Source organism: Wolffia australiana, chromosome 11 (genome assembly GCF_029677425.1).
Source record: "Wolffia australiana isolate 7733 chromosome 11, ASM2967742v1".
In the NCBI taxonomy this organism is placed as follows: Eukaryota; Viridiplantae; Streptophyta; class Magnoliopsida; order Alismatales; family Araceae; genus Wolffia; species Wolffia australiana.
This window is the reverse complement of record NC_135845.1, coordinates 13,829,256-13,888,934: the sequence shown is the minus strand read 5'-3', so window position 1 is coordinate 13,888,934 and position 59,679 is coordinate 13,829,256. Positions and strand designations below refer to the sequence as shown.

General features: G+C 37.1%; 2 protein-coding genes across 2 annotated transcripts; both read left to right on the top strand.

The window, feature by feature from the left end:
* Positions 1–26,129: 26,129 nt before the first annotated feature.
* LOC144709766 (WRKY transcription factor 22-like) lies at positions 26,130–28,403 on the top strand. Its single transcript, XM_078583404.1, has 3 exons — positions 26,130–26,735; positions 26,806–26,919; positions 27,919–28,403. The coding sequence occupies exons 1-3, from the start codon at positions 26,416–26,418 to the stop codon at positions 28,238–28,240; spliced, it is 756 nt and encodes a 251-aa protein (XP_078439530.1). The 5' UTR covers positions 26,130–26,415; the 3' UTR covers positions 28,241–28,403.
* Positions 28,404–51,203: 22,800 nt separating this feature from the next.
* On the top strand, positions 51,204–54,812 carry LOC144709510 (alpha/beta-Hydrolases superfamily protein). The gene is made up of 10 exons (XM_078583086.1): positions 51,204–51,568; positions 51,668–51,804; positions 52,003–52,176; positions 52,375–52,611; positions 52,695–52,795; positions 53,202–53,274; positions 53,515–53,583; positions 53,673–53,780; positions 53,985–54,110; positions 54,549–54,812. Exons 1-10 carry the CDS (start codon positions 51,262–51,264, stop codon positions 54,741–54,743), a joined length of 1,527 nt encoding a protein of 508 aa, XP_078439212.1. The 5' UTR covers positions 51,204–51,261; the 3' UTR covers positions 54,744–54,812.
* Positions 54,813–59,679: the final 4,867 nt, after the last annotated feature.

Sequence of the window (59,679 nt, the reverse complement as noted above, 5' to 3'; positions counted from 1 at the left end):
CTTGAAAAAAATTAACCCTGGCCCTACCATTCTTCTCCGTTCTTCCCTTTGTCCTCTCCATTATAGATGAGATCAAGATGATTTAACAACAATGCTGAATTGATCATGAGGCTTGTCAAGATGTTAAAGTATGTTAAAAGACATTGGATGAAATGAGAGACTGCACTTGAAAAAATTAATCATAAATCTATAAAATCTACATGACAAAGAGATAGATAAATTTGTATAAAATATATAGAAAATCATAAAATCTTGAAAAATTAATCGTAGTCTATTATTGGTTAGAATATTAATTCAATATCAGAAAGGCCTATAAAAAACCAACAAAAATACAAAGCCATAAAATTAGTACAAGGAAATACATAATCATTTAAATCAAGGATAACATGCATATATTTTCATTTTAATCCTAATATACATATAAAAATCAGAATATTGATGCATAAATTACCATGTGATCACCTATAATTTATACAGCGTAAGACATTATTTAATAGCTTCTAACTTAGTTTCATCTCAACCAACAAAGTTCCATAAATAATGCATCAAATTAATACATTTTTAGTGGGTTGAATTATGTATCAGATTTAGTGATATATTCTGTCAGTTTAATATTTGCTGTCAACAAATTTCAAATCGGTTCCTTTTCCAAATCTATGATGCTCATTTTAGCACCTTTACATAGGATTCTCAAGGAGCTGATATAATATTCTTCTGTTCATTTATTCAAGATCCAGATCAACTTACATCTTTACAATTCCCATTCAATTTTATATTGAGAATACTGTTTCAAAATTTCAACACCTGTTATAATGGTAAAACCAGAGAGAGGCCATCTCAATAATTGTATACTTAATATCTGAGGGTAATTTTGCATCCTCCTAAAAATATTCTACTTATTTATCCAACAAATTGATTGTTAATTTTTCATAGATGTTTATTTACATCGGTCTACACTGATAACAGTCATATATTTATCTCAAATATATATGTCCTTATTATTTATGCATCTGAAAAGTGAACTATCCATTTTCTCCTTCAACGGATTCACGTTCTCATTCTTCATGCAGAAACATAATTGTTATTACTTTCACTTAAAGAAAATTATATAACATTATCCTGCATTGAAATGAAGCTCAATTTTTTTTAGAAATTTCGCTGAGGTGTTTAGATTTTCAATATTTTTGTCACAAACTATGATATGGATAGATACAATACAGAGTTGGGCAGTGGCATGAGGTGGAGGGTTCAACTAATTTTTTTTTGGATGTATATGATTTATTTCAATTTGTCTTATAATTGGAATAGTTTTAGCAAAAAAAGTTGACTTATTTTCTGAAAAAAATTGATTGGGTTATTTTAATTGAATGATTGGAGGGTAAACAAAAAAATGCCTTATAATTTGGATCTCTAGAAAATGGTATTTTAAATTGGAATAATTTTAGCTCGTGTATCTTGTTTATCTCACTTCCATGCATCCACAAGCTGGATTGGATTCCACACATTGGATTGCTTGCCCTTGTCATTTTCTCAACTGATAAATGAATTTCTGAGATGAGTCATGGGTGCTAGAAGAGATGGAGATATTTATTAGAAGAAAATTTTAGAGCCTTTAATGTGGTGATTTTACTACCATGAATGTGTTATTTGGACGAACAAACTTGCATCACATGATAGGATCCTAAAAAAGAAGTGTTATTTGAAAAAAGAAATGGTGCCTTTATGTCACCATTTTCAGTGCCATAAATGTCATGATATCATAAACCAATAAAATGGTGCCACATTGGCAGCCAAATACATTTTTTCATAGTTTTGTACTGCAATTATTGCACAAAAGAGTTGTAGTTTTTATTTTTAAGTTGAATGCTAAAAACAATTATGGTTGTCATGGTGCCACTTGGTTTACCAAAATAAGAAGTTAATAATTGATTGGATGATTATGGTCTTTTTTATCACAATGTCATAAGGATGTATTTTCCAATAATTTGTGTAGTCCGTCATAGGCCAAAAGATCATTAAAAGCATAGGTGACACCATTAAATTCCACGAAATTTTCTTAAACGGATGACAATTGTTAACATTTTCATTTTTATGATGGGTGCGATTCTCTATTGATTAAAATACATTTTGACACATATTTTTCTCTATATTTTTTATTTAAAATTATTCGCTGCTTTTTCGAGATCCTCCATTCATTCTAGACCTTAATCTAAACGAAGTGGAGAAATCAGGGGTCATCAGTTCTTGTGATGTTATCTTTTTTAATCTTTCATAATTGCTATATTAGGCTTTTATGAACTCTTGTCACCAGCTGACACATTAATTTATCGTACTTCTCGAATACTTTGTTCTCCTCAATAGACTAGTGTTCTCCTGAATAAAGTCACTCAATCTGTTATCATACTATAAGAGTCTTTAACACATACTAGAGAAGCTTCCATGGTACTTAAAGTAAAATTTGAAGAGAAATAATCTAGATATTGATTGGGAGTTCTGTTTGTTTTCAAGGGCTCTACAGTACCATTATACCTCCAATAAAATATTATTAATGTATTATTAAGTAGTCCAAATAATATGTTTTAGAGCACTCACCTTTACCTGAATAATCTACCAGGCACATGTTGCCTTGTTTGTCTTTCCTCTTTGCTTCAAGACCTGGACTTATGAAATCTTAACATAATTTAGTTTTAGTCTTCATTTTTGCTTCCAATCATCCTATTAGAGCACCTTTATATCGTGCCTATTTTATCTTGATGGATGAAAGCAAGCTGGCCTCAAGCACAAATGATTTATGGTTATTCTTGAAACTTTTTTTGTTCTTTTCCTATTCTTTGATTTCATCAGTAATGGTAGAAACCTATATATATATATATTTATGATGATCAAGTTCACCTCTTGAATGGTGATAATCATAACCTGTACTCTCATCAAAGTCAGTTCGCGAGTTTCTTAATTCACTCAAATTTATAATTTTATTCACATACATAAACAGTAATTTAAGTTTTACCTGGACAAAAAATACTTTTTACTTCTTCCCAGCTTGAAAAATTCAACTTTTACTCTAATATACCAACTTGAGTATAATGAACCTGAAAATTTTCCCCATATGTTTTACACAACCTGTCAGATTACCCTTTTTATTTAAAAAATAATCAAAACTAATGAGGCAGACTTTATTTAGTGAAATTTTGAATGGTCTTGCTATAATACTCAAGATCATCCTCACAAACTTGCCATTAGCATCATCGGCCATGAAGTACAGTATGTTCAATATTTTATCCATGAAGGATGCATCTAGAATGACATTGAATACATCATAATTATGTAGTAAATTCACGGAATAAAATGATGATGAGAAAAAATCAAATAATATCAAGTTATTGAGTGGTAACAGTTAATCTGGAAATCCTACTATAATATCCTTTTTTTGTAGTGATGTGTACCAAGATGGTGGAGGGATCAAAATTTTGGTCAATATTAATTTGTTTGAAATTTTAATTTGTCTATGTAATGACCCTTAATATCTAGAATGACCTTCGATATCCATATTTAAAATTTTTAATATCCTTTAAGTAACTTTATCTCTCTAAACACCATATATTTTTCTAATAGACAAGGATTTGAAAGTTTGCCATCATATCCCAGAAGAAAACTAATAACCAATACAAATAGGATTGCAATATCATAAGAAAGAACTCTTATCTAAGAGATACATGATTCCAATTCATACATCATCTTCTTGCTTAACAACTAACTCCACTTGTATCCTGCTCACGGAGTCCTAGAGCTAAAAGTTATGTTCCCCTCTATCTTTGAATTTAACCCAATCTTTCAAGATGCTTTCTCAGAACTCCGTGCTTTGAGTAAGAGTATTTACCTTGACACTCATGATGCCTTTAATTTTTTATTGACAATAACATAATGGATGGTATGGCCAATCCCTAGTTCAGGATTGGCAATAACACAGTCGTGGCCTAAATGCCACACAGGGGGTTTTATACATGTTAAGGTTTTTATTTTGCAAGAGTTTGTAGATGTGGAGTGAACTTAAATATTCCAATTTATAGACAATCCTTAAAAAATCATGCCCACAGAAAAAGTAAAAGGCAAACAACCGTCATACCTTGCCAGGTCATGGAATAGGCCTTGAATACTAGAAACAGGTCATGAGTGCCAAAGTTGCTGGTACATGTTGGAGATGAGTAGCCATCCATTGCCTTCATCAAATGTCATCACAGGAACTCTATGATGTAGGCAACTCCTATGTGGGTCATCTCACATGGCCAATGCCAGTGCCCACCCTATGCATTGTGCGTCGGAGATGAGGATGCATTTGATGACATCAAATATGTAGTGATGAATCTGTGTTTTTATGATTTATATTCCTATTCATATCAATAATATACACAAAAAATATCACTTATTCATCTTGAAAATAAAATCAACAGCCAATTTTGAAATTCACGCTAACTAATACTAATGGGGTTTAATGATTTATGAATTAGTCCCACTTGATTCCCTTCAATCAAGTGGTTATTTTTCTCATGATTTACTTGGATCTTGATTGTATTGCATGACTTAGGTACTTGAAATGTTAAGGATATAACAATGGTGGAGAATAGAGGGACCTAAAACACGATGAAACCCACTATGGAGCAGGCCCAATCCGGATTCCCAAAAGGATTTAAGCCCAATCAAAGGAGAGGCCTATTTTTAAGGAGATATTAAAGTGGGTGGTTTCTGTTTCTTTCCTAGAAGGGGGGAAAAATTTTGACTGGCCAGATTTCCAAATCCGCCACACATTCTACGTTTCTCACATTCAGAATCTCGGTTCCCTATTTGTACTCCTTCTCTCATTCATTGTAACTATCCCTGAATTATTTTACAAAATCTGTTTGGCAGCCTTGTTGCAGAAATGTTTCTACGATCCACTCTTTTTGAGTGTCAGGTTGAGGTATGAAGGGAATCAGATCATCAGAGTTGGAGGAAATTGAAGAAGAATGCATCCTTGGCCTGAAAAGGACTGACACCAGAGGTTCGTGCATTCTCAGAGGTTTCTGAATTCTTCACTTGACGTTTCTAGCTTAAATAAGAAGTTATAGCCAAGACCTAGAGATTTCCAACACTACAACCGGTGATAAAAAAATCATTCTACATCTCAAGTTATTGCATTTTTACTTAACTAGAAAATTGGATATTAGCCACACGTTTTTCAACGGCGTCACTAAAGTCTGGGATGCTCTTGGGGTGCCCTCTGCCAAAAAATACTGTAAGCTATTTTAAGTAATTATTATTAAACATTAAAATACTTAAATTAAGTTTCTCAAAAATATCTTTAAAGCTATTCTCAACATAATTTAGGTTTTCCTTGATTGCATTTGCTTAAAAAAAAACTATTGCTTCTCTTGGGGTTTGTTTTTGTTTTTATTGAAAAAAATATAATAATTATAGAAAATATTGTTTTTAATTTCTGGATCTCTGTGGTTTGACCCTTACTCAGATTATGGTTAGTAAGGAAAGATTATAAACTTGTTTTTTAATCAAGTAATATATAACGACATATGCCTTTTTTCTAGGTTATAGGCATTGGGTGAAAATTTCCAACAATCTGAATTTCTTAGCTTGGCAGATGCCTTGTGCATCCCCAGGTTGAGTCCAACCAAATGGAGAAGAGAGAACAAGTGCAAGAACATACCATATAATTGGCAAGCGCATTTGTCATCTCATTCCATTTGCATCGTTGGTGGTGGATACTAGATTCAAATTCGATGATGATATAATGATGATTTTACTCTGCACTACGGATCAAAGCAAGCCATCGATTATTTCCATAGCCTGTGCTGCTTTGTTAGTTTAAACAAAATAGAAGTATGAAAAAATGAGTATGATGCTTTGAGTGTGATCCTAGAGAATGTCGCCTTAACCAGCTTTCCTGGATTATCTTTGGAAGTACCTTCTACATTGAGCTTAAGATTAACCATCAGTGGATGGGTATCAAGTGCCAAAGTGTAGCCAAGTGATGTGGGCTGAAGAGCCGAGGATGATCCACATTCATAACAGCTTGCAAATAGGCATTGTTTGATACATCATTGGGTTGGAATTGCAAAATGGGTTCCTCATATTGAATGCTTAATGCATCACATGATATCTTTATGTGGTCATAAACATACCTATAAAATGAGAAGAACATTGCCATTTCTAAATCTCACATAGTAGGTAGACTATAATGATGTCAATATAAGGACGAAGCTTAGAACATGTTGACAAGATGAAGTACAAGAGTAATGTCCATCAATATGAAAAATAACAAAAGAGTCAACATAGGATTAGCGGGTAGGGATCCTAAGTCAGTTGCTATAAACTCCTGAAAGGATTCTAATGAGAGTTTGTGTTCTTACCATAGGATTCACATGTTTCACATTAGCAAAGCTATCATCAACCGAAGGCTATGGTAAAGAAAGCAAGGGTAGGTAGCTAAGGGGGTAGCCACTAGCCAAGATCATACCAACTTGCCATGGGGTCACCATGGATATCTCTCACCAATAGCATGCATGAGATTTATAAAGAATCCCGATGGATAGCTCATGGTTGGCATATGCCTCACTAGCTTCTTCTAAACTATGTCAAGGGCATTTTGGGAATGCTTAATCCTTAAAATCCTCAGCCATTAGTGTACATTATTTATGCTAATAAACCTATTGGCGGTGGTGTGGATCCACTAATTGGATAGACCACATGAAGTTTGCACAAAGGTGTTTGGGTTCTATAGGCCTTGAGATGGATGAATAGAACAAAACGATGCGCAGCAGAAGACTCTTTGCGAATCGAACGACATCGACAAAAACATTAAACAGCGTACCTTTACACGAATCCGATTTGTGATTTCTTCGATCCCGGAGCGAGATGAGTCGAGCTGCTCAAGTGTGCAGCCTCTAGACGTATCCACGCGATCCTCGGCACGTCGGATCTCCTCCTTCTCATAGAAGAGCCCCGTTCTATCTCCGTCGGCGTTGTTACGTCGTCCCGATCACATCAGGACTGGAGAGGGGGTGTGGGGAGAATGGAGAAGAAGGGGAAGGCCCCTGAAAAATTCTGGCCTGGATGAATTTCGTTCAGGGCCTTCCCCTATTTATACTAAGTGGGTATTTTTCATAAAAACCCCCAAAACTTAAGTATATCTTCCAACGTCCAAAAGATCATTTGCGTGTGACCCTCTAGGCCCATGTATCAGTCTAGTTAACGACTCCAACGGCCCAATAACCTTTATTGGCCTTCCAACTTAATTAACTATATCATCATATAGATTAATTAATGTCGGATCGATTTAACCCAATCGATAGGTTGAGACTCCGACACGTGGGGTGCCAAGCTACACCTCGTGTCCTAGAAGATACAAAGGAGTGTGTATCGACTCACTCATGGAACCTGTTCATCATCGGTTACCGTGTATGTATAATCCCTCATCCACTTGACGCTCCTTGGACGACTTAGGGTATGGTCAACTGTCAAACCCTAATCGATCATCCGAGTTAGTACTAATGCATTCGAAAATCATCGGAGAACTCTTCTCTGATATTACACTGCCTTGGCCAAGGACTTCATTGCATCATCTTCCTTGAGCTGTCACCTCTTATACCGAGGGTGGACGATCCCATCTTGACCACTCAATCGCCTTCGTGTACTTCTTGATGCACCCGAACCAAGACCGTTTAGAATCCCATGATTAGAGACTCGTTAGCCATAGCCAAAGTACTACCGTCTGTCCACAAGACGTCTTTGGTGTCTCAGGTCTAAGGACCACTTACACAACCGTGACGTGAATCAACCTGATTGAAAGTTAGGTATAATACCATTCAGGGATTCGTACGGATCAATTCAGGATACTTCAATGTCCTTCTCGTGTATCCTTCGAACATGAATATTTAGAACACATGCTTAAAGACTAGTGATCTCTGTATTACGATCTCATCGCAATTCACTAAGTACGATCATGTATTCATGAACTTCATTATACGCATCACACGTGCACTATAATGAATATGTTCTATTAATGAATATGGAACGAGATGTGGAATGTGTGATTGGCTTGCCGGCCACATATATTTCAAACAAAGGTGCTTCATGGACTAAAGAACTGTGAGGGATATTGCGTGCACCAAGATGTTCATGAGGATGTGACATGAAGAATGTGCCCTATCAGGGCTAGAGAAGACCACATCCTTGATAACAACTCATTTAGGGATGGTTTTGAGGTGATTTTTTCCTAATTATCACTAAGTGTGGGATTTTGAATAATATATCATCGGTCATCTCTATCAATTACAAGGTAAGTAGGCTAAGCAATGAATGCCAGTCTCCACTAATTGATTGGGATCCTGATCATATGTCTCTAAAAGGAAGATATAATTATTGTTAGATCTATATAAAATTGAGGCATGAAAGAAACAAGTATTCCTAGCACCCTCTTTAATCCACTTCATGCATGATATTTTGAGATAGTATATCTCACATCACCACATGTGATAATTTTATTCTTTTTCTCCCGAGATGCATCCGTCTAAGTGTCTTTAAGTTTGTGCTCAATCGTAGGGAGTTCTTTTATGGGCATCTACTTGCACATGCACATCCCAAAACACATGCATATTCCATGATTTTAGGTCAATTTTGAGATTCCTCAATTGATATTTAAAGCCCTCCATAGGCAAAGGAGAATGTCCCCATGCTAGTTTTGGCCCACAATGTTGACCGAAGCGTCATGCTGAATTCAGATGGTTTAAAACCAGAAAGCAGGTCTAGGGATTTTAGAGATGTTCAAATGATGGAATTGGTGAATCATCTAAATAATAATGAGGTAGGAGCATAACTATAATAGAGCATTGCATAAGGGCAATGTTTTTATTAGAACAATGATCTAGATGTTGACATATGATCATCAGCCAAGTGTAGATTTCTGGTGCACAGTGTTTGACCATCTCCCTTGCAGTATGCGGCTCAACTAGTGATGAAATCACTAATTGAATATTGGTATTTGAATTCCCCTCCAATAATCAAAGGAAGGTGGATGAGCCTAGGCTGAGTTTTCCCCATAAGGCCTCACACTAGGTGCCATTTGGAGGCATAGACAACTATGAATGTATAAGGCTATTGGGGATACATAAAAACTGTAATTGACAAAGGTGAATTAGATGTAAATTTTGATTTGCTTAAATCAAATAAAAATTTTAATTGTCTAACTCGCAGAGAGATGTCAAGTGGTGATTGAGGTCATATCCAAACAGACGTACTTAAAAGAGGTTTTTAAATGCATCACGGTTTCCTATAGATTTTTCTTTTTGCCTATACTCCGTATGGGTTTCTGGTGGTCTTCATGAAAAAGTTTATAGTTTTTAAACGCTTGGTCACCTGCCATGAATTGCTCCCGCCACATCACACTTAACTTAATATTTCTCATCTCGTGGTGTTTTATGAATAGGGTATAATGGGGAAGTGGCAAGTGTTGATATGAGAGAATAATATAATAATCGTGAACCTGTTATGTATATGGGAATCATTATATTCAAAGTTGGATTAAGGTAAGGTTTAAGATGATGTAAGGATAGAGGATATCAAGTTAAGTGAAGAAGGAAGAGAGAATAACTGGAATACTATTTACATGAGATATATATATATATATTATGTTATTTTTATAGATAAGAGGTAGGTGATACTTAATCAAAGAAAATATATTTTGGATATTATGGTACAAATAAGAATAAAGATATTTAGTAAACAAAAGTGATATAGTTTTAATTATTTATAAGTGAAAATAAACATGTAAGAAAGAACACATGGGGTAATACTTTTGCTCCATAAATTATTATTATTTATTATTAATTTGAAGGTAGGGCATTTGTGTAAGATAGTGAAAAAATGTATTTTATTTTCAAATATGAAAGAAATTAGATAGAGAGAGGGAATAATAAGGGGGATTACAGTTTTATCGTATTAATAAAAGATAAGGGAAGTGGATTAGTTGGAGAAATGGGGTACATATAGATTCATATTTTTAAGAAGTAATGCTTGCTATTTTAAAGATATAAAATTGAATAAAAAATGGGTATAAATTCAAATCAATAAAATTTGTTTGACAAAATGCCTCAGTCAGGCCTCTATAATATATTATTATCCAAACTTGATTCCAACCATAATTTAATCTAAATTTAGTTACTAAATTGCGATTAAGAAGAAATATCAATCAAATAAAGTCCAAAAGGGACCTAGGATTTCCCTAATTCAGCCGAGAAAGACATGTGTTCTTTCTCATCAACCTTTGTACTGGAACAAATCCAAAGGTTGTGTAGCCACCAAAGAGTGGTCATTGCTCCTGATTGGCTGGGAAAACTATAAGGCTGGTCTCTTATCATTCCTTTCAATCGCCATCAGAAAATAACCTAAGAGTGATGAAAATTTCTTTTAAAGGTTGAAGAGGACAACCTAAACGCCACTCATGGTGTGGCCCAAAACCATAAGGAAACATTATTCATAAAGAATCATTATTTATCAAACCCTATATGGAAATATAGGGCAAGGAGGGAGAAATACAGGTGTGATAGCCTTAGGAGTATGGCTCGCCATTTGGCAACAAGTGTAAAAAGTATGCCTAGGCTATTTCATTGGATGAAGAACTAAGAGTAAGTTACCATACACAATGGGTGGATGGCTCATCTGGTTCCCATTCCTAACCAATAACATACATTGGAGAGGTGCCAATAGGTCAACCTTTACACATACTTATGCATACCAGGGCTGGTTGAATTTTTTTTTTGTGTATTTTTCAGTATGTATAAATATTCCAACAGAATTTGCCCATGATTCAAGGGCATTGGGTGAGAAACAATGAAGATGGAGTCTAGGGAACCCAAATTCTAATGAAATAGAATATGGCTACTGATCTTGAAAAATACCTAATGTCTCTACTATCCAACAATACATACACATAATTGAGACATTAATTGTCCATGTGGTGCACCTTCATGCCTTCCTAAAGTCAGCCTCTAGCTAAAATCAGATAATGTGATGATTACAGGCACCTATGATGACAGGTCTCATAAAGTTCCCTAGAGTTAAGTTTATCTTTGTTATTTCATGAATGAGAAGAGATTTGGTGGCAACTTTCCCCCCAATAAATGTAAACAGTGCTCTCATTTGTGAAGCATCCTCCTTTGATAATGAGATGAGTTCTATCCTATCACATATCCTCTTCTATGGATCATGTTACTCCTTTGGTAGTCAATAACTAGGAACTGCCTATGGCACACCTTTTACCTTAGTGGTCTAGGACATATCTGATCTACTATCAAAGGACAAATTAAAATACCCATTTAACGGGGGGAGGTTGTTAGACTCTACTGGTCTAAAAAAAATGAGACTAGGAGAACGTGGTGACAGAGTTCATGATGGCGGACGTTGTCGAGGACGTTGTCCAGTCGGCACCGAGTATGATGGCTTGGTACCGAGATAGATAGTGGTATCGAACGTCATCATTCAATGAATAAATCCTAAATGGGTAGATGTAACTACAATGTGATGAAAGATGCGTCCTATGTGTCGTACGTGCAGGCTCCAATTCGAGTGAGGCACCGGGCTTTGATTCGAGTTAGGCACCGAGCTTCGAGCTTGGACGGGCCACCAGGTGATGGCAGCGGTGGCCTCTCGAACCTCATCAGAGTGATGAAGGCATCTACGGCCAAATGGAATCAATCCATAGGGCTCGCACATAACGGACGGACTTGTCCGTACCGGTAAGGGACTTGATAACGACAAGAGTTTCCCCTTCCCGTGGCGATGGGGGACCGACAAGAGTTTTCCCGGCGTCAGGGGGGGGTGCTAGAATTTTGTCAAATACCCAGATTTCACCTCCACCAAGTGGTTAAAAATGGGGTGGTCGAGCAGCTTCGCTTACGGTGGTGGTCGAAATGGGGTCCTCAAATGCCAAATTGAAATGTTAAGGCAGCCGAGCAGGAGTTGACAAGGGTCATCTTGGCCATTAACGAGAAGACATCGATGGTGGTCGGCAGAGGGGTATCACATGCCCGTTTAGGGCCCTCAGTGTGGAAGATCTGCAGGGAAAATGCTTCCACACCACAGGGGAAGAGCAGAACCCACGGAATGGATTCTAGGCACCAGATCCGTTGTTCCACCAGTGGAAATTGGACGCATGGTGGCGTGTCTATTTCTGTGTGGCGGTGGCAGTGGCTCGCTTGGCGGAGTGCGAATTGACTCTCCAAGTGAACCAAGGGGGGGAGGGACTGCGACAGGATTCACCCATTGGATGCTGGGGAATGCTCCTTCACTCCCTCCTCCTTCCTCTCCTTCTCAATCCTCTCCCCTCTTTCCCTCCGTTCTCCTTTCTTCTTGTTGATCGAGAGGGAGACCTGTCTTCCTTAGAAAAATCAACTCAAATTAAGAAAAACAAGTCTGAGTCAAATTAGGGCACCCACTATTCCTTTAAGTAGGTTAATTAATGGGCCCCTAATGGCCTCTTAAATAAGGGGAAGGGAGTAGGACCACTAAGGGGAGCCCTTATATCTTTTACAACCATGATGGGAATTAAACAAATAAAGAAAGGGAAAGGCAAGGGAGGGGGTTCAAGTGACTGACCCCTCCCGGTGACGACAAAAACATGACACAAAGTACGTCACAGTGCGACAAAAAACAAACCAACGAATATGAAGAAAACAAAAAATACGACTAACGAAAATGGTGAAAATCAAAATGCGATTGTGAGCATACTTTCACCCGGTTGTTGACGACGATGGTGGGCGGCACGGATGACGTCGTTGATGATTCGAGATGGCGTGCGCCATCAGCTCACACCTGTAATTCCTGGTTCAATAGGAGTCAAGAGGTTAGAGCCAACAATGGCCATGCTTGTGGCAATGCAGTCATGCAAGACCATGGCCTTGGTGATCTTGTGAATGGATCAATGATAACTCCTTAAATTTGGTATTTATTTCAAGAAATTAGCAAAATTTTATGCATTTAAAGAATTTAAATGGGGTTGTTATCATATATTTACATGTAATTAATGTTTCCGAGTGATTCTTATTTTCCCCTAATTTTCTGTTAATTTTATGATTTTTTGGAGTTTATTTAAGATTGAAATAAAAAATGTTTAAATTAAAATGGCAGGGTTAGAATTTAATTTTGATAATTAATTAATGTGGGGATGAATTACTGATTTTTCTAGATTTTTCTGAAATTTTATTGGATTTGTTGGGAATTTATTCAATGAAGAAATGATTTTTTAACTAGGAAAAGTATATATTTATAAGGAAATATGAGTTTTAGGGCAAATTCTAAAGCTGGGGGGCTTTTCTTAAATTGTTGTTGCAATTATGCCCTTAAAAACAACTCTCGGTCGTGTATGCAGCTGTAAAGATATTATTTAAATAGTTACAGGCTTTTATGGCAATTAATCAGCAAATTTTTAATGGTTTTTATGAGAAGAGGAGAGAGAAAGCAAAAAGGATATATACACAAATATTTTTTGTGCGGTGTTCCTTTGTATGCGCCCACTTTATCATGGACTTTTCTGCAAAAATCAATCAAATTCTCTCTCTGGGTGGTAATTTCACCTCCCGTGCAGTGCATTCAAAGCCCATGCACGAAAGGTGACGTGGCACTTTCTGATTGGGTGACGTTACGAAAAAAACTAATAAGTAGGTTTTAAATGTACGACTTTCGGTTTTTTGATCTTTTTTATTTTTTGGCTCAACCTAAAAATGACCTGATAGTGATCAATCATTTGTGATGAGACATCTGATTAGGACTGATTTGACCATGGTCGATCAGGCTAGGTAGGTTGACTCAACCATAATTGACCTTATCATAAGTCAAGAGGTCTAGATAGTTGGTACAATACATGTCAACTAGGACAACCAGATTAATCCAATCTTGTCAGATAAATCTAGTAAATCAGGGTCGAATGATTCAATCTGATCAGGGCCAAGTAGATGAATCTAATTGGGGTCAAAAGAATCTATTAGAGTTAGTTATATCAGATCAATCAATATGGGTTGATCAAATCATATGAAATAGATTGATCCTATCTAGGTTAGCTTTATCATTCTGAGTTTATTTAGTCGATCCTTTTCGCAACTATATAAGATTACTCTGCCTATAAATGCCAACGTGGTAGGTGGGCTACTAGAGGCTGGTGATTTATCATATTATGAGTCGTCAAAAAGCACACCAACACAACATTCATGTGGCCAGGTGTTGTTTCATCGTATCTTTCAAGCATTGATGGACTCAATGGTGAAACTGCATTAGAAACATAAAAAGAAGTGGTTGCACGAACGTTAGGGAGGGGAGCACTTGATTTGATATCTCACCCAAGCTGTCCCTGCAATTTGATGTGTAGAGATGTGCAGCATGGATGGTATCCACCTGACTCTTATTTTTAATAGTATTCAATGTTGTCAGTATAACTTTCTTGGAGTCCTTTAATGGGCATTTTCAGTCTATATATAGATGGCACATCTAGTTCCAAAAGGAACCATAGGCAACAAAGATATCAGTACTATGCATCTTATCTTGATCGGAATTAAATGTTGTTTTTTGTCCCATTCTAGGCGACAAACCCCATTGGCTTCTCTGCTGATGTGTTTGACATATCAGGTGGTTATCCTTGGGTTCTGTCCAGCGTGATGGTCTGCAATGGATTATGGACCATGGAATACTAAGTTTAAGAACAAAAAATAGAAGTGCATATCAACAGCTTAAAAATTAAAATTTCAAATGTTAATGCATGTGAAAATAATATGTTCACATCAACAGAAGTGTCTTGTTGGGACAAACAACTTAAGCCCAAATATGACAATACTATGTTCATTTTAATAAGGGAATTTGTGGAATTTAAATTTCCAAAAAAAAACCTGACTTGGAGAAATATCTTGAAACAGGACCTCGAATCATCTATGTGTGCTTATTTTGAGTTGTTTGCAATATATTTTGGCTTCTCGAATCAAATGAACCAGCTTCAACTTAATGATAGGTCAAATGAATAATTTAGAATAAATATACCAAGAATCATAGGAGATAGAAGTATGCTCATTTTTTAGATATTCGACACTGATTGGGACTTGACAAGCTTAAATCTTTGGCAGAAAAATGAGTTAATTTCTGAAAAAAGAGTGAATTATAAAATAAAGAGTATGCCTTTAACTCAAAAGATATTAAATATTATGAAAACACAAATTCAATGATTAACTTAAAAATAGCCCACCACGTTCTACTAGGTGTGTCTCAGAATATGTTATTCAATGTTATGATCCATTATATCTTCATTCCAACTAAAGTTTTATCTGATCATCTAATATCTCTACAATCTGAACCATCATTTTTTTAGAACCTAAATTTATTATTAATTAAATGGAAGTAATAAAGTCTCGAATGCAACTATATTGAAAGTGAACCATACTATTAGAATAAATAACTTTATCTATTGTATATCAATGTAACTTAACACAATACACATATTTTATTGTAAAGAATCATAATATATTGTAAATGGTTAATCAATAAATAAATCAGCCTCAAAATTAAATTAATTTTGTTTTAGAGCCATTAAATACCTTAATTATGGCATTAAGAATAAACTAATGTTCTTAGAATGGTAACACAAAATCTTTTGGTTCTAACAAAAATGGTGTTTTAGATGTTTTGAATTACAAATAGCAAGAAGAATTAACAATAACTTATATTCAAAAAGTTAGACATTAAAATAATATATGGAACTGATTAAAGTATAAATATTTGTATTGTATTTTGTATAAAATTAATTAAAATATGTCAACTTTATTTATATATAATATAATATATGTATTTTATTAATAGTTATTTTAAAATATTTTTGCGTTTAGAATTGTTATTTGAATCATAACTAGTAGTTGATTTATAAGTTACAACATAATTTAACTCTCTCTAATTTTTTCAGCTATTTTTTATATTAGTTAAAAATTCTTCGGCCACAGTAGAGCGTATTCTTCTGTTATCAATGATACTAAAATAAAAAATGAAGCGTGTTTTGAAGAGATAGAGACTGTGTAATTTTTCTTTACAAATTCCACACATACTAAGTTTCAGGCGTGAGTTTCCGAGTAGGCATGAACGAGCGGGCGCAACATTAGGAGTGTTTACGAGCGGAAGGGAGCGAAGTCAATTCTAAAGACGTTCTTTCTTCAATTTTGTCTTTGATATCCTTCGTAAACTCGTCCCTTGGATAAGCTTATTTTATGTTGTTAGCCTGTGAAACTCTTGAATTTAATGGAAGTTCATTCTTATTCTTTGCAAATGACATTTCTCATTGATTTGTCCCCAGATGGACCTATGTTGATTCTGAACTATCCCTCGCTACGCTGCTCCCAAGGACTAGCATAATTGAAATAACAAAATTCTTGGGTCATCTCAATTGGTTCAGAAACAACACGTTTCTCAGGATCATCATAGTGTACTTCCACATATCCACTAAGAGGAAAGTCCTTTTGTAATGGATAACACTCAAAACCATAATCCGTTGATATACGACAAAGATCCAGATGATTGATGGGAGAAACACCAGACGAATCTGATAATATCAATTTTAGGGTTAAAATTCGTCGTTGGTGATTGAGATTATTCAATAAAATATATTTGACCGTACTTGAAAATACTTAGTTAGTAATGAGTACGGATCGTCTCCACAGGGAACGATGATTAAGGAATTACTTACTTAAACTAGTGATGATCAATGAGCGATCGACAAAAACACAATTCAAGGATATGAGCGAGTGATATCGATTAAGAAGTACTTAATTTATATGTTGATTCAACTTAAATAAAAGTAAGTGATTGTGATGGGCACGATAATGAACTATGGTATGAACGAGGATAGTGGTTGGATATGGACTGGTACGATGGCAAGGATGGAGAGATGAGAGAGTGGGGACATAAGTAAGTGAAGTGATAAATGAAACGTTGATAAAAAAAAAACTATAACTATGATAACGATGATGTTGGGAGAGAAACAATGTAAGGCGAAGACACTTACCATAGATCCTTACGTTCCGCCAGGATCACGACGATTTGCGAGTGCCGGTAAGCTCCCCCTCTTCTTTTTTGTCTCTTCCCACACACCCAAGACACCAAGAACACTCTTGATGGATCTCAAAACTCACTCTCTTTCAATCAGCCCACAAAAGTGGGAAGCAAGTTCAAGATGATTTTTACAATGATCCAGGCCTCTATTTATAGATGAGAGGGTATGGATAGAAAGAGGAGGGGAAGATCAAAAGTTATGACTGTTGGAAGTTAAGAAGTCAAAGCACTTGGTATTATGTGGCTTTTCATATTCCTTGGCTTTTTGTATTCTGTGGCTTTTCGTATTCCATGGCTTTTTGTATTCCGTGGCTTTTCGCATTTCGTGGCTTTTCGTTTTCCATCGCTTTTCGCATTCCATGCCACATGTACATGACAAAAGGACAAAAAATAAAGAAAAAAATATATTTCTCGAAGCTGACGTGGCGACGCATCGGCACGCCACGTCACCCTATGCCATAAAAAACCAGAAATATTTAAAATTTCATATTAAATAGACTAAAAGCCTAAAAAAATACATATAAATATATATTTTGACTCAGAAAAATCATATATTTCCAAAATTAATATCAAACAATTCCATAAAAATCGTATTCTATTTCAAAAGTTATATTCTTTTAGAATATATTGTTAGCAAAATCCTAAAAAATGCAGAAATTTCAGAAATTTGTTCTAAAAATAGATTTAATCATTTAAAGCTTGATAACATGCAAATATGAGTAATTTAATGCATAAAGACACATAAATGTAATAATATAAGGCACTAAAAATGCATGTTATCAATATCCCATACTTCTCTTGGTCCTATTCCTTGTCGTGTGCCAGGAAGCATTACTCCTTTAATTCCAAACTCGAGAATACGACCGATACGATTGATTGGTCTTTGCACCTCTCCCATAACTTTTTTTCTATCCCCCTATTCCTCGGATACAATTCGATCCTTCTACAGCCAAATCTCAATTTGGAAAGCCTTCGATGGCTTCCCTATGAAAACATCCCTTTGTTTTTGGGTATAGATGGTATTTCATTATTCTTCGTGATATTGACTACATTTCTGATCCCTTCATATTTGATGGTACAAGATGGGGTGTTTTGGGGCCATATAGTTAGGAACCGTGAACTAAAATCATACAAAGTAGAGATTCAACATATCCAAAACCTTATTCTTCCTAGAAAGTTAAATGCCATTATTTTAACTTCTACAAATAAATACTTAAATTCATCAAATAAAAACAGCAGAAAGTTTTTTTAAACAGCTATGTATAATTTTTGGATAAGCCAAAGGATATCTTAAACTCTATTGAGTATAATTGTTGGCCACCAGATTCCTTCCACAGTTTAAGCAAGCACATATCCTAATGAAAAATCAGAGACATAAAAAACATCATAAGGTAGGATAATTGTTAACTTTAAATATTTTTTTTTGGATTTCTGAAAAGCCTTGTTTAATTTTAATTTTGGTGATTTTAATACATTAATAAAAAAAAGATTTATTAAAAAAAACTGATGAATAAAATGAAGACATGAAAATATGAGCTAATAAAATGCTGATTTTGTTATATTTTTGGGCTTTAGTGTTTAAAAAAACATCCAACTCTAGTGCATGTTATCATGATTTTCTGTTAAAACAGTATTTTTCTTAATTTTCAAGAGAAACACTACTTTTGATAAATAATTAGGTTAATTAACACATTTTAAACGTTTGTAGAATTGAAAATTTTAAGGAATTAAATGTGTTTAATTGACCTAGTTCCATAACAAAAAAGAAATTAACACTAAAACTGATGATAGGAATTAATAAAGCATTTTTGAGCATTCATAAATAGTTTTTTACAATTGATTTCAGTTGATTATAAATAAAAATCATTTTTTATTGAAACTGGCCCTTATTGGGCCCGTTTAGGCGCTAACAAACTTGCTGAATTGCGCAGAGCTTACACGAAGTGCGCAAGCCAATCAGGCTTGCGATAGGGGTCTTCAGTGTGCGACACACGCGTACACAGCACCGTGCGTGTCGCGCACCACGCATGAGCAATCGTGGATCAATGAGATTGCAAATTGCCATAAACCACGCATGCCTCGTTTGTGCAAAGTGTATGTACACAGCACCATGCATATGAAGGACAACGCTTACACGGCACCCCGTGGCCCAAGCGCAATGCATCATTCGGCCTGCATACAAAGCAAATAAGATCAAAGAAATAACAGACTTGGAAGAATGATTTCTTGTGATTCTGCTGCGATAAAATTGGTAAAGGGAGAAATAGAACGGTGTTCTTGATTTGGAAGCTTGAGGAGAGTAAGCCTAGCTCCTTGAAGACTCAAGAACAGCTGTGAGTGCAATCCGAGCTCGATTTGGACTGCAATTTTGACGATCTGGCACCGCATTCTTCCCCAAACTGAAGCATCAATTCGTGGGAAATCTGGGTGTTTGTTGCACAGAATTCTTCCAGATTGATTCACAGATCATTCCTAGTACTTCTAGGCTTGTTTTGAATTCAATTTGCACTTGATTTTGTGTTAAAATTTAGCAATTTTGTAGTTTAGTTTACATGCAAATTTTCTGCTGAATTTTTTATTATAATTGTGTTCATTCTCGAATTTCCTTGGTTTTCGAATCGTTTAACATTCATTAGTCCAAGTTAAATCATTTTGAATCGAAAGGGATCTTTAATTAATGCACATTAGTTTCGAATTCCTTTAATTAGCAGATCGTGATTACGATTTGCCAGTATAGGTGATTCTTAATTTTTTTAAAAAGTAAAACTCTAAGTCTGCTTTTTTGATTCTCGAATTTACCTCGTTTTAGAATCGGTTAGCATTCTGCAGTGGAGGTCAAACCTATTTGGATCAAAATTAAATCTCCAACAACTCGATTAGCTCTCAATTGCCTGAATTAGCAAAGCGTACCACGATTTGCTAGTTCAGGATATCTATGCAGTTTCAAAATAAATTAAAAAAAATGCAAAACACCATAAAATGTCACCTTATGGCTTCAAATCCATGACAAGTTTGGATTAAATTTTACAAAAAGACTTTTACTAAATCAATTAGGATTTACTATCTTTTTCAAACCATTTCTAATTCACTCAATAACCCAAAAACATAATTCAACCTGAATTAAGTTTTTGGGTAAAATAAACAAGGAATGCTAGTGGTAGATTTTGATTTGGGCTTAGTGATTAAAACAAATTAGCCAAGAGTAATGCTAACTTACCAAAAATCAAAGATCAAATAGATACATAGTTAATCTAGTCAGGGGATTATTTAGAAATTCTTATCAAGAATTGCTAATTAATCATATATCTGATTCTCATTGATAAGAATGTTAGAAACTAAATCTCTATTAATTGAGATAAATTGAATTAAAAAAGGTATAAGGTTAAGTATAACTACAATCCTGGTTTTAATTTGAGTAAAAAGAGTGTCATAGCAGTTCCAATTTAGTCGTTTCTAACTTCATCGATCAAGAATTGAAGTTCACCAATGCCTCCCTAGGGTTCGACCCCTTACTCGAGTACTAAGGGTTATAACAAAGTTTATTGCTTAAGTTCAAAAACCCATAAATAACGACACATATAAAAACATACTTTTTGAACTTATCAAATAAAAAGAAACATAGTGCTATATTAGTTACATATATATTAGTATTTTAATAGTTTCAAATAGATATTCAGGGTATACTTGAAAATGACTAACGAATTTTTATCTTTTATATTGACCTGTAAAATATTAAATATTTTAAAAATTGAATCCCAGATGTTTAGATTGAATTTAACACAAAAATAAACATAAAATATTAACATATTTGTTATTAAATGTAAAGTAGTTGTTATTTAATTTGATAAGATAGAAACCGAAGGAACAGTTGAGTAGTAAATAGTTCTCTCATTATCTGAATACAAAATAGTCCAAGTAAACTTTAATGCATCTTATGTCATGTTATTTTCCTTGGTGGTTTTAATTCAGTTACTAATATTTCAGGTCTCCCAAAGAACCATAAAATGAAAATCAAATATCATCCTAAAGATAGTTGCTGAACTGGAGTGAGAAAACTATGAAATCAGTTAAGATTTTTTAAAAGTTACACAAATATCAGAAGAATCCTACATCATATTAAGAAATAAAATATTTTCATCCTCAATTAAAAGAACTAAGAAATGTAAAATGATGTCTATCAAAGCTCAATGATGTTAACAAATAATATAAAATGCATTCATGTGAAAAGCTTCAAAGTAGTTCGGAAACTAAAATTTCTTCATTACTCCATTATTAGAATATTTATATGGAAGCAGAGAAGTCAATAGAATGGTCCTCTTTTATGGTCAGGTTGTTTGACGATGGACATTATTCTTCTTCAATTATAATACCTATGAAAAATTATGCAAATCAGAAAACCATTGATAATTGGAATTAGGTTCTATAAAATTCAATTCATATATTATAATTTCAGGATCCCATATGATTGGTTATTTCGTTAATTTAAAATTTACTTGTCACTAGTTTTACTTAAATATTTATGTTTTCTTTTAGGCAAAGGGTATTTTATAACAATCATGTCATATTTTTGTTTATCTTTACTGGTGAGCATTCAAAATGTGGAAAAGGAAAATAAAAATATCAAGACAAGTGATAGGTGCCATCACATTGTGTCTTCGACAACCGACTACCATTTACTTTTATGATGTTTGATAATAGGGAAATAGTATAACATGCATTATCTCGATGATATAATTAGTAAATAGGGTTTGGAATGGCTGTAATTTTTTTAAGATGTAATACAATGAAACCATTCGCCAATAATTATTTTTTTCCCAATATAATACATAATGCCAGGTGTAGCTCCAATTATTTTGCATCATCAGAAACAAAGCACAAAAATCATAATGAAACATAATTTACTTAATCTTAGCGCATAATTATGTGTGTAATAGTACAAAATTACAAAAACCAATCATTCATGATATTTTTTCGCCCAAGGTTGGACCATGTATCTCATATTTATGTTCATCTATATCTTTTAGTGTATGAATTAATACCATTAGAGTAAAATATATCGTGTAATTTCTACCCAAATTATTTGTCTACTAAAATAAGAAAAATGATATGGATTATCGTGCATGAAGTTTCTAAGGAAATGGAATTGAGTCAAACTATCAGGAATTACATGTAGCACTCCAATGATTGAGTGCCATACTCATGAATTACAGGAGGTATATAATTACCATATCTCTACATTTGGATCTTCAACTCATTGGGGTGCATATTTGTGTGCCTTCGAGTTTGCAAACTACCAACAATTATTGGGCAATGATGCAGATTCAAAGAGGAAAAAGGATTTCTCACTATTTTAACTAAACTTCTAGGCTTGATGGCTTCAATATAGGATATTCTTGGCCTAGATTTTGAGGGTTAGACCATCTATCTTATATTTAGAACCATCTATGTCCTATGATGTATAAATTTGTCCTATAAGCATAAATAGAACTTAGAAATTCTCTTAGAACTGTACGCCAACTGAAAAAGGTAAATTTAATATCGATCAAATTTCTCAGGGAGTGGAGTTCATGCTATAATCAACTTAGACGTAGAAGTGATAATCTTTAAGGTCAAGTTTTCAGATATTCTTAATAGAAAGGGGTCATGGAGAGTCATTTGATATAGATGTCTTTTTGGACACCTATATAGTTAGAATTCTCTCTCGACTATTTCAAAAATTTTCTGTCATCTAGGATTTTATTTTAATTAACATTGATTGTTACTTTTGGTGACTCTCTTACATACATTATTCACATATTGCTTGTATTCCCTCTAATTCATTACTCACTAGGTACGTCAACATCTCTGGCCCAAATTAACAACATAATTTTTTGGTTAAAAATATAATATTAAATCTTATTTGTGATTGTTTTCTGTGGTTGATTTTTGTGGCTTTCCATCTTGAGGCATGTATGTGCATGTGTGGTGGTCGCTATGGACTAAAAATTGGGTACCATCAAAAGCAAACTAGCTGTCAAACTCTATTTTTGATGGCAAAGTGATACGATGGTGGAATACATGTGAAAAGAGGTATCCACTTCGGACTGCACGAGGGAATAAGTCACACCAGAATCCAAAGTTTGTCCAATTTTATTGTTTTTCCAATTTACAAGCGTTCGAACCACATAAATGGTTAACCAATGAAAAATAGATCTATAAAATAAAAATTAGAATGCATCCTAATCTCACTTTATGCTATTTAGACGACCCTACAAAACTAAGTTCCAATCCTCTTGAAAACTATTTTCTTGAATGGATCAACAAATTAATCAACCACCACTTGGGAACATTCGCTACTCATTTTTAAACACACGCCCTGCAATTTATTTTAGTTACTCCAGCCACATAGTACAACCAAGCGTAGACAGTTAAATATATATATATATATATATATATATATATATATATATATTTAACTGTCAAGGCTTTAGAGTAATAAGCTGACCTTAATAGTTTTTTGTATAGATATTTAAGGTCTATGAACAAATCTTTCTCCTTCTTTTTGTTCCTTCAGAAGTTAAGATGATGTTCCGTTTGCTTAGGTACGAAAAAGAATACTAGCAACAATCAACTAATAAACCCCAAGGTACAAAACAAATGAAAGCCACATTAAGAACCACAGTGGCGATGATGGCTCCATGATAAAGAAATAAATAAAATGAACGTGCCATTAATACAATGCAAAAACCACGCTGAAGATTATGCATGTTTTGATTACAGTCATCAAAGTCTAATGTAGAGAGGTAAAGATAAAGATATGGACTTAATTGATAGATGGACCCAGATAGTAGAAGCTGTAGAGAGATAGCCCCAGATAGAGACGGACCCAAATAGCAAAAGATCAAGAGAGGTGGACCCAGATATCGAGAGATATATATCATATCTAGATAGATCGAGAGACAGAGAGATAGATAAATAGAAAATAGATATATGTATCGATTGAAAAATAGAGAGATAGATAGATAGAAAGATAGATATATATATGTATCTATAGAAAAATAGAGAGATAGATAGATAGAAAGATAGATATATATGTATCTATAGAAAAATAGAGTGATAGATAGATGGAGCACGTCGAGTCATGTTACGAAATACTTTTGGGTAATAACTATAAATTTTGTTTGTATGTATCGATGTATATAGAAAAATAAAGAGATATATATGTATGTATCGATAGAAAAATAGAGAGATAAATAGATATATATATGTATCGATAGAAAAATAGAGAGATAGATAGATGGAGCCCCTCGAGTCATGTTACGAAATACGTTTGGGTATAACTATAAATGTTTCAAGCAATGCGCAACCATTCAAGGTTTCTTAATAAATTTTGTTTGGTTCTTCGGAGTAGCTGCCGCGTGCACAAACGGACACGTCGATGGCGGGAGCACCTTGTGGATCAGATTGGTGTCGGTTTGGAGTTTGGACAGTGGAGATAATTTAATAGACCGAATTTTCCTCATCTCCTGTCAAGCTGGATTCTAAAGGCCCTCAAGCACGGAGGCAGCATGACAGGCCTTGACTTTTATCCCAAGTCAAAGCTGTTCACAACGGGGACCGCACTCAGAAGTAATGCAGTGCAACCAATGCGAAGCAGCTTTTCCTGCAGATCCTATTCCCAAGTCTGGCATCACCTTCTGTCCAATCCCCTCAGGTTCGCATCATCTCCCTCTATCTCTCTCTCCATCGATCTGTCTATTTATCTCTCTGTGTTATCTATCCTTCTATCCAGGATCACTTCTCTCTCTTTTTATCTGAGCCCATCTCTCTCTCTATCTATCGATCTTTCTATTTATCTCTCTGTTTTTAATGGCTGTCTGTATTATCTATCATTCTATCCAGGACCATTTCTCTCTCTATGTGTCTGAGTCCATCTCTTTCTATCTCTCTCTATCTGTCTATCTATCTCTCTGTTTTTAATGGCTGTCTGTGTTATCTATCATTCTATCCAGGAACATTTCTCTCTCTATGTATCTGAGTCCATCTCTCTCTATCTCTCTCCATCTGTCTATCTATCTCTCTGTTTTTAATGGCCGTCTGTATTATCCATCATTCTATCCAGGACCATTTCTCTCTCTATGTATCTGAACCAATCTCTCTCTATATCTATCGCTATCTGGGTTCATCTCTCTCTGTATCTTTCGGTATCAGAGTCCATCTCTCCCTGTATCTCTCGCTATCAGAGTCCATCTCTCGCTATCTGGGTCCATCTCTCTCGTTCTATCTCTCAAGAAATATATCTGGGTCCATCTCTCTCGCTCTATCTCTCAAAAAATATATCTGGGTCCATCTCTCTCGCTCTATCTCTCAAAAAATATATCTGGGTCCATCTCTCTCGCTCTATCTCTAAAAAGTTATATCTGGGTCCTATCTCTCTCTTTCTGTATATATATCTGGGTTCATCTCTCTCTGTGTAAATATCAATCTAGGTACATCTCTCTCTCTCTCTCTCTCTGTATATATATCTGGATCCATTATCTATATCTCTCTCTGTACATATAATCTATATCCATCTGGGTCATCTGTCTCTATAATCTTCATCGATCTGGGTCCATCAATATATATATATATATATATCTATATGGGTCCATCTCTCTCACATGCACATAGACTTCTTCAATTCTGTCTCTGTCATTCTTCTTAATTTCTCTTATTTATAAATAAACATACATACGTTTTTCATGTTTCTCTTTCTGTCTCTCTCTATCTCCATCCCCAGATCCTAATCCTGGTGTCGGCATTATCCTCTGTCCAATCACCCATAGGTCAGCTCTCTCTCTCTCTCTCTCTCCATCTATCTTTCTATCTGTATACCAATCTACCGCTCATCTCCTTCTCTTCCTCCAAACCGTATTTTATTCTCTCTCTCTCTCTATCTCTATCTACCTATCTACCTATTTACCAGACTATCGTTCATCTCCTTCTCTTCCTCCAGACCCGTATTTTATTCTCCCATACCGACTAATCCCCTCAAGTCAGCGCCTCCCCTTCTTCCTCTCTCACTCATATATCTACCCTCCTCTCTCTACTCATCTTCATCTTCCTCTCTCTATCTCTATTCATCTAGTCTATCAATCTACCTATTTACCAGTAAATCGTTCATCGCCTTCTCTTCCTCCAGACCCATATTTTATTCTCCAATTCTGACGAATACCCTCAAGTCAGCGCCTCCCCTTCTTCCTCTCTCACTCATATATCTACCTTTCTCTCTCTCTATTCTTCTCCATCTTCCTCTCTCTCTCTGAATCCTCGCTCGCCATGGGCGAAGGCGGCTGGGACCTTCAAGCGGTGGTCAGCGGCTGCTCAGGCTCGGCCACAGAAGAAGACATCTCCTCCTCTTTCCCTCCCATAATCTCGGAGCCGCCTTTCTCTCTCCCTGATATCTCCGAGCCACCGCTATATCTCCACGAGCTCGAAGAACTCTGCAAGCCCTTCCTCTCCAAAGCTCCTGTTCAGGAACAACTGGACCGTCCCTTAGGCTCGATTTCTCCTTCTGCTTCTTCTTCGGCCGCTGTTGCGGGGCGGAAGCCGGCGACGAGGAGGGCTGTTGTAATCCACGCGCCACCGTCGAAAAGAAGGTTCGATTTTGATTGATTGATTTGGTGTTCGGAGAGCGTTTCTTAAGTGTTGGGGTGGTTTTTTCTGCAGGAAGGGACAGCTCAAGAAGGTGGTCTGCCATGTCCCTGCGGATAAGATCTCTTCTGATCTCTGGGCGTGGAGGAAATACGGGCAGAAACCCATCAAGGGCTCCCCCTTTCCTAGGTCAGCTCCCTCCTCTCTTTTCTGCCCCTTGAAGGGTCCAAAAGTCGCTATTATATTTAACCATCATCAGCATCGTCATCATCATCATCGAGTGGGTCCTCCTCGCCATTATAATATTGATCGGCATCATCCTTCTTCATCATGATCATCGAGTGGAACATTTTCATCGTTATAATGATAATAATCTGCATCATCTTCTCCATCGTCATGATGATAATAAGAATAATAATCAGGATGATCTTCATCATCGTCTTCTTCCTCATCATCTTCATCACTATCACCTTTATTATTTTCTTATCCTAACCTTCTGTCATTTTCATCTTCACCCTCTTCGCCATCATTATCTTCATCATCATCATCACCTTCACCATTTTCAATATCAGTTTCATTATCATCACCTTCACCATTTTCATCTTCAGTTTCATTTTCATCACCTTGACCATTTTCATCATTAGTTTCATTTCGATCACCTTCACCATTTTCATCATTAGTTTAATTTCCATCACGTTCACCATTTTCATCTTTAGTTTCATCATCATAACCTTCACCATTTTCATCCTCAGTTTCATCATCATCACCTTCACCATTTACTCTTCAGTTTCATCATCATCACCTTCACCATTTACTCTTCAGTTTCGTCATCATCATCTTCACCATTTACTCTTCAGTTTCGTCATCATCACCTTCACCATTTTCATCTTCAGTTTCGTCATCATCACCTTCACCATTTACTCTTCTGTTTCGTCATCATCATCTTCACCATTTTCATCTTCAGTTTCGTCATCATCATCATAATTTGCATCATCATCACCTTCATCGTTTTCGTCATTTCCATCATCATCATTATTTTCTTCATCATTTTCATCATAATCATACCCTCATTATAATCAATATCAACAGGATACTCTTGTTGTCTTCATCATCATAGTCAATACTATCATCATCATCATAATCATCATCATAACCATCATAATAATCTTCCTGTTTTTGTGGTTGAAGGGGGTATTACAAGTGCAGCAGCTCAAAAGGTTGCCCTGCGAGGAAGCAAGTAGAGCGCAGCCCCGTTGACCCGACCATCTTCATCATCACCTACACGGCGGAGCACAGCCATCCGATCCCCGTCCATCGGCCCAAGCCGTTGACTTCCTCGCCCTCATCCAACGGTTCCGATAGAGCCACGTCGCCCCACAAAGACGTGGACGAGGAGATTTCGAGCGAGGACGAGGATCCGGGAGATGGCGGCGCCGCCTTTGATCGAGTTAGATTTCCTGCCACGTGGCTCTCCTCCACACCGACTAGCTCCTCTGATAGAGGTAGATAGCTCGATATTTTAGAGAGAGAGCGATTATTACGTTTATGTCTTCTCTCTCTCTCTCTCTATTCACCAGCTGTGAGATGTGAATAGGAGATGTGTAGAAAATGAAAGATCCTTTTACAGGTAGATAGCTCGATATTTTAGAGAGAGAAAGCGATTATTACGTTTATATGTCTTTTCCTCTCTCTCTCTCTATCTCTCTATCTATCTATTTATCAGCTGTGGGATGTGAATTGGAGGTTGTAGAATATGATAGATCCTTTTACAGGTGACTTCTGCCAGCCTTCCTTTCTCTCTCTAAAATCTACTTGGGTTCTACGTGGCCCATTTGGATTGGATGGAAGTAAATGTCAGCTCCCACTCTCTTGCATGTTACTGTTTCCTCCAAGTCATAACCAAATGGGTCTGACCTAAAAGTTGACGCGGATTCCTAGGCAATCTCATAGTGGAACCCTCATTAAGAATATTACAATGGGTGTGTATTATTTTTTTTAAAAAATCATTTTCATAATATTTTATCCAAGAAGTGGCCTCACTAGGGCAGGAGAAAGTGGGTTATTGGATGGTTGACGGGTACCACTAAGGACAGAGAGCTGAACAGCTGAACCAAACTGGTTTTGTCTCAAGCTGCACACGCACAGGAATTGTTACCATTTTGAGGAGTTATCTGTCCTGACTCACGATGGGTAGTCTGGTTTGGCAACTGTCTTCGATCACATCTTCCCTCACATCATGAGGAGCGTGTCAAAAGATGTGACTTAGAGAACCTCGTGATGATGAGAGGCGTGACAAGTATCCAGGTCGATGATGTTGTGATGGATCACAGAGGTCCAGCCAGGTGACGTGATGGGATGTGATGTCTTGATGATGGTAGTAACTCTTACAATTATAACAAAATGGAAAGAAATAAAATGATGATATTGAGAATGAAGGATTCAATTCATTGCTAGAAAAACTATTTAGGTGGTCTTAAATAATTGAAATGTAGTGTATAATTTTGAAAATGGTAAACATGAAACCCCATTAAATGGGGCCGTTAATATATACATTGACATTTAATGATCCAAGAAACATAGCTATACATTAGTTATTCAAAATTAAATAATAAAAGGGTAAAAAATAAACTCTATATTTATATTTTAAAATAACATAAATGGTATCTCTAATAGACACATTATATTTTTTACATATTATTTTTTATGAACATCAAATTTTTTGTAGGATCAATCGGTATTTTCACTAATTTTAATAAAATTAAAGGAATTATAACAATAAATTGTGGAATTATAAACTTTAAGGTACATTATCTACTTTTGTATGCTAATAAAAGTGGTAAAAAATAACAATAGATTGTTCCTCAGACCTATGTTATTTAACTATTTAAAATATTTTAAAATACCCTATGAACCTAAGAGCCCATCTCTAAGACTCATGTATTTACTTTTATACTAGAAATATTTGTTCAGTCATGACTTCTACGTCTTTTGTTATTAATTTATTAATATTACATTGTTTTCTCTTTCTTAAAAATTTATTTTCTGTCTTTCTTTTCAAAAAAATGTAATAAAAACTCCTCTCGAGTTCTACACTATAAGCATCTCAAAAAGTATAAATTGTCATTTCTTACCTCTTTTATTATCCTACAAAAAAGTAGAGAAGGTTATAGTGTTGATCCTAAGATAATTATAATATAATTACTAAAAAAGTAGAAAAAATAGCTTATGAGAAAGTTCAATTTATGGGTTTATCAGTAAAAATAAATTAATAAAGATGATATAAATAAGATGAGTAAATTTTAAAAACACATGCTAGAAGTCATAACTTATGAAATCTCTCTAGTATAAAAGTAACCCTATGCGTCTTGGATGGGCTCAAAGAATCATTGGGTACATTTTAAAATATTTTTAGTGAAAATAATGTTGGTAGGAGGAATAGTTTAGTGTCTTTTTTCTACCCCTTCTGTTAACGTATAGAAATCTAACTAATGTTTTGACCTAAAACTCAAGAGAAGTAATCACACAAGTTTTGAAATAAAGAAAAGTAAATCATAATCCAAGTTTTCATAATCATTTTAATTGATTGGTTATTGAGTAGGATTAAATGACTTGAAATAAAAAAATGTAGCTAAGTTTATAGTGTAGATCTTGAGAGGAATCATAATACAAGTTTTAGGAAGAAAACAAATATATAGTTAAGAAGAAAGGTCAATAGAGTGATTCATGAGTAAGAATAAAAAATTTTGGAGGACAAAATCAAATTTACAAATTTAAACCACTACCATCGAAGCCATGAAATTACAATTATCTCCAATATAAATTTAATATTATAATTCTATCGGTTTACCTTTTAGATTCCTTTGGTGTTTTCATTAAAATTCTGAATACTAAAAATAATATGAGGTGTCAGGAACCATATGCTTTCATGAAATAAAAATTATCTATAAATAGAAAGAGATGTACACCAATTTTAGGTACGGAAACCATTAATAGCACTACTTGTCAGTGGAAACCTAGACGTTATCATTCATATCACAACATCATACATTCTCACACTCAAGGGTTATATCCTTGTCCGTCCTCTATGCTACCTAGAGATAAATTTCATTTATTTAGTCGGTGAGGGAACTAAAAATTCCCTATCTCTATCGAGTGACCCCATCAATGAGTCAGGTGAGACAACTTTATTCTTCATATATATAGAGACCAACTTCTCCCCCAGTTGAAGATAGTAAACATGGAAAATCATTTTAGAACAATATCAAGATGCCTCATCAAAGTCTACGTAATGCATAGGACTTCCACAGCTCTCACTTTCTTTGAGATAATAACAAAGTTTATAATTTTTTTAGAATAGACCCAAGATGTCAAGGAACTCAAAGTCTCCCATTCATCATAAAAGACTCTCATGTCCTCATTAAACCACCATCAAATCAATGAATTCACACCCTTCAAGTGATGCATTAAACATATCACGAGTGTTCTTCCACCATGTTACGTAATACAACAAGATCCAGTAATGATTTTTTTGTTTCATATCTTTGCATGCCTTCCTTCACACATGGTTCATGCTTCTGTGTCAATGCTCAAACAGTTCCGATCAAGGATCTTAGTCAGTCGAAAACATTGGTCAAGACTAGGTTTGGGTCTTGATCACTATGTCCACCTACAGAACCTATGTCTCACTAATCTCATCCAGATAATTGATGTCATATTCCCATGCTATACCATCTCTATCATGGGATATAGTTATCTTTGTACTCCCATTTGTATTGCTATCCATATTTATACCATCATTCTTGTGTTCAGTCCAAACCTAAGAAAGAATTAGTATCAGTTCAAAGAGCAATGACATAAAAGTGGCTTGGATGATAATTTTTAGCACATCAGTACCACTTGGAAAAAATCGATCCATAATCAAATGTTCATTCAAAACCCTTAGTTCTTTAACAAGTGCCATCATCATCTGCTCATTGCCAGTGACATCGTCTATGGTGCAAATTAATTAGCTTCCCATAAATGCAATAAAAAAGGGAATTACAAATGAATTACTACACATCTTGTTTTTCATCAAAAAATAGTTCAAATCCTTGAGCATAATTGTACTCATATTCTCATATTCATGCTTCACAACGAGCTCCAATTCCATGCACACAGTCACATAATTCCAGCTGAAAATACATTGAATAAAATGTGATGCCAAGAAGGCTGTAGGAGTATTTTGTGGTTTAGGCATCCACCATTAGGAAAGCCTTGGGGAAATTTTGATGGCAAACCCATTAGACTCACCTTCATGGCCCCATGCACATTTTTTTTGGTAGCCTATATCACTTTAGAGCAAGGTGCTTTGATACTCATCCCATTGGCATACTTATGCATGATCTTGAACCACTTAATATAACTGATGGTCCATGCTCATTGTGTGATATGAAAAGAATGGGAATAAATTACCTTCATTCTATCTTGGGCCTTCATTAGAGATCCAAGTTATTCATACACCTCAAGGATGGAGCTATAGGAAATATATGCGGCATGCAATCTAATCACATATTTCTTGTCTCCATATTCATTGATACAATATATATTCATTAGAATGCACATTTGATGCTTATAATGGAAGTCCAGGAATACATGCAATGGATATGTGAATTATGATTAGATGATAATACACTGATGAATATGCTTTAAACGGGTGTTCTAAACACTCCTATTTAGAGGATACTTGAGAAAAAACCAAAATATATAGATGAGAATAACATTGTCTAGTCCCACTTATATAATGAGTATGACGATCCTCTAACCATTAGAGTTCATTAAATTTTTTTTTTTGAATCCCTGAATGTTATACCTACCATCGATCAAGTTGATTCTTGCCACCATTGCGCGAGCGTTAGTGTTCGACCATCTGATATCCATCCAATATCCGCTATCCAGCCACCGATATCCGATATCCAGAAAAAAATAGGAAGGTTTCTGATACCGGATATCAGATATCGAATGAATATCATCAATCCCATGTCAAACAAATATCGGCTAGTTAAGGACGAGCCGGATATCAGATACCAGATATCGGTTTTCAATATCCGGATATCAGGACTGGTATACGAAGATCAATATCCGATATCTGGATATGTAGTGGTTGGAATCTTATAATACCCTATGGAAAAAAATAAAAATTACAAGAGGTATATTTAATATGAGGTAACATATATTATTGACATCTTTAATGTAAATGAGGGGAGTTACAAAAATCATTGTTCCCGATGGAATCACAGTAATTCCATTATAATACGAGTATAAAATGGTGTATAACTACATAAATTATATAAGGTTTTTAATATATTCTCCACACTATCTATATTTTGAAATACTAAATCTTTTAACATTTCTATATTTCTAAGCCCAATTATCATGCAGGATAATTCGAGATTCTAATATATGTGGATGAGTACAAAGTGGCATGTATCAATTTATGTATAATTATATTTTCATCTTTCATTATTAACCTGTAATGTTTGATTATATTACAAATTAAAATGGTATAAATTATATAGATTTTATAATATATTCTCCACACTATTTATAAATCTAAATTCTGAATTTTGTAAAATTTCTATATTTCTAAGCCCATTGATCATGAAGGGAACTTCGGGATACTAATATATGTTGTTCAATTTTACATTCTCTATATGGATAAGTATGAAGTATATATGTGATTTGAATATATATGCAAGCCTAATTATTTTTGAAAGATGAGAAATGTTATGCATTAAGTGACGTTAGAATTTCAGAACTAGAAAATTTTATCATAGTCATGAAGTTTGATAAAACATTTTTGCAACAAAAGAAGCTTCTTCTGTAATATTTCAGCAACAAAATATGTCCTCCATTGTAGTATTTGTTTTCTCCATGAGTCCATCAAAGGCTTGTGTTTACACGGTCATCACCTACATAGTTAAGGACAACAAATAAAATATGACGGTTATTTAAAATATGCATTATACGACCAGTAATGTTAAGGATGTGTACCTCAGCACGATGCAACGACCTCCTCTTCACCATCCAAATCTAGCTCAACATCATTGTACCATCACTTATTGTCCGCCTGCAGCCACCACTTCACAATGATGAGTGTTTCAATGCTTATTGGTGATAAACATGCTCTCTTGTATGTAACGATAGCATACCCCCCAGAGAACATTTGTTCCGCAGGAGGACTCATTGCACAAACATATAATAATTCTCTTGTAGTTAAGGCAAGTAACCGAAAGCATTTTGTTCTTGTGCTGGTCCACCAAGATAGTGGTGTAAAACCTCCCTCATCAAACACGACTTCTATGAGATATTGATTGAACTCATCTAAGGCTGAACTCTGAAGCGCTATACGTTGAACTTTTTGCTTAGAACTCACTTCCTTCTGGGTGATCCATTTCAATGGGATGAGCCATTACATGCATTAGCAAGTCACGTGGTAAGAGATATCGTATATAGGTGATTATTGACTCTTTGACGCTCTCACCAAGCATGGACCCTTTGTAAAATGGGTCCATTCATGTCACTGTAATAATTGCTTCATTCACCCACAAAAGTTCTACGTATTGTGCTAACTTGCATTGCATCACCTTGCATGCTTAGACCATGTTGGAGCACTCTCCTTCATGCAAGCATCGTACGCAAGAGAAGAAGGTTCCCTTTTCAATTTTTTGGACTACATCATCCATATGTTGTTGGAGACCTTTGATGATGAACATCACATCACAGATGGTTAGCATCTCTATCCAGATAACATGGTCAGTAGAGACACAAACCGCCCAAGAATGCGACAAAATTCTTTCACTAACTCCCACTCATCATTTGACATCTTCGTCGACTTCCCTTTTGTGCTAAAACTCTTCGCCACTTCATCAAACACATTGTGTTTCTTCACAGCAGCGGATAACATAGTATATGTGCTGTTCTAATGGGTCGATCAGTCCAATGTTACCATGTTACTATCCTCAACATCAGGGTCTTTGTCACACACTTTGGCATACTCCTCTTGTCATTGAGCAGAGATTTGAATGCTACGCACTAGTGTCTGCACCTTCGCTATTGCATCTCCCAAATATAACAAACAATGTGCTCCATCATTGTCAATAGCCGCTAAAAATATATCTCCATGCAAGTTCTCCTCATTGATATCAAAATGATCAGCTGTTTTCCACCCATCGCCTTTTTCAGGCACTACTACGTGGGCCGAAAGAATGGCAAAGCTTTTAATTGCCGCTTCGACAACAAGGTCAAAGATGTGTGCGACACATGGGACATGTCCTGTGGTGCTAAACATCGGGTTGGCACTCTTTATCTTCTTCATAATCATTTCTAACATCCTCTTATTAGCAGAGGCATTATCAATGGCCACATCGTAAACCTGCATAAATATATGTTATGTATGAAATCACATGTCTAACTTAGAAGAGGGAACTATTTTTCAAATGTTGACATTTGGACATAGGCCAAATTCTTCTAGGATATGGACAATGATAGATGTCATATTCTCCCCATCGTGCTTGCCGAGGATCTCTCGGATGGCAAGTACTCGCTCCTAGTGAATGGTGATGCCTAGAAGACCGATACCATTCTCTACAATCCATGCATTAACAGTGAGAGACACTCGTTCGACATTATCCCATAGTTTCTTCAACCCTTCCTTCATGCGTCCATGCATTGAGGTTGTCCACTGCTTCATCACCTTTGTACTTGGGGGGTTTAAGTTCATCTGTGTTGCGTAGCACCATAACTCTTTGATTGTAACATTCTAAACAATGTTCAAAGGGGAATCTGTTAAGAAAATGAAACATGCAATGAAATTATTTGTCTCTTTAGGGGTACATGCCCATTTAAAGGTCCTCGTCGAATTGGGCCTCCATGTGATTGGTCACCTATAGCGTGGGTTATTGGTGGCTGCTTCTTGTCCAAAATGCCCTTTAGCTTCTGATAACTTGAAGGATGTCTCTAAAATACATTAGTGATCATGTCATGTTTCAGCTTGATTGCTTTCTTCTTACTGTTAGGGTTCTTCTCTCGACATAGTAAACATGCATAATACCCATCACCAATAGGTATGAAGTAGTCTACGATCACCAATCTGTTTGATCATGGATGACTCTATGCACCATGGGATGTTTCGACGTGGGTATCTAGATGATATTGGGTCCCTGCCCTAAGGGTGACTTGACGCAGGACATTACTTCTAGATGTGGTCATACTTCTGAGAACCATGAATGAGTTATGATATGTTATCAGCATTTGTTTCTACTAGAATACACGAACAAGTTATGATTTGTTATGCCAAGAACTCTAAACAAACAAGACAATAAATACAGCTTAACACATAACAAATTCCAAGAATAAACTAAGAATGATAAGACTAACACAATGGAGGAGAAAAAAACCACAAAATAAGAACACAAGAAAGAAAAGAGGGAAGGAGGAAGGAGAAGGTTGAAATTAGAGAATTAGAGAAAGGAAGATGGAGGGGAGGAGGAAGGAGAAGGAGGATGAAGAGAAATGAGAGGAAATAAGAAGAAGAAGAGGAAGAGGAAGGGAAGGAAAGAAGGAGAAGAAGAAGATGAAAGAAGAAGTAGAAGAGAGGAGGAAGGAGACATAAAAGGAAGGAGAAGAAGAGAAAGGAATAAGGAAAATAACCAGAAGTTGGATGAGGAGAATGAGAAGAGGAAGAGAAAGGAGATGAAAGAAGAACAAGAAGAGGAAGAGGAAGGAGAAGACAGAAGCAGAAGAAGAGGAGAGGAAGAAGAGGAAAGAAGAAGGAGATGAGAGGAAGAGGAGTAAGGAGATGGCAAAGGAAGGAGAAGAAGAGAAAGGAAGAAGGAAAAGAACCAGTAGAAGGAGGAGGAGAATGAGAGGAGAAAGAGAAAGGAGAGGAAAGAAGAAGAAGAAGAAGAGGAAGAGGTGGGAGAAGAAGAGGAAAGAAGAAGGAGAAGAGAGGAGGAGGAAGGAGATGGCAAAGGAAGGAGAAGAAGAGGAGGAGAAGAGGAGGAGAAAGGAGAGGAGAGAAGAAAGAGAAGAGGAGGAGAGGAAAAGAAAGAAGATAAAGGAGGAGGAGAGGAAGAGGAAGAAGAGGGAATGAGGAGGAAGGATACAGTAGAAACAAAATAAGCAGAAGGAAGGAGAAGAAGTAGAAGCAGAAGAAGAAGAAGAAGAAGAAGAAGAAGAAGAAGAAGAAGAAGAAGAACGAGAAGAGGAGGACAGAGGAGGGGAAAATATGACTTAGAGCCTTCACATTGTCATCGGGAATCACCACTGCTGCTGCCGTAGCCACCGATGCCGCTGTCTGCCGATGCCACTGATGCCGTCGTCCGCCGATTCCGCCGATGTTGCCATTCACCGATGCCAAAACCAGAATCTTCAAATCAGACCTAACAATTGGTATTCAATATTCATTCCATGTTAGATAACAAAAAAACTGGTATCCAACTCCAAGATCTGGTATCGTCATACATCCCAAGATACAGAGACAGATGCCGATATCAAACCTGACGACAGTATCCGATCTTGGTGCTATAGCAACCGATATTCGATATCGTCATTCGACCACTGAATATTTGTAAAAACGGATATCTGAACACTACTGTCCAATATCCACTACAACATCCGTCCCTATATCGGGTACACGATGGGCGAATAATAGCAAGCAGTCCTCAGACTTGAGACACCAAATACACCATATGGATGGATGGTTGTTCTGAATATAAAGCATGAATATCTAATCAGGGGATTCCAAATCGTCCAAGCCCGAATGCAACAAAAGTTTACAAAGGTGATTGTGTGGTCAAGATGGCATTGTTTGCCCTCAGTATTATACATGATTGACTCATTGAAGATGATGTAGTTAAATCATTTTTAGGGCAGTAGAAATATCAAAGAAATTTTTCTTTGATAATTTCACCACACACCATTACTACCTAAAATGTCTCATTCGGGAATGACAGTCATCCGTGCCCTAAGTCATTCTAATGTCTCACACAGATGACGATAATACATACAAGGTAACGTATGACAATGACCGTGCCATGCAAGAGTTGATATACTCATTTGTATCATTTAAGACATGAGGTGTCACATGGGACCCCATAGGCGGCAACTCAAACAATCAATTGGGTTAAATCAAACCTTAATAAATCTACATCTGATATGGTTAATTAATATGTTTAGGCCAATGAAGGCTCTAAAGATATTCAAATTATCAACTAAAATAATACATGGGCCTAGAAGATCACACACAAGGTTAACCATCATTGTGAAAAGATACAATTATGGCAGCACAAATTGTTGTCAAAGAAGTTTGAATTGTTTATTTCTCATCAGCGACATGCACCAATAGAAAAATGGCGAGATTTAAGTCACAATAAACTCAATGCAATAATTGAAAGAGAAAATAATAATATAAGGGAAAGAGAAAAGTCAAAAAGTACGCCAATACACGTGGCTAACATGTGTACTACTGCAGTTGGTTGAAAATCATGATGATGTTGATGTTACACAAAAAATGCATCTTTATGTTAGGCACTCATTGAATGATTGATTTTTTCTAGCAAAAAGGGCATGCCTTAGCATGTCATTAAATAAAAAAAGAATTAAAAAAAAAGTAAGAGAGAAAAGGTGACGTGGACACGATGATGTATCACTACGTCACAATTAAATAAATAATAAAAAATGGATTTTTTTCCTTTTTCTCTCGTATGATAAGTCCAAATTTAGGGGTTTTATGCCATTGTTTCAATCCAGACTTAACCAAAAAAATTTATGAAAATTTATTCTCAAATACTCTATAATTAATATAGGGCAAGGGGTTGATCCATAGAGAGGCACAAATTTAATTTCAGAACTTTTCTTAAGCTTGGAATGAAAAAAAATCAGTTTTAAAGTGAGAAATAGAATTTTTGAGACTTTTTTATTTTTAGTTAATTTATATAATTTTTGATGATTTAAATTGATGTATAAATGCAAAGAAAACACTAAAAATATTGTATACTAATTTTCCTAATTATAATTAACACCATAAATAGAAATAACTATTTTTAGATTTGTTAAGAATTAAATTCACAAATAAAACCACAACAAATAATAAAAATGAAAGTGCAGATTTTTTGTATAATTTTTTTATTTGCTATAATGACTAGATATCGATGAGATTAATTTAGAGAACTTTTTCTGATTTTGTTTTACGTTTTTTAAATCAAAAAATAATTTTTATGGATTTTACCTAATTTTTAAATGCCAAAATTAATTATTTTACATTTTCAGGGTATTTCCGGTGGCGGCAGCGGTGGCAGGTAGCAGCAGTGTGTGGGAGACGCCAGCGTTAGGCCTTTGGGTCAACCGCCCCTGTTAAGCTCCCTTTAGGCCAGCCTAGTTGTTCGGTCCACTTGGGATCAACTCAGTTCGGTCAGGACTTAGCCTATTTTTTCTAAGTTCTGAACAGGGCACTCTTTATCCCAGCAGGCATGTGCGTTGTCTGCGCACGAACTGGTGGTCGGAAGGGTGTCCTTGCTGCACACGCGCTGTAGTGTAGCGCACATCACCGTACGACAACGGCCGTGAATGGGAAACCCAAGTTTAAAAGTGTAAAATAATTATGTTTTAATAGTTCTATTCAAGAGGGAAAAAGGGGAGATATGTTTAAGGATCTAGAGAGAGAAAATGGTCAAAATGAAGAGATAGAGAGAGAAAATAAAGAAATGGTGTAGGATGAGTTTGAAATGGAATTTTAAGGTGAAAATTGTGGATATTTTCTATGAAAATTTGGGGGAAAAATTAGAGATATGGATGAAGGTCTAGAGAGGGAAACAGTCCATTCTGTAGATAGAAAGTAGGGAAAATAGGTATTTAGACGGAGGAAGTGATAGATTCAAAGGGGAAATGGATAGAGATTGATGGGAAACTCGAGATCTGAGTTCCTAAAACATCAATGCAAGTTTATTGATCCCTCAATGCTTCATCTCAAGTATGGATCCTTATACTTTACCAGGATCAGTCATTTTTCAATGCAAACAAGACATGAGATTGAATGAAAACTTCAACAAACTTACATCAAGAAGATTGAGCAACCTGGATTCTGAAAATGCCTTGTCCTGTTGGCCAGGCACTTGCTAGAGCATGTCCAGAATGAAGGAAAATGAGGGAGGAAAAGAGTATTTATACATATGGATAGTAAATAAAATACCCCTGTGTGCATTTTCTATTCTGTTTCCTTGCCAATTTGCAACTTTTTCTCCATTGGTTGAGAGCTTTGCCTTGTAATTTTTAGCTTCTTTCTTTGTGAGGTGTTTAAGAGCCCAATAGAGCAGGTCAGGTTGTGGCTCATCTCCTTCTGATTGCTCTTTTGGAGGCCCACAACACCATTTGGTGATTTCAAGCCCATTTGTAGAATCAACGAGCTCCAAAAAATTCTCCAACTCCTTAAGAGTTGTATCTACTTATTCCTATAAGTTTCTGCACAAGTGGAACTATAAAATACTCATCAGTAATAAAACTGTTTGCCTTGAAAGAAGTCAAGGGGTTAGTTAAAAATAGTCATAATGTGCAGAAATTGGAATTCATAGCTGATGCATGAATATTCAGTTAATCCAAATAATAACATGATAAATTCAAGATTAATTAGACCAAAATCATCTAAAATGTATGAAAATAACTATGCATTTATCATGTCATCAAGGTACACACAACACTCTCGGAGTGTGCGTTCGTGGAAGATGGGATGATCACACCAATAATTAATAGTTGTTGATTTCGACATCTTAACCACAAACAAAAGATGAGGAAGCGTCAGGGCTGATGATAAGGAGAGAGAAAAAATGGACGACTAGGATTGCTCCAACTTCAAACCTTGATATATAACGATCCAAAGGTTCAATAGAGCCAAAATTTTCAAGGATATTTCATCTTCACCTCCTCTTTCTATCCATATCCTCCGATCTATAAATGTAGGTGGCATCCTTATCAAAGTCATTCTTAAACTTGCTTCCTACTCATGTAGGCTGATTGAAAGATAATGAGCTTCTGAGATCCATCAAGTGTGTTCTTGGTGTCCCTATAGTGTGGGAGGAAGCTAAAGAGAAGAGATCCTTGCAGAACGTAAGGATATATGGTAAATGCCCTTGTTTTACATTGTTCTTTCTCAACATTGTCATTTTTTTAGATTAATGTCATTAAGACATCTTGCCATCACATCACCTCCATACACTCTTTAAATCATGTCTTATCACCTTCTCATCATTGTCTAGTCATTAATTTACTTCTGATTTACCATGTACGGCTCACTTTCTACCTCGCTCAAGTCATTCTTAGTGTTATCATGTCTTATCACCATCATTCACTTGATCTTGTCAAATCTTAATTACCACTATCTACAAACTACTATCCTCATCTTTATATGAATATCTCACCGTGCATTTTTTCGTCACTCGATTTCCTATTTAGTACATATCTCATCTCATCATAATAATTGTTATATTAATAATATTAAATCATTAATACTGATCCACATGGAGATGATCCGTACTCATCTCTAGCTAAAATTACTAAGCGAGTAAAGGTTTACAATTTTATTGAATAGTCTCAAAAACACCAACAACCAACTAAACCTAATTTTTTTAGCTTACCACCCACCCATCACCAACATCTCCCATATTGTCGTACATCCCCCCACCAACCCATCAATAACCATCCCATCCTATCACCAATCTCCCTACTCATGATCAACCCTTGCATCTCATCACTAACATCCCCATCACGCCACCCCAACCATCACTATCCACCTCTCATTAGTTAGATAGTAACTGCAGAACCAATTACTAAAGTCACTTGACCATTGAAATGGCTATAGCAGGACATCATGTTGAAACTATTTTCATGTGTAGACACAAGAAAATAGGGCTCTAGAAAGGAAGGTTTGGGAAACACTAGTAAGAAGTAGCTCCAGTAACTTTGGTGGTAAGGGCTTCTCCAACGGTGGTAAGAACTACTGTGGCAGCCCACAAGAGGGAGAGAGAGATAGAGAGGGGGGGAAGAGAAGAGAAAGATAGAAAGAGAAAGGGGAGAAGAGAAAGAGAGAGAGTGAGAGAGAGAGAGAGATAGAGAGGGGGAGAAGAGAAAGAAAGAGAGAGAGATAGAGGGGAGAAGAGAAAGAAAGAGAGAGAGAGTAGAGAAGAGAAAGAAAGAGAGAAAGAGAGAGATAGAGAGGGGGAGAAGAGAAAGAGAGAGAGAGATGGAGAGATATAAAGAGGGGGGATAAGAGAAAGAGAGACAGAGCATGTGTGTGGGAAAAAGAAAATTAGTTGTCACTACAAAGCATTAACCATGCCAATAGCTTAGGATCGCAAAAAAACCTAAATTAAAATAAAACATAAATTTTAAATTTTCTTTAAATGCCTTCAAGCCATCTAGATGACATGACTACATTGGCGACAATGATGGACTATGTCTGGTTATCCTTAAAATTAGGGTTTTGTAGCGCGATGAGCGATGTGACAAACTACTCATCATGATCCAGTCTAATGACTAGTTGTCGTACATCCTATCACATCCCGTACATCATGTTTGAGACATGCCAGACACAAAGGGGCATATGTTTTCTTAGAAGTAATTTTCTATAATTCTTAATCATGTGCATGGGCCTAACTGGGTCATAATAATTGGGCTGGACAGTGACACTATGATGCAGCTTATATGTAGGCATTATTAGCCCATCATGTACCTGATATTTGATGAGGATATCATGGGGGGTCTTGTACCAGATATAAGAAACATGAAATATGATATCTATTTTTAATGATACATTATTTATTATTAGTAGTTATAGTACTAATATGCGATGACATCATTCATCCCAAAATTGTCATTTGTTTGGCTTCTGGTATGGATGAGAATACTAAATATTAATTTTCTGATATCCGACATATTGATAATAACACTATATTATTTACAAGTATAATAATACATTAAATATGTTATTAGATTCATCATGTGGTGCCAACCTCAAACCCCTTGGGAGTTAGTTTATATGTGAGATGAGCAGTGAGTCACATGTAGTATGACAAGTGGTGAGGGACAGTGACATCAATTCGAGGTATCAAACAATGGCCAGCTGGGACAAAGTTGAGGTGGAAAATGTCACACAAAGAATATGTATTCTCTTGCTCCTTCCTCCTCCATGCCTTTATCATGTTCTACTCCTCATCTTCTTCCTTATCCTTCTTCTTCTTGATGTTCTATGTCTTCATCTTTTTCTTGCCTTTCTACTTCTTGTTCTCTATCTCCATGTTCATCTCCTTCTTTGCCTTCTTATCCTTTTTCTTAGTCTCTGTTGGGTTCTAAGGCCTCGATATGGATGAAACACAATGACTCCTTGTAGTGAAAGAGATAACGGAATCATGACAACATCATTAAAACATAAAATGAATAACCTCGACACGGATCACATCTGTGATTCATTTGATTCTTGAGCAAGTCGTGTGGCGCTGCTCATTTGTGCAACCTCTAGACATATCCATGTGATTCTTGCCATGTTGAATCCCCTCCTTTACCTTGATGAGCTTTGTTCAACCTCTATTGCCATTGTTACGCCATCTTGATCACGTTGGGAATGGAGTGGAGCTGTGGGGAGAAGGGAGAAGAAAGCGAAGACTCCTGAGTAATTATAGCTTTTGTGAATTTTGTTCAAGGCATTCCCCTATTTATACTAAGTGGTTATTTTTCATAAAACCCCCCAAAATTTAAGTATATCTTTCGATGTCCAAAAGACCATTTACGTGTGAACCTCTAGTCCCATGTATCAATCTAGTTAATGATTCCAGCGGCACAATAACCTTTATTGGCCTTCCAAATTAATTAACTATAGCATCATATAGATTAATAATCGCGTATCGATTTAACCCAATTGATAGGTTGAGTCTTGAACACGTGGGATGCTACGCTACACTTCGTGCTCTAGAAGATACAAATGACTGTGTATCGACTCACTCATGGAACATGTTCGTCATCGGTTACCATGTATATATAGTCCCTCATCCACTTGATGATCCTAGGATGACTTTGGGTATGGTCAACTATCAATTCCTATTCAATCTTCTGAGGAAATTGATAGACCCGAAATGTGTCATGTAATCATACATATTTTAAAGTCATTTTGGGATCATTTCATGTGTATTTTCTCCATTTTTTAAAGAATTTTACATTTCATGCACTAAATAGAGCAAGTGATTAAAATTTCATTTCAATGTCATTTTTATGCATTTTCTACATACTCAAGAATTTCCTAGTAAAAATATGTTTAAAACATTTTCTAATGCTCAATTTAGTATGTATCTATGTTATTGCAGGGAAGAAAACAAAGTTGGTGAAAATAAATAGAAGAAAGAAATGGAGAAAATTAATGAAATGAAGAATAAAGAAATATATATATATATAAATACAAATATTGTCTTTTGTGGGCCGGCTAAGGAGCCCACCAGGTGCGTAGAGCCCAAGCCAGCCGTAGGCCGGCGAGCGCGGGGCTCAAGCCAGCCCACAGCCAGAAAGGTAGCGCCAGTAGGGACACACCCAGCCGGCCACAAGGAGCATAGGCCCAAACAAGCACGCCCACAGGCAAGAGGAGAACACACTCAAGAGGTAGTGGTTTTATTTAAGTAGAGAGTATATTTCGACATTTATATAGCGTTGTGTCTTTTAAATATCTTCAATATGGGATTTAGAATCCCACTGTTGTATTGTTGCAGCGGGCCGGGCCACTTAATCGTGTGATCACGGCCCAACGGGCCGCGATCTAAAGGAAGAAAAAGCAAGAAATCAAGACCAGGCTTCGAGCCAACACGGCCCAAAGCTATTTTTAAGAGATGGACATGATCTCAACCGTCCGATCTTATTAACGAAGATCAGATGGTGAGATTTATCTATCATATTAATATATTTTCTTGCTATTTTTCTAGGGCTATGATTGGTCCCTTGGCGCTGACGTGGATCGCGGGACCTTTGGCTAGTGAATCAGAAGAAACACCGCTGATGAGGCAGCTAATTAGGCATGCTGATAGGGCATTGACGTAGCGGCGACTGGGGTGCACCATAAGGAGGGTCCACGGCTGTGATTTAATCGCAGTCATTGGACGTTTATCAAGGGAAATCGGATGACCAGGGGCATTTTCGTCCAATTTTGGCCCTGGCCGTCGTCGCCACAGGCCAGAGACCGTTTTTGGCCGACGAGGGGGACCATTGGGTGATCCAACGGCACGACAGGACCTCCAAGGCTGCCCCCCTCCATCAAACAGCCTGGGAGGTCCCACCCAAGCCGTCAAAGGGGGCCAAAAGCCTCCAATTCACGCATCTTTCTTCACCGAATTCTGAATATCATTTTTGAAATAACATTTTGGGGGAAGATCCTCGTTCTCTTCCCCTCTCTCTTGATTCTCTCGGCCAACGGGTGTGACAGGCCCATGACCTGAAGGGAGAATAGTAGGAGAGTGTTAGAAGAGGAGAGAAAGTGAAATGCTTACATGAAGGACGACGTGTACGAAGCGGGATCAGGAGCAGTCGGCGACCTCCACCTGTTGCAGAAATCCAATTCGCCTTCTTCCTTCTCATTTCTCTTGGTTCTCTCGGTCAATGGCCGTGACAGAGCCTTGACCTGATGGGAGATCTGTGAGAGAAGTGAGAAGAGAGGGTGAAGAATTTGTGTGCCAAACCAGGAAGGCCACGCCGTCGAGTGAGAAGATCTGAAGCCCCCAGCGTTCATCCACTCAATGGCATAGTCTGGTAAGTCACGAATTTCATTCACCTTAGTCTTATCTTGATATAAAAATTAATTAGAATTGACCAAAAATCGTATAGGAAGCATTTTTATTCATCTGAACATTTCGTCAAACACGTGATATACGTGGCTTCAACACAAATTTTAATAAGTTTTTAAAATACTTTTTGACCAATTAAAAATATAAAATTTTTTACTATAACATTGAGGAAGTTATACTTTCTATTCTACATACCTTCTAGATAAAAATACATTAAAAATCAATTTAGTTCCCTATAAAAGTACACTATCAATCCATTTCTTCTTCTAGGCATTTGGTCAAACAGCTTGCATGCAAGATTTGAGTCTTAAAATTCCTCTACCAAATGACTTCTAAAAAATCTATAAAAATTTCCTAAAATCATTAATAGACCTCCACTACTTCAATATAAAATTGGAGTCTAAATAAAATATATAGGGGGAATTCTCTTTACAAAAACCTAGATAAAATTAATAATATTCACCATTCATTTAATTACCTACTATTATTATAATATCAGATCATTCTTCCCTATTCTCCCAACTCATTAAACTATACCTCTAAGAGCCAATCCCAATGGATATGACCTTACTCAACAACATACAATTCTGAGTAAGTTTAAAAATTACAAAAAATTATTTGATTGAAGCAAAAATAATAACAATGACACAAAATTAACACCCCATTTTTGCTTCATCAGAAATCATCGGAGAACTCTTCTTTGATATTTTACTACCTTGCCCAAGGATTTCATTGCATCGTCTTCCTTGAGTTGTCTTCTCTTATGTTGAAGACAAATGACTTACACAACCATAATGTGAATTAACCTAATTGATAGTTTGGTATAATACCATTGAGGGATTCATACCAAAAAATTCAGTGAACTCTTTCTACTAAAGAGCACCCACTGTTAATCCTTATTGTCTCCATACTAATGGCTACGGGACCGGCCTTACTCATCATATGAGTGAGCCTAGATAGTGTTATTCCATACAGATACTTTGATGTCCTTCTTGATTATCCTATGAATAGGAATATTTAGAACACATGCTTAAAGACTAGTGGTCACCTTTATTACGATCTCATCATGATTCACTAAGTCTGATCATGTATTCATGGACTTCGTTGTAAGCATCACGTGTGCACTATAATGAATATATCCTATTAATGAACATGGAACACAATATGGAATATGTTATTGGCTTGCCAGTCACAGATATCTCTATCTGTGCTTATTCTTCTTCTTATTCTCTTTCTCCTCATCCTCATTCGTGCTTCTTTTCCTTCTCATTTTCTTTCTTCTTCTTCTTGTCTGTTTATTTATTTTTCTCCTTCCCCATCTTATTTTTTTCTTGTTCCTCTCTATTTTCCCCTTCTCCTTTTCTTCTTATTCTCCTTGTCCTTCCTGTTATTATCGTTCTCACTTATTTTCATTGTCCTCCAGCGGGAGCGTGGGTCCGCCTGTCCCTCTCGGGGACGTTCATCTTGGACTGCACGTCCCGCTTGTCGGTGGGTGTCCCGGAAAGGTCCTACGCGGGGCCTCAATTCGTAGAAGCGAGGGTGACCATTCTCCAAGGTGGTCGGTGCTCCACGGATAGTCTTCGGGGCGTTGGTGGGCCCGACTATCGGTGGAAGGGGGCTGTTCAGCCGGCCGGATGGCGAGGACGACGGCGAACTAGCAGCTGCATAAGACGGCCATGGGCAACGTCGTGCTGTAAGCCGCGGTGGTCAGCAACAGTGAGGCGGCGGCCGGAGATGGCAGTGGCGGCGGCCAGAGATGACGGTGACTGGAGGTGGCGGCGGCCAAGGATGGTAGCGGTGGCGACAGCCGGAGATAACGGCGGCGGCGGCCAGAGATAGCCGGGAGAGTGGCCGCGGTAATGGACCTCCTACAGAGTAACAGGCCTCGGGCTTGGGCCAGATCGGGCCACCGAGAATGACGGCGGCCCATGGAATTAGGCCTGTAACGGGCTGTCGTGGCATCCTCGAGATGCGTGCATGGCAATGGGGCCCTCGGGAGGGCGGTCCAGTGCAGGCCGCGACCGGGGGTGCGGGGACCGTGGCGCGGGGTAGCGGGCGGCCGTGCATGGGCACCGTGTGACCCCGTGCGGCCAGCGACGTGCGCGGCTCCGGCGGCTACGGACGGCTGCTGCCACTACGCTGATGGCGGCTGCGGTTGCTGCGTTGGCTGCGCCCGCGCTGCGCGCGCTGCCGCGGTGGCTGCGACTGCGCGCTGCGCGCGGCGTGGCGCGGCGGCGGCGCGGCGGGCGGCTGTTGGCGGCGGCGCGCGGCGCGCGGGTTGGGCGGTTGCGGCCCCTACTCGGGCGGCGGCCCCGCGATTCGGGTGGCGGTCCTCCGACCTGGGACCCTGGCGGCGGCGGCCGCCTAGGGTTCCGTCGACCCATTTTGACGGAACGGGCGGGGGATGGGTGGAACGGGACGGCGGCCAAAGTCGGCCCCGTCCCGTCCGCCCTTTCACTCTCCTACTCTCAAAATGGAACGGGTTTCTTTCCAAAGATTCAAGAAGACTTTTTTCCGTCGGGCGCCCTCTCCTTCCGTTATGTAGGGAGGATAATGGGCCCTAAGGAGGGATCCAAGAGGGGGGAACCCATTAGGAAAGGGTCCCCCTCTTAAGACCACTAGTACATAGTTTATTTAAACATGAACTTTAACTAAACCTAGGAAAAAAATGCGGATACATTGAGGGCTTCGCCATCACTCACTCCTATTCTTTACTCACCCTTATTCTTGTTAACATTTTCCTTCTTATTCTAATTTCTTTTTTAGTTCATATGTATAAAAATTCTTGTTGTTTTGATTTATGATTCATCAGTGAATTACACTGAAATCAACTTTAGTCTTTGGTTGTCCTTTGGAAAATTACCTTAATTTGACATGTGTTATGTTTTCATGATGGTTAATCTGTTTTGTTTAAATTTTTTATTGATTCTATTACTATTTGAGTACAATATTTTATTTTAGGTTTCTCTATACAAATTCTGCCCAAAAGTCTGATCATATTCTAATGAAGTTTAGAATTGAAATTGCATTTGGTATTAATGTCTTGGCCCAAGATACATATTTGGCAGAAACTTAACAACATGGGAATTCACACAACAAAACATCTGATGGGGGCCAAAGTCACACATGATTGAACATATCTATCATCATATATTTATTCACACTAATTGGTAATGGGTTGTGCACAGCCTCATGTATCACGAGAAGAACTCACACAATAAGAAGAAAGGGATAAAGCAGCAGGTGGACATATGCACTACTGTCTTTCGGAGACATTCAAAGGTGTATCATCCTTCACAACATGATGAAACTGAAGGGTGTTACCAAGAATTAGTAACCATCTATTACCAAATCTATGGATAGTGAATCCCATGGAGAGGTGATACAACATCAACCTTGAAATGGCCATGCCTTAGATGACACAATATTTTATTACACATTTTCTTTTCTTTAATGATACTCCTTGAAGCATTGTTTAGAATGCAGCATTCAAGGATCTGTAGGATAAGGCAATGCAGGTCAACTTTGACCTCCTGAGTGCTGAGGTCCTTAAGTATTGGATGATCTAGATGCATGGATGCATGAAGAAGGCGTTGAAGAAGTTATGGGATGACATCCAGATAGTGTCCCTAACTACAGATGCATGAATTACAGAGAAAAGTACTGACCTTTCAAACGTCAATGTTCATTGAGTGGAGACAAAGAGTGTAAATTGAAAGTGAGTACTTTCCATTCAAAATCTCATAGGTAAACACAATGGCAAGAACACGATAACACTTATTATCCAGATTTGGGAAGAGATTGGACTACTTAGCGAGGTCCACATCTTCAAAAAAATTGTAGGGCATTCTCATTTGGATCTAAGATTTTGGCAGGTCTTTGCCATGACAATGAGTAATGCATCTATAAGCCAGAGGAATAAGGAATGGAGGGTCATCTATGGATGTGTTTAATGCATGTTTGGCAGAGGTTGGGTGGGACAAAGGGTTTTCATGCCCCTCTCTTGGTAGGCTAGCATAGGAGAAAAATGACTCCCTTATATTCGTTACAAGAGAATTATTGTTTTCTTGTACGATGAATGCTACAATTACAAGATTGATCTCAGCTGGGCATGCTATTGTTACTTACGAGAGATCATGCCTATCACCAATAATCAATGAAGTGCTGGCTCCATGAAGAAAATAAGCTGTAGTACATCAATGTCAACATGAACTTAGATGACAAATATGGGGTTGTTGAATCATCTCAAGGTTTGAATCCTAGCCGCCATACTTGTATTTTAGTTTTTACATCTACATCCTTCACATATGATATGGCTTACCTTCAAGCCCTATTTAATTTGAAGCAGAGAATGGCGAAGAAGATATTACAAGAATATCATCTTAATTGTAACATAAATTTAAAATCATTATGAAACATGAACAAGAATACTGCAAAATCATTTAAAATCCATATTGTGGTAGTATATGACACGAATAATGTAGGGTTAATATATAATTGATGTTGGTTTTAATGTTAATATGTAGAGGGCCATATTAAGATCATGGTTAGACAAAATTAATAAGAAAAGAAGAATACAATGAAATATATTAAAAAATATAGACAAATCTTTATTTGAATTTATTAATTTTTAGATAATCCAGTTTGACTCATCATATTTCAACTCATACCATTACATGGTCAACATGTTTTGGTATAATTGACTAACATCAGATTTTCTTATTAGAATTAAACTCACAACGGTATGCATTGGCGTAACTAATTTAGACTTAAAATTGGGTAAAATAAATTATAAAGGGGCAACTTATGTTTTTGTTGTGAGCATTTTAGAAAGCCTCTAGCATGTAATTAGTGATTTGAATCTATAGTTTTTGGTTACTAGTTCCATTAACATAATTTGAACTTACATTGATTGGCCAAGAAGTCTAGAATACAGAGGGAAGTCAGCTAGGGACTTGGTAGTCTGACCTGAGCTCGACCACTAATTCTCATCTCACTACAGGTCAAAGTCGGCTGACTATGCTACAGATAGTCACAAATCTTTCGTATGCATCCTCTTTTTGAAATTTTCTTCCATATGGGAAAACGACGCTTTAAAAAATCATCCGACATCCGAACACCGGATTTCAGTAACCAGTACTGGGGTCTGCCACATCCCAACCCCACCGTCATCCGTCTGATATCTGATATCTGATATCCAGTATCTAAAATTGTCAAAATTCATCCCAAGCCGGATATAAGACGAGCGAACACTATCTGTCAAGGTTCAGGGACCGGTGACGGGTACCGCCAAGGGACGGGCAGGAGGGGGACTAGAAGACTTCCATCCAATCCGTGACCAACACCTTCCTCTTAATCTTCAGATTCAATTAGTGTTCGCCCATCCGGATACCCACATCAGATTACCGTATCAGGACGGATGCCGAATCGGATATCTGATGACGATTTCAGATTTCGGTAGCTACAGTACATACATCCGATATCATTATCCGTCTTGATACTGTCATCTGCCTCCGACTTTTGGAAAGGATCACATTCATTGACCTCGTAATCCGCTCGTAAACTCTTCTGCTACCCATCGAAAGCCATAGACGGCAGACGGATGACGAAGTCAGTATTTAAATTATTTAAATATAAAGTACCACGTGGCGGGAGGAGAGAAGAGGATGAGATCGAAGGAGAGAGTTAGATGATAGCGGCGGCGGTGGCGGCGGCGCCGGCGTTGGGCAAGTTCTTCGATCCGAGGCTTGTTTTTGTTCTTCATCGCCGTAGATTTCGTCTTGTCTCTGGTTTTAGCGGAAGAAGAGGGATTTTCTCGGCCGGAGTTGGAGTATCTTGGTCGATTGGGAGCTCTAAGATGGTGGATGATCACGAGATTGGAGATTGGTACTCTGTTCCTGATCTGAACCTCAGGAATCATCGATTCAGCGTTCCGCTTGATTATTCCTCGGCGGATGGCTTCAAAATCTCCGTTTTTGTGCGGGAAGTTGTAATGGGTATGTGGCGGTTGAATGTTAATTATGTGTGTTCGTGTTTATTTTCACATTCTTGGATTTTTTTTTCTTTTTACTTCTTCTTGAATCGTGAGTTTGCAGCGGGAAAAGAAGCTCAGGCTATGCCATTCCTGGTTTACTTGCAAGGGGGGCCGGGGTTTGAAAGTCCTCGTCCGACTGAGGCCAGTGGATGGCTGAAGAAAGCTTGTGAAGAACATCGAGTGATTTTTCTGGACCAGGTTACTTTTTATTATTATTATTATTCTATTGAAAGAGAAAATAAAGATCATCCGAACTTTGGTGATCAACCCAATACTTTATAGTTACAAAAAAATAGTTACAAGAAGGATTAAACTGGTTCTCCTCCAGGTTGCTTTTCTTTGATAATTTATTTTTTATTGATGTAATTTTAATTGTGTATATTTTATGCTTGGCAGCGAGGAACTGGGTTGTCGACTCCTTTGACAGTCTCTTCTATGATGCAATTCTCCTCAGCAGAGAAACTGGTTGAATTTGCTAAACATTTTCGAGCAGATAATATAGTGAATGATTGTGAGTTTATTCGTCAACGGCTTGTACCCCGTGCAGAACCATGGACGGTGCTGGGCCAGGTATTACATTGAATCTTATTAAATTTCATTATCTTTGTTTGAATCTTATACTATCTTTTAATTAGCCATGGATAAAGTTCTGCATTCTCATGATTTTGGCTGTTCAAAGTTATACCTCAAATATTAGTTTTTTTTATTTTCATCTCTGATTTTTTTTGTCGCGAGTGATTTTCCAATTTATTGATCTTTTCTGTACAGAGCTACGGCGGATTTTGTGCTGTCACTTATTTGAGTTTTGCACCGCAAGGCCTGAAAAATGTTCTTTTGACCGGTGGGCTTCCACCAATCGGAAAGGATTGTACTGCTGATGAAGTTTACAAAGCATGCTTTGACCAAGTCATACAGCAGAATGAGAAATACTACAAACGGTTTCCTCAGGATATTTCTGTTATTAACGATCTTGTTCTGCACTTGAGCGAAGCCGAAGGTGGTGGGGTAAGTCTATTAAATAGTAAATCAGCGAGAATAATTTTTTGAGAATTTTTTAAGAATTTAATATTATCTAAATTGTGTGTCAGGTGCCTCTTCCATCTGGGGGTAGACTGACCCCCAGAGGGCTCCAGAGCCTTGGGCTCGTCTGCTTGGGTTCTAGCTCAGGATTTGAACGTCTGCATTATCTGTGAGCAATGTTTGAGGACTTCATCCAAAACCCATCATCGTGTCTTGTCGTCTCTCGTAGCTTGAGTGACGATGAGGATTTTGTCATCTTTATCCTGGCCGCGGATGAATGATGATTAAAATGATGATTTTCTCTTGGTCTCTTGTCGTTTGAGATAAGTTAACAGAGGGAAAGTGATGAGAGGTGATGACGAGATAAAATCTTTGTTATCATCGTCATCGTCATCATCATCGTCATCATCATCATCATCGTCAGCGTCATCATCATCGCTGTGACAGGGACTATGACTGCTTGTCATCATCCTCTCTTCATAGTCATCGGTGATGGCAAACAGTATCTGTGTGTTTCCATGCCTTTCAGATGTTCGTGAAATCCTTTTAATTTTGTTCTCTGGTTTGATTCACAGGTTTGAGAGAGCTTGGGATCCCATACTAGTTCCTGGTTCGCCGAGACGCATCAGTTATTACTTCTTGAAATCTGTAAGAAATTGATGGTAAACCTGGTCCCTCTTGGGATATTTTGGTCATTTCCTTTGTCTAGATTTCCTTTTTTATATTTGTGGATCTCCTTTTAGGAGGGAAGTTCCCTTCTTTCCTCTGTCAGAAAGTTCATATTTATTCAAGGTTTAACGGTCCAGGCTCTCATATATAATAATCTTCACCCTAGACATGATATAATTTTACGGATTCAATCAACATTTTATGTACCTTTTTGTGCAGTTTGAAAACTGGGTTGCGTTTGATACAAATCCGCTCTATGCCCTTTTGCACGAATCAATTTATTGCCAGGTATTTTTAACTGAGTACTTACTAATCGAGTCTCTTGATTCCCTGTTGTGTGTATTATTTCACTGACTCGTGTTGCCAAAAATGAATAGGGCGCTCCATCAAGATGGTCGGCGCAAAAAATCAGAAACTCTTTAGAAAATGTATTTGACCCTGTCAAATCTGCGAGGGAGAACAGGCCTGTTTATTTTACGGGAGAGGTGAGGGAAATTATCATTGTTTTGGGATATAATTTCTCCTTGAGTTATCTGTTGATCAGGATCAATGTATTAAATTTTCCTTGGCTTCATTACAAGAAGAGCAAAAATATGTCATTTGGGTGTATTGAAGATTCTCTTTTTGAAAATTGTGAGATATTCATTACTAACCCGTTTTTATATCATATTTTTTATTGGTTTCTTCAGATGGTGTTTCCGTGGGTATTTGAAGAGGTCGGTGCCCTGAGGCATTTAAAAGAGGCTGCTCACTTGCTTTCTGAGAAGCAGGACTGGCCTCCCCTCTACGATGTCGCTACCTTGAATAAGAACGAGGTCTCTCTCTCTCTCTCTCTCTCTCTCTCTCTCTCCCCCCACTTATCTACACTTCATCCATCTCTCTCTCTATCCATCTTTTTATTTATTATCTTCCTCTCCCACCCATTTCATCCCAATTTGAATGAGACTTCCATTTCCTCTTTCTCTTTCTCTCTTACTAAGAAATATGACCTGTATGAGATTTATCGACTTACCTCTCTCTGGCTATGTACACGAGGCATTGACTTATTTTATCATCTCGTAATCTTTATTTTTTTTACTGTCATGTTGACGCTGGTGCTTGACCATTGACATGAAGAAATATGACGTGTATGAAATTTATCAACTTAACCTTTCTATGGCTATGTACACAAGGCATTGACTTATGTTATCATCTCATAATCTTTATTTTTTGACTGTCATGTTGACTCTTGTGCTTGAGTATTGACATGGCAGGTGCCGGTGGCGGCGGCAGTGTACTATGAGGATGTGTATGTGAACTTCAAGCTGTCAATGGAGACGGCAGCGCAGATTTCTGGGATCAGGCTTTGGATCACCAACGAGTTTATGCACTCCGGCCTCCGTGATGGCGGTGTCCAGGTCCTAGATCACCTCTTTGGCATGCTTAAGGGCGGCAAACCCTTGTATTAATCTCCCTTTCTCCCTCTACTAACTTTGTAATGTTATCATAAATTAAGCGTCATACTTAATTTTTGGAAAGGATTGAGATAAGTATGCGGAGGCTGAACCAGTTTGCCTGAGAGATCAGCTTTCTCCAATAGAGGGCAAGGATCAGGTTCACTGGATTGATGATCACATCATCTGTGAATGCTATTTTGGAAAAAGATGTTTGGAGAGAATATGGCAAATTCCTTTAAAGATAGAGGTCATGTTCTATTGCATTTAATGACAACTGGTTGAGATAATTAATAGGTATCTAATTGGAACAAGATATTAAAGAAAAAATCTCATCTTGAATCTTAAACAAAATTTTTCCCACAAGCTAACAATGTTAACTTCAATCCCTAATCCTGCCCCATCAACATGGAAGGTAATATACATCCAGAAATAATGGAAGTTTTTTTAAATTAATTTTTTTTCAATTAAAAAAATTAATCATTTTTAAACTTGAACCGTGTAAGAAATTTAGTAAAATCAACTCAATAAAAAATAAAAATATTATTGTTGTATTCCCTCTAAGTTTCAAAGTGAAATTTAATTAGAATACATGTAAATAAATTATGAGGATAAATTTTATCAAAATTTCATTTAAAATAGGTTAAAGTATTTATTTTAAAATTTTAAATGATATATGGTTTAGCATGATTTGTTTCATGAATAAATTAAAAATATCATTTAAAAATTTTCCTAATTACTTCGTATTAATTGCATCTTTTTTGTATAAACGCAACAATGAATGGCATATATATATTACGATGGCTGCACGCATGTGATGCCTTTGGATAAGAGCAAGTAGGCAGGGAATGCATCACAAGGATTGGCCATCAACCTGAGTTTCTTGACAAGGAATGGGTGCAGCGAAGCCAAATTCCATCAGGGGCGAGTTAACGAGCGGGATACGGGAACATGAGTTGTCACGATAGAAAAGAGAAATGACTATAAGGAACCAATGATTCTCTCTTCTTAAACAACCTATATCCTCCACACTTAAGCAGCATTTGATAGATTATCCAACCCCGAGCAATCTTAGTTATTGGTGGGGGTTAGGTCCGTTAGCTGGTATTTGTTAAGTCATTTAAATAGTGACTGGCACGCCTTACGTGATAGAGATTAGGGAGTAAAAGTAGCGCATTAAGCGAAGGTGAGGGTGGCCACATTGTTTTGCAAGAGGTTCCGAAGGTTACGAAGTAACGAAGTAAAGTTACACCTATCATATGCAGGCATGCATTTGAGTCCATTTAATATTTTGATTAGCTACTCGAAAACAAGTTTGTGCAGATTTCCAAGACCTTAAGCCCCTAGGTTGCAGCACATTCGCTCTTAAAATTGTGCCTCACGCTACAGCCACCGTTTCTAGGACCGACTGACTCCTCACCTGCACAGGTACCTACGTTGTGTAGTGTGAGTCGCACATTCAACATAGCTGTTGGAAGCTAAGAGGGGGGGGTGAATTAGCTTATCTACTTATTGTTTGCCTAATTAGCTTTTAAGATTCCTTGATTTGACTTTCACCTTCTTTCTCTCAAACACTTAGATTTACTTGGTTCCTCGATCCGCTTAGTGATCGAGTCAATCCAAGGCCCCCCTTTGAGTCTAAATTAGGACTCAGGATAACCTTACTAAGGATCCTCCCTTGTAAGGTACCCTAACCCAACTTACAGAGTTGCTTCTGCATAGGAGTCTTCCGATAGCACGTCACGATCTTTGGTGCACGAGCTTCAACCCCGAATCGCCTTCGGGTAGACCGTCATGAACTCTTCCTCGTACGTCCTCTTCCCTCGTCATCGTCACGTCCTTGGTGCCACCAACGTCACCTCCCTGCCTTCTCGATCTTCGTCACCTGGTCAGATTAGTGAAACAGAAGCTATGCCGCTCCCCGTGATTGATCAAAGGTCAATCACCGCTCTCAATGATGTATGACGGATAATCAACACTAAAATTCAAGATATGATATCAAGATCAATCTGTCAGCCTTTTGCTTTCCAACATGTCTACTCAGATCACAAATTCAATCCCACTAAAAACTTCTTTCAAGGATTCAAGATCAATCCTTCACACTCTTTCAATAAATCACACAAATTCACCACTAATAACAAGAATGTGAAGGAAACTATCACTCTACTCACTAAATGGATGAATGATGAAAATGAAAAACTTCCCTTATCAATGGAGAAGCACAACCACACTGATTGCAGGGGAGAAACTTCACAAGAAGGAGCACTTTCTTCTTCAAGAGTAGCACAAGAGAGATGGTTTTCAAAAAGGGATGCCTCAACCTTTGCTCTGAAGGGGTATTTATAGGGCCAGAGGGGTAGGTTGTAATTTTCTGAGAATTTTTAAAAAAATTCGAGCTCAAACGGAGCTGTATTTAATTTTTTATGAATTTTCAAAGATTTTTGGAAGGTTTCATTAATGACGTTAATTACCCATTAATGAAATTAATGAGGGAATGTCAAAAGTCGGAAAAAAATAAAATTTTGGCATTTAATAAAAACCTTTTCAGAAGGTCAACCGTCGGACCCGCCCTTTGCCCTTTAAATTCCTTCTTTAATTAAGTTTAACTTAATTAATTATTTATATAAAAAAATTCTTTCTATAAATAAAACCCACGTGTAAAATAGATAAAATTAATTTTTTTGTTTCGCCAACTTTGAGATCCCGGGTTCGAATCTTTCGCGCGCCAGAATTTTTCATTTGAAAAATTGCGGCGCGCCACGTGTCAAATACAATATTTTTTATATTGTATTCAAAGAGAAACGTGGCCCTGTGGTGAGATGCCACGTTGCATAAGGGGATGTTGCAGGTTCGAGGATATAGAGTGCCAAAAAAAATATTCTTTTTCTCTCTTTAGCGGACCTGACCCGGTTTAACGGATCCGGTTTCGGGTCCGCCTTTAGGACTTAATGGGCTCCGCCCATTAAGACCTTATTGGGCCCCTTTAAAGGGACTAAAAAACCAAAATTTAAAAATCAATTTTGCACCATTTAAAAGGCTTTTAATATTTAAAAAATTCAGAACAATATTTTTAATATTTTTAAAGTAGTTTTCAATATTTAAAAACATTTCTAAGGCTTCTGAAAATAATTTTAACATACCTTAGATATGAAATGACCTTTTAAAATATTTTTAAGTATTAAAATAATATTTTAATACTTTTAAAAGTATTTTCAGAAAGTTTAAAAAATATTTTTCATTCTCCCAAGTACTTTAAGATTATTTTAGTTTATTTTATAGTTTTAAACCAGTTTAAAAACATAATCTTAAAACATTTTTAAGCTCTAATTATAAATTAGTTTCTTAATTATAAATTCATGATATTAATGTAATTTAGTGTACATTAAAACACAAAAACCTCAACAATAGCGTTTGGACTCATGTGCCTTCCAGAACCAGGGGAGTTCCCTTGCTTATGCTGCGTATGATTAGCCAGCCATGCGGCGACAAAAGGATTAGGACGTCCCAACCCTTCCTCAGGTGCTTCCATGATAGAGAGTTTAAGTTTGAACTTCTAATGTTTCCCAAGCACAAGGGTAATCTATTGGTTTCTGAATTACTTTTTAAAATGTCCAATATATTTAAAATTTCTTACCGGTTAACAGTGCCTACATTTTCATGTCACATATCCTAGATGATGTGATTTTATGATATTTGAGAAGTCTAATATTCTTGATGTAATATAAATCAGTATTTGAGAATTAAATTTCATCAAAAAGTCAATGTTTTTACTGAAAATATTCATAAAAAACTAATGACTTGCTGTCAAAGAATAACTAGCAGTAGGAGGAGGCATTGGAGATGGGACACATCATCTGGCCCAGGGACAAAGGATGGCAGTCCTCAGCTCCACCTGACTTAGAGAGAGAGAGAGAGAGGGAGATAGATACATAGAGAGAGAGAGAGTGAGTTTTACAGTGAGGGCTAGTGAGATTAGGGAACGGCACATCCGGGACGTGATGCCCTGGACGTGATGGGACGGATGACGAGCTGTGACAAACGGTGACGTGACGAAGTGTTCATCACGTCACCGTCACATCACGTGTCTGAGGATTTTCAAAAAATCTGTCACGGACCCGTCACGCATCCTCACATCCTTGTTCCGTCATGTCACCGTCACGGTGACGGCGTCACCGTCACTAGTGACAGAAATTACAAAATTATGTGAAATAATTAGTATTATTATTATTACTTCTTATGATATGTTATTATTTCACTTTCTATGTAGTGTACATTCTCCTCTTCTTCTTTGCGTCGATTTCACTGTCTTCTTCTCTGGCGTAGAAGGGTCGAAGCCCTCTTGACGTTAGGTTGAAGCCTAGAGCAGAGAGATTCATCGAGAAGAGAGATTCATCGACGAGGGCTCTGCTGGTCAAACAATTAGAATGATCCGCCCCAGATTCACCAGAGCAATTCCCACGCAACCCCGCTTTTGTCGACCCAAGAGAAGAGGGAAGCGTAACGGGGTTGTTCTTGTTCAAATCGCCGAATCCGGGTACTTTTCGAGCTTTTTTCTCATTTCCGCGGATTCCCCAGTTTTTGCATTCTTCTGGGTTTTCTCAAGAAACGAAATCGACCCTGATTTGCGATCAATCTTTGGTATGTTACTTTCCTGTGCGATTTTCTCTACAGAGAAAGTCCCGGTGATTTTCTCGAGAAAGTCCTCAACTTTTACGATCCAGCCGGCAGAATTGCCTAAAATTTACCAGATTGTGTTCATTTTTGATTTGACAAGATATGTTCTTCTGCCTGCTCTCCCCGATTTGCATTAATCTCTAACCCGATGCTTCACCGAGGAAATCATCAAAATTCACAATCATGCTAGCAGAATTGCTGACAGTTTATAAGATCGGGTTATTTCAAATCGGCTTGATCTTCATCTTAGATCCCCATTTGAGTTCTGTTGATTTTT

Bases quoted from the DNA above. Each gene is read 5' to 3' on its own strand.
- LOC144709510 (XM_078583086.1), top strand. From the start codon at position 51,262: ATGATAGCGGCGGCGGTGGCGGCGGCGCCGGCGTTGGGCAAGTTCTTC. The intron at 51,805-52,002 runs GTTACTTTTTAT...TATGCTTGGCAG, and splicing joins GAGTGATTTTTCTGGACCAG to CGAGGAACTGGGTTGTCGAC. The intron at 53,275-53,514 runs GTAAGAAATTGA...CTTTTTGTGCAG, and splicing joins GTTATTACTTCTTGAAATCT to TTTGAAAACTGGGTTGCGTT.
- LOC144709766 (XM_078583404.1), top strand. From the start codon at position 26,416: ATGGGCGAAGGCGGCTGGGACCTTCAAGCGGTGGTCAGCGGCTGCTCA. The intron at 26,736-26,805 runs GTTCGATTTTGA...TTTTTTCTGCAG, and splicing joins GCGCCACCGTCGAAAAGAAG to GAAGGGACAGCTCAAGAAGG. The intron at 26,920-27,918 runs GTCAGCTCCCTC...TTGTGGTTGAAG, and splicing joins AAGGGCTCCCCCTTTCCTAG to GGGGTATTACAAGTGCAGCA.